General features: G+C 43.5%; 1 protein-coding gene across 1 annotated transcript; it reads right to left on the reverse strand.

Moving 5' to 3' along the window:
* Positions 1-22,338: 22,338 nt before the first annotated feature.
* On the reverse strand, positions 22,339-57,752 carry LOC149324875 (immunomodulatory peroxidase-like). Its single transcript, XM_089565248.1, has 17 exons — positions 57,529-57,752; positions 56,101-56,242; positions 53,614-53,910; positions 52,874-53,020; positions 47,011-47,140; positions 44,463-44,671; positions 42,863-43,033; positions 40,409-40,588; positions 39,487-39,588; positions 33,553-33,651; positions 30,362-30,559; positions 28,795-28,931; positions 27,714-27,881; positions 26,402-26,604; positions 24,511-24,680; positions 22,719-22,821; positions 22,339-22,601 (listed from the first exon to the last, which is right to left on the reverse strand). Exons 2-17 carry the CDS (start codon positions 56,168-56,170, stop codon positions 22,520-22,522), a joined length of 2,466 nt encoding a protein of 821 aa, XP_089421374.1. The 5' UTR covers positions 56,171-56,242; positions 57,529-57,752; the 3' UTR covers positions 22,339-22,519.
* Positions 57,753-72,089: the final 14,337 nt, after the last annotated feature.

The following is a 72,089-nucleotide window of genomic DNA, read 5'->3' on the forward strand; positions in this document are numbered from 1 at the left end:
TACGAATGCACATTCCTCCAGCAAAAAAGAAAGCAAAAATTCCCGCGCTTCACTCTCACCGCATGGTTGTAACCGCTCTGGCGGCCTAGGCTACTCTGAGACATTTCTCCTCTGCAGCATCAAAGTGGTCACTATATTGACTCATAAATTCTGGACAGCTAGACTGCACCGTCGCTCACCAATCTTTCACCTCTCCCTTCTCTCCTCCAATTGCGATCGAGGAAATGTTGAAGTTCTGTTTAGCGAAATGGCCAACTTTCAGAAGGTGTCGTCCAACTCCCTGCGAAGCCTGATCTATCTTCCACGCCACTCACCTTGCCTTGTATCAGGACGCATGGAACCCACTAACGAATATTGCTTGAAATACTAACGGTTTCGGTTTTCCTGAAATGCGCTACGAATAGTATAAAAAATATAAAAACCTCCCGCCTTGAGCAAACAAATATGTTCCATACCTACCGAAACAGCACGCTTTGGTGAATGCCATAACCCGACACAATGTTCTGCTTTGTGTTCGGCCAGGCCACGGGCAGCAGGTAGTGGCCCCTCTGAAGAGCACTGAGCTCTTAAACGACTGTGATGTATTGTGGTATTGCTTCTGTATGAGCTGAGTTATCAGACAACTGCCACTTGCGAGTCAGTAATTTCACCACAACTTAGCGGCACGGTTCAGTACAGTTAAAATAAGCACATAATTCTCCTAATAACAAAGTGAACATGGGAGGGAAAACCTCAGGGTGCTTGCCAAAGTTTGGACAAGTGAACTTGTCCGTGCCCAGAGAAAAACTTAACAAAAGTGCTCTTGAGACGTTTAGTAATCTCCGACAGACCCAGGATAACAGCAGGACTATGTCCACGGTACAGAAAAGTTGGTCGGGTAGTTCTTTGTAATCAAAGTAAACAAGGGACGGAAAGCCTCAGGGTGCTTTCCATTGTTTCAACAGGTGTACTTGTCTTCACCCAAAAGATGGCAAGTTCACTTGTCGAAACGCTTAAAAGCACCCTGAGGTTTTCCTCCCTTCAAATTACCTCTTCTTTGTGATTATCAAGAACCACCTGACTAACATTTCTCTACCATGGACCTAGTCCTCCTGTTGCCCAAGATCTGTCGGAGATGGTTCAGTGCCTGAAGCGCACATCTGCTAGCTTCTCCTTCAAATTCACCATTATGACTCGATTAAAAAGCTTCCGAGGCACCACTGCATACCTTCATATAATCATCCAGAAAAACAAGCGAAGAAGTTGCGTATTTGACCAACTGTTCTTCTCTCACATGCGGCATCAGCATTTGCACGGGTTGCTTCAACATTTTCATTCCTGCTCGCCTTGAAATCAGCTCAATTGGCGGCTGTATGAATGGCTCGAACTGAAAAAGAGGGAAGAAATGCTATTTCCGACGATTAAAGTGCATCATGACTATACAGCACAAACAGACAAACACACGAAGAACCCTAAAGGAACTCTACGAACGCTGACAATTCTAGACGATGGCAGGAGGTGGAGCGTTCGTCAAGGGATATTTTTTTTGTGTGGCTTCTTGGCTTCTAGTATTTTTAACAAGACCTCTCCTCAACCCTCCCACTTCGGCGCACTTCTTCGGTGGAAACAAATTGCGAAATTGTGAATAGCCTTGAATATTGTAGCGAAAGCAACATTGGCCAAGAAATTGTGATTTCGCTGTGGCGGTGCTCTGAGGAGGCACAGAGACCGACCTTGTACCGTTGCCTAGCAACCGCCGTAGCTGGTGCTCGCCGCGCGCCCGTCGCACCGCCTGGCATGACGTCACACCGAGCGCCTCGCCGCGGAGCCGCCGCCGCCGTTTGGTATGACGTCACACCGCTTGCCTCGTCGCTGCGCTCGCCTCCGCTCGCTTGGTCAGCTGTGTCTATCCTAGCATAGCCGAACTAAGCCACTGCCACTTTTTTCGTTTTCCCAAGTCCTCATTCGACGACTGTATGCAGTGTCGTACGCAGCAACGGTTACATCCTCGCTTAAAAAATGTGTTAGACTGCCATGGTTACGTACGTGGTTCAAGAAACGGACACTTCACCCACGAGAAACATTCCAGAAACAGTTTTGAAAGAACTAAACGGGAAAATAATTTCGCATCCCTGATTAGCAGATATCCACACAAAGAAAATGCGCCCGTCCAGTCTTCTTTCTTGTGATTGTTTCATGTGCGCATCCCATCTTTCTAAAGTTTTTTAAGCAGATCCACTTTCGCGCCGTGTCTGAAGACTGTTATAAAATTACGAGCTTACGGGGCGTAGTATTATCCGCGACTCGGTCGAAATTACTTTTGATCCCGCATATGGGCCGACATTTAAGACTCCGCATATACGTCGACTCCGGTTATAAGTCAACCCCTCAACTTTGGAAGGATATATTTAAAAAAAAATGTCGGCTTATGCGCGGCAATTTAGGGTATATATTTTCAATAGAGTAATTTTCTGACTTTCTCATTACAAGTAACTTTGCGCAGGTTCATCTTACCAGGTGTTATATATTTCTTTTATTGGGACGAACTACACAGCGTGAGCAGTTGCTTCTAAGAAATGGAGCAACAAAATGTGAACCATAGGTATTGTTCGCATCTTACCAGTATGAAGCGCCCACCGTCAGTGCTCTCCTGCACGGTAAGCGCACCAAATGATCTTATTCCCGTGCGCAGCGCCAAGTCCTCTAGGCTTGCGATCTCCGACGCTGAATCCGCATCCTTCTCGAATATCGGCCACAGATCCAGCCCTTCATCAGCAAAAATCTCCCTCATAGCCGTCCGAATCTCTCCTTCGGAAATGGCTGTAAAGAATCAATCAGCGGTCCACCACAGGTAATTGTAATTATATGTCATCGCGAGAACACGAATTATAAAGTGTTATTTGAATTGTTTTTACATCAAGGAGGGAAAAGTTTTCACGTTAAAAGATAGGTGAAATTCAACGCTGTATATCCATAATGCACAAGGTGTCAGCGCATTTTTTATATTGATGCTCTGTTTATCATTATAACTTTTAGATAAACGGCTATAACACAAACCTTAAAATCCTGGCCTTACCTCGGATCTTGCTGCAGCTAAAGTATATCGCAAAACTGTTTGCGACTGCGCAAGCTTGTTACCTTTAATGCGACAATAACGCGGTCGCAAGTAATATAAAAACCCACTCTGCACAGTCCTACGCACAAAAGTTTGTTGTTGAAGAACAAAAATTCTAATATGACAATCAAGTCAGTTCCAGAGAGTCCAGAAGCTTCTTTCTCTTTCTGACTGTGTCCATTTCCCGAGAGATATCTGAGACAGCCTATATCCGCTCACTCGTAGCAGTTATAGACAAGGATTTTTTTCAGGCTTAAGGCAAGATAAGATAGAGGAAAAATCGATTTCCTAGCAGTCAGGCGAAATACAGCAAATCTGAAGAAAATACTTTGGAATTAAGTTGTTTTGGTTTAGTTAAGCAGCTAAAAGCAGCGTTTTTATACACATTTCCGTGATGCGAAATATGATTCGTTCTAGCTAAGCAAAAAGGACTTTAATGTTCCGATTTCTAATTCATGCCACAGCGGTATTATTCGCGACCTCTGTCTAAACTTCATCAGTTCAGGACATCATGACATCATCGAGCCTATTATGTAGAGTTCAGAACCCTTCGTTTTGACACTTGATTTTCGTGTCTCTCACGCGATAATACACACCCGACCTCAAGATCGCCTCCCTTAGATAAAAAATACGCTTTGCAGCAAATCAGTGTATAATATTCATGCATAATATAATATTCATGTCATAACATGATATAATATTCATGTGTATAGACTGCCAATCTTGTTACTGGTTTATCGCACAGCTTCCGTCCTAAAGTTCCATCTGGTTCCTACGTGGCACTTCCGGTAATAGAGGACGTACTACGTCCGCCGCTATGGGCGAGGGTGGCGCTGGTGAACACTGTGAAGGATAGGTTACACTACACATAACTATCACCGGAAGCAGATTGGGCAGCCGTCGCCGTAGCTATGTTGATAGAACTCCGGACACGAAATTCGGAAGTCGTAGGTTCAAATTCCACCTGCCACTTATGATTGTTTTTTTCTTTTGCTTTCTAATCAATTATCTTTAAAATAATTACCCTCTTAATCTCAGCACAAGGTTAAATAGAGAGACAAGGAAGAGGTCAGTGCCCTGCAGTGGGCGTAGTGAGGCTGATGACGATGAATAATCTGCCATTGATGAACGCAACAACTTAAAAAAAATCCTCTATGCTCCTTGGTATCGGTGACTGTTGGATTCCGTCACGTATCGTTTCTAAAGTGTTATATTTTTATTCCGGAAAAGTATGTGATGATTGTCAGTCAGTAACTGAAGTTTACGCTATTCGCATCTCCAAACGCAATCTTCCTTCTAGAATTAATGTGAATGTGACGATAGTTGTGGTGATAGCGTTAACGACCAGATGAGGGTTGCCTTGAGGCAACAGTGTTGATCAAAATTATTTTTTATTTTATTTATTCAAAATAACTTACTGGGCCCAGAAGGGAATTGAGTAAGGGGGGGGGGCAAAAACAATAGATTAAGCACAATAGGAACAATGAGTTAGAAACATCGCGTGATAAAAGCTAAAAAGTAAAAACAATTGTAAATATACAGGGCAAAACGTAAATACAAGAGATCCATCACCACGAGCAACAAAAATTAAAATAGCAGTAGGAATGCATCGCTTGTGTCAATACACATCTAAAGAAAAAGCAGTAGCCATAAAAAACACAAATGCTTAGGGGAACCCCTCTTCCCACTTCGAGTTACTGATCAATTCCCTCTCGCCTACCATATTCTAGCCGTCCCGGTTAGCTCAGTTGGTACAGCGACTGCTCCGGTGAAGCGGCGGTCCCAGATTAGACCCACCAGACGTGGACGAATTTTTATTTAACTACGAGGCTTTTGTGGAAGCTATATTACTTTCCGTTGTCAATAGATGAATTGATGAATGGATTGGCTTTCTGACGGGTTCGATGGCCTTTTTTTTTACTTTTTGCTGCTTTCTACACTATGCGCATATTAGGTGTGTTCGAGTCACTTTTGGTTTATTTTGTTTTCGTCTAATATGTAACGGTGTGATTATATGCGTCCTTTTTGTATAAAAAATGATTGTGTAGTTTGGCGCCCGTCTGTAAACTCGGCGTTTTCGTGCTTGTTTCCTTGCACCATTCTATTTTTTTCCGCTACATCAGGTTAGGCTTCATGCAGTTGAGTTCGCCGACTTTAAACACTGGCTGCTAGGCCGTACAGAAAAATAAGCACCTCTCTTAAAAAAGTTCACCAGCAGTCAAAAAACGTGGTATCACACTCTTTCGAAACCACTTTTATGTAGCATTCAGGTCAGGAGGAGGAGTGTGTACGACCTTCTCTTATTTAGTTTCAATCCCTGTGTCACTTTGAATTCTTGCCGCACTCTAAACGCTTCGCCGCCTTTTCTTATTAAGTAAAGGTGCGGCCAGAATAATACGGAGTACGCGAAAGGCGACCAAGCTAGCAGAAACTGCATCTAAGCGCCACCTATGAGCACAACAAAGACACCCCTGGCTATCCGTGCGCAGCGAGAGTGCCTGCCGCCGAGCTCCCCTCTTTGCTGCAACCCTGCCGTAATCACTGTTCGAAAGATGCTGAGCTGGTTCGGGCAACACCGCCAGGTGCTGCCTTCATCCAGGCGTGCTCACTTCAGCCTCGGTGTCGCGCGCCGTCGAATAAACTGCAAAGCGGTGGCCACGCGGACTGAAGGGCCGTGGCCGTCTTGCGCCCGTTTACACCGCTCCTCGATGCGAGAAACGGGGCAACGAAGCGCATGGCCCTGTCAGCAGAGCATCAGTCGATCATAGAGCAAGGGATTGCATGCTATATGCTGTGATGTTGATAGGCCTGCGGAAAAAGTGGGTCAGTGCTACCGGCGCCACCTCGCCGCGTCCAAATTAAGGTAGTTCCTGTCGCCACTGCTAGGCAGCGCGCATAAGCACGTTTCCGCTGCTCCGCCACCCTTTTTGTGCTCCTTATTATTCTCGCCGCACCTGTACTTATGAGGTTGTGAGTCTTAGAGATCTATAGTCATGAATTCGCGTTAATGTTCGCTCCAAATTGTTTTATCATAATTACCAATTTCGCAAACTTTGTTCTAATTAAGCGATGTCGACTGCTGTGCATATAAGGCGATCAGGTATTTAGTAGAGAGAGTATACATTTCTTCGCCTCGCCCTTCTGATAAAAGGCTATAAGCTCTCAGCAGGGCGAAGCCATACTAGCTTAGAGTACACCGCTGTACCGGAAGCCCTGGCCCTGTCCGTGCTACTGCGCATGCGCCGGAATCGTCCCGTGAATGAAAATACGTCTATAATAGTCCGTTTCTGCTGTGCCTTAAAGATTTATCAGTGTTTAGGGTGAACCTACTTATACGAAATAACAGGCGATCTCACCAAAATTCGCCTTTTTATACATACCGTCTCCTGTGCACTTCCGGTACAGAAGGGCAGCTTTCTCGGTTGCGCTTTCGGCTGCAGCGTAGAGTCGTACCTCTTTCATCAATTCTAGTTGAAGAGAAAATATAGCATTTAATATCCGTGTTTTATGCGTCAATAGAAATCAATATTCCTCAAACTCAATTCATATAGGTTCGTTTTCTCATTACAACTGACCGTGCAGTTTGATATCTGTGCGTATGTTATACGAGGACAAATTATTTTGCGACGATACTACATCGTAGGCTTGCATGACATCGTTCTGCGACATGCCCGGCTAAATTACGCCATAAAACAAAGCTTAAAGCGCTTAATTTAGATACCTAGGGCTCTGTAGCCCTGATGAAGTAAAGAAAAGCATTTGAGCTCCATCTCAGCCGTCCGTACAAAAACATTTGCTGTACTCTGCACGAGATAAGCGAGCATAATTGACTTATGCATTCTTTTAATGCGCATTTAACTATCATCTTTAAAAGCGGAGTTGAGCTTAACAAACCTTGCCTGTCGTCGTCGTATCGCCAGAATTTGTTTATTTCATAAGTTTTTTTACAGCTAATTGAGTATTCCAGCATACATTCGCCCTCCAGCACGCATTTCACTCCACCTTGGTCATCCCCTGCAAGTTTCCCGGCCACAGACTCATACCACAACGTTTGCTGCATCATTCTTTCCTCGCTCAGCCAAAGACTGGAACGGCCTTCTACACGTCGTCGCTGCAAACACCTGTCCATCCTCATTTTTGAATTGTATAACTGCCATATTTAACGAGTAACATCTTTGTACATAAAGTTTCATTCTATCTGTACCCACCCCTTATGTAATACCCCCTAACTGGGGGTCTTTAAGGTAATAAAGTGAAGTGAAGTGAAGTGAAATTATTTTCTCATGACCAAGGAATGCCAAGTTACCACGACAGGAGCAGTAACAAATAATACAGGCTGAACGAGTAACAACAGCGATTGATTTCATTACGAATACAACCACCTCCAATACTGACACCAGGCTGCAGTGACGGTGATTCATAAACCCCACTCTTCATTTCTGATGTTATTAGTGGAATATAAGAAACTCTTGCCACGTACCTGCACAGTCTCCAACTGCCTTTAACTGCACGTCCGCATAATGGTTGCGCCCAAAGATCGCATCGACGTTTTGCTTCAAAAACGCACCGCAAGCAAAGGAGTAAAAGTCTTCGCATGGGTCCGCGCTGTTGTCGATACTCGCGAGGATGAATTTAGCTGCGAAGGTAGAGTGTTTACAAGTATTGAAGCAGGAATGACACCCTTTTAATGCGGCAACAATTGTTTTGGTTTGGTTTGGTGTTTATTTTCTTTCAAAAATGAAAGGGGAAGCCAAAGCAAAAGGCGGTAAGCCTGACTAGGCCTTGGCTCATAACTTAAATTCTTGTCTCATGACTGGCTTGTACAGAACCGGTCGGCAGAGCGTGTCCGCACGAACTCTGAATCATCCACTATAGGGATAATTAACAGAATAGTTGAATAAATAGTTAATTAGCATGAATGAGTAATTATTCGGGAAAATGATCATTAAATGAGTATTTATTTCATTAGACGTAGTTAAATTATTGTTACCTCGCATAATAATCGGCAATTTAATCTAATTGCAGAAATATTTAATTGCTGAATTATTCAAATAAACAATTCAATTCATTTACATCCAACTAAATCAACGAGACTGTTAATTATATAGGTAATTTATTGACTGAATTAATTAATTTTTAAAGCAGTCTGGTACAGCTACGCAAGCACAATTTCTCGCACAACTATGCGGGTTCAATCTCTTGAAAAAAGTTTAATATTGGAAAGTTGATAAATATACATAATGTTTCTTTTTACGCACATATTTTCACATCATTTCGTCAATGTCAGTGCTATTGGACGTATCTGATGCCACAGCAGTTGTATTTATCCCGCTGCCTGCAAATCTTAGACATTAATCTGAGGACGACTTAGAAAACATTGCCAGCAACCAGCGCTGGCTGAAGTGCGAAATATCACTGCGTTCTCAGCCCGAAAACAGAGGAGCGTATCTAATCAAGCCTACGTTTTTATGCACCAATACGTAATTGAGGATTTGGAGAGAAGCGATTGGATGCTCTGCAATTACAGCAATTGGCACGCTGCCTTACAATAAAGTTGGTAGTGCAATATAGCCGCTCCTGATGCCATATCCGGGATATCCGACCAAACGTTAGCAGCCGCTGCGTACTATTAAATTCTTGTATACATCGTGCAGAGCCCTCAAATGTGCAGGAAAATAAATGCGGTGCAATCAGATTAATTCCGCAAAGGACCACCTCGAGACTGCCATGCCAAATGAGAGAATTTTCTCAGTTTGAAGGGCTGCGCGTTTTTCGATAGGTCATAAATAGCTTCTACTGGTGCGTTTTCGTTTTTTTTTTCCTACTCTCAGCACTTCTCGCGTCTGAAAAGCGCTTATTTTTTGTTACGCCCGACTCGCTGAAAATAAGTGTAACTATGAGCCTGTAATCAGCTTTGGGTCAGAGTGTGGATATAGGAAGTCCTGATGGAAGGAGCATATACTCATGTGGAAGGGCAAAAAATTTTTTATTGCGAAAGCAATACTGCTCTCACTTTCGAGCCATTAGCGTGGTCGTGGCGCTTCCACCGTTGACCTTTAGCTGACCTCTGTGGTGACGTCGCGCCAGACCGAGAGACAGGGCCCCAGCTCGCGCGGTTAGCATGGACGCGGCGGAGCTGCCACGGCGCACTGCGCAGCTGCCGCGAGGGGGCGCGCGCACACACCATTGTCACGTGACCATGTGACGTCGCGCCAGACCGAGAGACAGGGCCCCAGCTCGCGCGGTTAGCATGGGCGCGGCGGAGCTGCCACGGTGCTTTGACCGAAGACGCTTTCAGTCGTCGCGCAGCGGCGGCCGGTAGCCACGCGTGAGCTGTAGACGCGGCGCACTGCGTTCCTTCAGTTGGAGGCGCTGCGCTTTTGCTTTCGCAACCTACCAGGCTTAACCAAAGCTAAGCCCCCGCCAATTTTTTATTGTGCTGCTGATAGTACTCATATCAGAAAAGAAAAACTGAAAACGAAATTTTTTCGAAAGTTGACTTCAGTTCACGTCTGAAGGGCCTATCGGTGGGGAGGACGATAACCCCAAAGCCGTCGCCTCATATCAGCAAGACTCCATATCAGCAAGTAGTCCCAGTGACCGCGTTCGGTGTGGCAATGACAATCGCTGTGAATGAAGACATGACAGCCTGGGTGTGGCTTGCGCAACTGTCGTTACTCTCTCACTAGCGGCCACGACAGATGGTATGGTATGGTATGTCGTTACAGCGACAGTAGCGCCACAGGTGCGCGGCACGGCGTAACTGCAACCGGGCTATCTGAAGGAGCGAGTTGGTCGCCCATATTCACTCCGCTAAAGGTCAAACGTAACTGCAGCCGGGTCAAGCGAAGGCTTGAAAGTGTGAGTAGTATTGCTTTCGCAATAAAAAGCAAAGCCGCGATCAGGAAGCGTATTCATGTCAAGCCACGGCTACCGCAAGACAAAAGAGGGGCGAAACACTAGGACGTTGTTTGCCATAGGGTGCTGAAGCTTCAGGGCAGCGCCAAGTGGTTCGGTCTTTCCTGTTCCATCTGGGACAGACTGCATATTATGCAATTAATTTTAACGGTAGCTATGCTGTTAATCGCCCTTTCAACGAAGTACGAGGGGGTACCCAAAAGAAACCGGACTTATTTTTGTTTGAACTTATTTGTTCACATTTTAAGCACAGACCTTCAATCTCCTTCAAAGTACTCCCCACTTGCAATGATACGCTTGTCGAATCATTCATTCCATTTTTCAGAACATTGTTTAAATTCATCTTTTGTGATGCTTGACAGTGCCTCCGTCGTTTTTTTCTTCACCTCAGCAACATCAGCGAAACGCTTTCCATTCACCTATTTTTTCATTCTAGGAAACAAAGAAAGCAGCGCGGGGCAAGGTCGGGAGAGTATGAAGGTTGAGGAATAGGGGTCATGCCATTTTTGGTCCAAAATTGTCGTAGAGACAGGGCTGTGTGAGCAGGGGCGTTGCCATGACGGAAAAACCAGTCTCCCGACCCCCACAAATCTGGCCGCTTCCACCGCACACTGTTGCCCAATCTTTTCAAAACATCCAAGTAGAAAGCCTGGCTAACTGTCTGACCCTGCGGAAAAAATTCTCAATGAACGACTCCTCTCACGTCGAGAAAACAAATCAGCATTGTTTTGAGGTTTGGTTTCACCTGACGAGCTTTCTTGAGGCGAGGTATATTTGAAGTTTTCCATTGGCAAGATTGTTGCTTTGATTCAGAATTCGATTCAGGAACACTTGAGTTGTCCCCATAGCATCGTCCTTGTACGTCTTTCTTAATATTTCAAGAGTTTCCATTCAACTTTTTCCGAGCAAAAATCAGAATTTCACCGGCGCACGCTGTTCACAAAAATCCGCCATTGCAAAAACGACATTCACACAAAACAGTCGTCACTCTAAAACTCTGCCTCAACTAGTCTGACCTCCTTCAACGACGGCACTCGGCTTACTGACTTTGGAATGTTCGTTGTATGCGCTACTAGTGGCAAAACGCGGTACCACAGAAGCGTTGCCGACAAAAAAATTTAGTCCGGTTTCTTTTGGGTACCCCCTCGTATATCTTATGAATTCACCGCTAAGTGATTGGCTACGGTCCAATTTCGGGGTGTCTTATATAATCACCCAGTAATATTTTTTTACTCTAATAGCAGCACTTACCCTTATCCACGCACTCCTTCGTTTGGCATACTTCTGTTTTCTCTGTCATTCCAGCATGAGGAAAAAATGAAAGCATATAAATAATAAACAAAATATTACAAGAAATTCGCAAGTGCGCGCTGCAAAAAGTGACACACAAAATGAACCTCACAGCGGCCGCGGTGGCTGCCCTGTAAGATGCGGGTTCGAACCCAGCCGAGGCAGTCCAATTTCGATGGAGGCCAAATTTCAGAGGCCCATGTGCTGTGCGATGTCAGTGCACGTTAAAGAACCCCAGGTGGTCGAAATTTCCGGAGCCCTTCACTACGGCGTCTCTCATAGCCTGAGTTGCTTTGGGACGTTAAACCCCCATAAACCGTAAACCGTAAATTGACCTCACAAGCAATCACTCCACAACACGAATTTCAAGACGCTGCTACCAGACAGCTCCATGCTAAAGGGTTCCTTCATTTTGGAATAGGAGGCCCATTGCTTCGTTTCTTGTAGGATTTTTGCTCTGAAAATATTTGACGGTGTACCCTAAAGATAAAATGGAAAGGTGCTATCTTACCGCTTTTTGTTCCGAGGAATGCACCTGTACCAATTCGGCAGCACCAAAGGGTTATTGCTAAAAATAGCATCCAAATGTTCCCCTGAAATGAATAAATGTCACCACATTGTCCAGACGGCAGGCATGTACGCCGCTGACAGGTTGTGGTGCATTTTTTTTTTTTTACTATAGAACTTATGCCCACAAAATGAATTCAAAGTTTGCTATCGCAGATGCCTCATTGCAGTTGCAACACAAGTAGGTCGGGAAACCTGGGTGCAAATTTATCATTGCATATAAAGGTGTTTAAGATCAGATTTTACACAGTTCTTAAAAAGTTAGTGGAGTGCTCTATTCGGCATAGCATTCTCAGGGGTGCAATGTATCCCAATGCAGCTAAGACATGCTAACTCGTAGGCTGGTTAACTAATATTGAATAGCTAAGTTTTTACCTAATACTTTTAGGCTCCTTAATTGTTGACATGCTCTAGCCCACCACAATTAATATTCAGATCCTTTTTCAGAATTTTGAAAACGCGGTTATTCTCGGCGCTGTGACCCAACAAATATAGTCTATTTAGAAGAGTTATGTGCACTGGAGAGATTGCTTTGCCTGCAAGCTTCCCGAAAACGCATATATTTTGGTGCGAAGTTCTAAAATTGATATGAATATTAGTTACGGTAGGCTAAACGCTTCTCAATAATTAATAATTTATAACAGTAATATTTATAAAGTTACCTATTCAATATTAGTTGACCAGACTTCTAGCTCGCACATCTTAGCTGTACTATGATGTGCTGCGTCGCTGAAAATGATACGCCGAAAAAAGCGCTCCTAACTCAAAAAGGCTATTTTAAAAATTACTTAATGTCTTAGGTGAAAAACCTTACATGTTCTATATCAATTCGCTGTGAAACATGCGGAACAATCCTCGTTCGAGGTTGCAGCATTTTTAATCGAAATACATGAGTTCTACGAAAAATATTGCATGACTCCTCGTTCGCATTCCTTGCGGTGGGAATAAGCTGGGGACAACCGAGGTCGGTTGTGTGTCGTGCAAATGTGGTCTTCGAAAAGAAACAAAAAAAAAAAACCTTTTTGCGATGCCGTCATACTAGGTGCGGAGTTTTTTTTTTTTTTCAAAAAACTACAGCTGAAAGATCAAGTACGATAGGAACTTTTAATCTCTACAAGTTGGGCTCTCACGGGGACATTATGAAATTATTTGATGCCTATCACCCTCCGGTCTCCATATATTACTTATACTAACTGTGTTCCAAGATTTCGCCACTGTCCTTTTCACTCCAACAAAATGACTTTTCAAAAATGAATTACGGATTCCCTTTCTTCTTGAATACATTCAGGCAGCGCTTGTGCGGTTCAAGCTCATTTTGGAGGAACAATATGCTCTTCGAACTGACTTGAGATGCTCCACAGTGACACATACAGATCGCAGTTTGCAAAATTTGCAATTCAATAATCAATATACTAGCAGCTCCCTTCTACCACGCGAAAAACTAATTACGCCCGATTGGTGCGGAACGTTCACTCACATTTTTCTTCCGTTCCAAAGATGCATTCATAGCGGCTGCTTCAGGCAAAACGCAGCAATCGTCTAGAGCCCTCACCGCGAAGTCGCACTCGGGAACACATCCAGAGCGCCTGAAGCGGGAAGCCCTGAAGCTTGGGTTTAACAGAAGCGTGCCTACCGAGAAATTTCGCAGATGGAATCCTAAACCTCTAATTTGGCTCGACTACGGCGAACTAAAAAAATATCGCTTCCGCTGAGGTGGTGTGCGATGCCTCATTGGTAGTAGGTGCGGTCGTGTTACAGAAGAGCGTGACTTTTGGGGCTGCGCATCTGACATCACTCTGAAGGTGCCTTGTTCAGCAGATTATTGGTATTAGAAGCCAGCTTTTGTTCCTAAATACCCTGGCGCAATTTTTTCTGCCTACCATACACCCCTCTAGGACCGCTCGGTTCACCGACCGTCGGTATTTATGTGGAGCGTGGAGTCCTCTACTAGCGGACACATCTACCGTCTGTCCAACTCGTCAAGACAAATATAAGCACGAAACGCATTGCTCGCAGGCACAGTCTTAGAGGGCTCGTCAGGGGTAATAACCGAAATGGAATTTTGAAGTGCATTGATCATGCAATCTTCATAGCTGAATAGCACGCCGGGCTGCGTATTCGCCAACTGCAGCCTGTACAGCCACAAGGCTTGAAACCACGGTGAATTGATCACGGTGACTGAAGATTGTCCCTACGCCTTACCTAAAAGGGATAATAAATCCTCTTAAACGGCGTTATATGCCACTAAGCATCACGATTTGCGACCTAAAAGGGAAATAATTGAAAAAAATGAAATTAAAAAAAAACATTAAAACTACAGTACAGAGAGCGGAGTCGAACGGCCGACCTTCCATACGCAAAACGAACCTCTAATCCACTTTTTTTTTTTTTTTTTTTTTTATTTATTGCCTGACTTCGGCAAGAACCACAGTACATATATACACTTACAGAGCGCAATGAGCAATAATTTACAACACTATCCGCCCGGGGGTGCGTGGCTTCATCATATTAAAACTCCTTAAGCGTCACCAAAGGCTCGACTCTTTCGAGCCACTCGGGAGCTTCAGGAGCAAGTTTCTGAACTTCAATATACTTATGCATGCACTCCCGAAAATAGATCCGTGCTGGCCGTGCATCAGGATCGCAATGATATCCTGCCATTCTGGAGCGCCAAATACAATGGAGGCCCATTAGCATAATGAGGTCGAATGGTGTCCCATCCTCACTCACTACAGGCAAGTACCGAATACCATGAGCGTCGAGCGGAAATTCATTTTTTAAAGTCCGTTGCAAAATGTCCCAAAAGTATACCCCTTCCCAACAGTGCAAAAAAACGTGGTCTATTGTTTCTGGTTGTTTACAAATTAAACAATGTGATCCCCAAGGTAGAAATAACTGCTTCCTTTCCAAGAATTCCTTTACTGGTAGTGTTCCGGTATGTAATTTAAAGAAAAAAGTTTTTGCACTTGGCGGCACCTGCATCGCCTTCACACGCTTAAGTACGTCGCGTCCCTGGCCTCCATTGTATAAGGCCCTGTACATAGGTTGTGGAAGAACTACATCGCCCAAATCTTTATACAACTTCTTCCTGCTAACAGAAGATAAATATTCATACGAAAATCGAACAGACAGGAATCGAACACTCACAACAACCTCTCTAAAGTAACCAAAAATACGTCCCGAGAAACTTTCGGTTGTGACAACAAAGTCCGGCAGTGCATTTCCTAGCCTTAATTGGCACACAGTGCGCAAAAACGGATCGCTTACATCGCGCACAAAACAAAATCTGCTTGCAATCTGCCGCAGAAATAAGTGTCCCAGACTCAGGCCGCCATCCTTCACCCGCCTAAACAAATTGGTCCGGCTACAGCGTTCCCAGTCCGCAGCCCACACAAAAACGGCAAAGATCCGGTGCAGTCTCTGTACGTGCATCCTTGCACAATGCAACACTTGCCACAGTGTGCAATCTGTTTTTTATGCCCAACGAGCCTCTAATCCACTGCGCCATAGCAGCGATGTCAAGCTGTCGTTCTGAATGAATATTTATAACCAGCCTTAATGTGGCTGCTACCTGCCGGTGGGCGGCGCTGTCATCGCTGGCTGTACCGGCTGCATTTGGCGAACACGCCGCCGGGCTTCGCCGTTTTTGACGTGCAGCGTCTCAGGTTTCCAGCGCCGTCCACGTGCTGAAGAAGAGGAGGTGACACACTCTAAACAGGACGCTGGGTCCTCCACGGTGTTCGTACGCCATGGTTGTTATCTCGCGCTGCTGAGATTCAATGGCATCCTGAACAGCAAACATAGCTGAACTTTAAAAGTTTTTATGCAAATTTGTTCTAAAAAGTACAATATTCCCTCTATCTCATAGTCGAACCCGGATATATTGAACCCATGCATATCGAATTATTGGCTATATCGAACGCATAGACTGACATCATAACAGTCCAGTGTAAAAAGCACAAGAAAGCCGCGCAATATACAGAACTTCAACTCCGTCAATAGTTCGACATATCGAATATCGCGGCGCTTCCCTACAAGCGACGCTTTTCCTAATGGCACTGTGATCACTTTTCTCGCACAGAGACGGGTATGCTGCCCGGCCTTGAGCATCAACCGGCAGAGCTAACGCTGTGAAACCTCCTGGCAAGTACATTCACGTAAATAAGAAATAAAAAAGCTTTAATAATTTACTTGACTTTCTTACTTAATCTCTTACTAATTAAAAAAGCTATTTTTTAAATGTGTGTAAAGCCTTACGTAAAACACTCTGTATATAATAAGTACCATATATTACCCATATCACGAGATGAAAGGAACTCTAAAGTCACTGCAGTCTTTAGTGCTCCTTTCATATTTGAATGTTATGTGCAAATTGGTCCACTGCGAAAAGAAAGGGAAGTGGGCTCTTTTCTGAATATTCTACTTACAATCGGGATTGCCGCTAATACCTGGATCGCAAGCCAGCTCTCTGCGATTGAAGAAGATTGCATTCAGGATTTAGATGCGAGGCAGTTTTGAATCTGTGAGCGCATTCTGAAGCCGCCGTAAACAAAGAAATCAAAAGGCAGGTACAATCACTAGCCACTCGTTTCCCTTCTGTCCGCAGGAAACCCATTAAGAGCAAGCTTGCTTGGTTGCGATGAAGGATATGGATTGTCTGATTTCAATGAAATATACCGACATCAACGCGCGATAACTCAACCGGTCCTATCTTCCACTCTCTCACCACATCTGCGCTTCTTCTTACTGACTTTCTGCACTAGTATGATGATGAATCGTGTTTTCTCAGCAAACACGATTGTGCAGATCCCCGCCGAAGCACGTCCTCGAGCTTTTTGTTTTTAGGTATGCGTACGGGAAGTGGTGTTATCACGTTACGCTGTCAGTCACAAGCACCGAAGCTGTTGCGTTTACCTGTTCAGCGCGAACCGTAATAAAGGTCCGATCACAAACTAATCTTATGCAGTGTCCCTATCAGTAGCACGCTTTCTCCGCCACGACCGCAAACTTTTGTTCATGATTTCACTAAAGCTGACGATAATAGTATTCTAGATCATCTTTTCTTCGAGTTCGACGCATACAAAGAACTTGCAAGCGATGCTTCTTCTGACATTGAATCCTTATGGCACAGCTTTAAAACGACTGTCTCATATTGTATACATAAGTTTGTCCCACGTAGAAGGAAGCAAATAAAAAGACGTACCCCCTGGATCACCCGCGAAGTCATACACGCTAAGCGCAAAGTTAATCGCCGTAAAAAAGCCCTCAAGGTGAACCCTTGCACGAAAACAAGGACCAATCTTAACCTTGCAATACAAAGCATGAAACATCAAATAAAGGCTTCTAAATTACATTACTTTAATAACACCCTCAATAACTTTATAAGAACGTCCCCATCAAAATTTTGGAGCTACCTTAATCCTAAAAGACAAACTGAAAACCCAGCCTCAAAAGAAGAAAGCCTTGAGATAGCCAATGAACTAAATGATTACTTCGCGTCAGTTTTTTCTAACGATAATGGTATAGTCCCTCATCAGACCTCACGAACAACGAAACACATTGAATCACTAACTGTAACTGAGACTGGGGTACTTAACCTGTTGTTAAATCTAGACACAAAAAAAGGGACCAGGACCAGACAACATCCCAAATTCCTTTCTAAAAAGATACGCCGAATGGATGGCTAAGTATTTGTGCTTACTCTTCAATAAATCCCTCGCAACATGTACCCTTCCAAAGGAATGGAAAATAGCCAAAATTATTCCGATACACAAATCAGGAAACAGGACAGATGTTTCTAATTACAGACCCATCTCTATCACCTGTTCAGTGTCTAAAGTACTCGAACACATCATACTAAAACACATAACCGTCTTCCTTGAAAATGAAACCATACTCTCCCCATTTCAGCATGGCTTCCGCCAAGGCCTTTCGACAGTAACACAGTTATTAGAATTAGTCCACAACTTATCCCACAGCATAGACAGACAAAAGCAAACCGATCTAATACTATTAGATTTTTCAAAGGCATTTGATCGGGTTACACACATTAAACTAATTAATAAACTAGAATCAACTCTAGGTCATGGCTCTATAGTTAATTGGATTAGCAACCACTTATCAGGCAGAACACAATTTGTAGAAATTAATCCTCAAGCCTCCCACGTAGTAAATGTTGTGTCTGGTGTACCTCAGGGTTGTGTCTTGGCACCTGTTCTTTTCTTGATTTTTATAAATGATCTGACGACTAATCTCAACGTTAATATACGACTGTTCGCCGATGACTGTGTAATTTATCGCGAAATTAATACATTAGAGGATCATGAAGCTCTTAACAACGCATTACATTCTATAGCAAAATGGTGCACTGACTGGCAGATGACACTCAACGCTACTAAATCTGCTGTTATGACAGTTTCTAGAAAGAAACATAAATCCGACTTTCGGTATACTATAAATGGCACACCACTTACTGTAGTGACTAATCATAAGTATCTTGGCGTACTAATAACTCATGACCTCAGGTGGAACGCTCACGTGGACAAAATCACCTCAACAGCTTTGAAACGACTCTTTTTTCTTAGACGACGCCTCACATTAGCCCCTTTTCAAACTAAGCTTTTAGCCTACAATGTTTTGGTTAGATCTGTTCTCGAATATGCTAACGTCGTTTGGTTTCCTTATACTAATCAAGATATAACCAAACTTGAAGCCGTTCAAAGAAAAGCAGTCAGATTTATATTTAACAAATACAAAATAACCGATTCGCCTACTGAATTAATGAAAATTGAAGGAATAAAATCATTGCAGACCCGTGCAAACGTCGCACGACTAAAACTCATATTTCAACTAATAAATCGACATCTAAAACTCGACACTACTAAATATATTTCCCTTTCCGAAGCAAGATCAACGCGTCATAAACATTCGCATACATTAAGTGAGTATCATTTCCATACTAACTGCTTTAAAAATTCCTTTTTCCCACTAGCAATTCGAGAATGGAACAGCTTTGATCCATCTATTACTAACTGTTCATCATTGACAAAATTTAATATTGCAGTTGAGAGTATGTCATGTTATTAGTTATTCATTCCTGGTTGCTTGCGTTCTGTTTACTATTATACCCATGGTTATTTGTTTTTTTATGTGTAAGTTTTTTTGTCAAACTATGCAGTTTTACTTAAACTAAACACCTATACTGTGTTAATGCCTTTGCAGTGTACGATTATAATATTTACTGTTTACTTATTGTCTGCGTATTATAACAACTAGCAATGTTTCAACATTTTGTTATTCTTTGTATAATACTAGCGACATTAGCCTTATTTTATGCGTTATTTGATTGTTTTCGTCACAGCTCGGTTGTATTTTCGTTTTACCGTTTGTTTTTCTTAACATGCTGGCCAGTTGAATGTTCCAATTATGCTTGACCGCGTTCTGTTAACCTTACTAAGCCCTCCTGCCACAATCCCAATTGGGATTAGCAGTATTTGTAAATAAATAAATAAATATTTAGTTTTATAATACGATGCCACCCAGGACACACTGTCTGCTGAGGAATCCGCCGAACGGCAGTATTCCGAAAGAACAATTGTAGATAGCGCACATATTCTCAAGCGCAGTTCTATTTCGTCAGATTTTGGTTACCTGTAGTGAAAATTTTCTCCCCGTAATGAGTTTTCGATGCTGTTTATGATATGCATCAGTTGGGAAGTTAACCTTTTGCTGACTTCATTCACATCTGAGAAAGCACAAAACAATGATAAGCAAACACGTGTTTTGGGGCTTACTAGGAAACACACTGTGTTGGTGCAGGCATGAATAGTCAGGTTTGGAACACCTAAGCTTTTTACTTAATATTTACTGCCTTTGAATTCAGGCTGCGAATACTGCCTGCCTGCCTTCGGTACTATTAACAGCATTGTTTTTGTGTGTGTGTGTGTGCAACTGTTTCTTTTCAAGCACTGAATTCGTATATATCATTACAAATTATGCAATAATAGGAAACGATGGGCTAGAGTTTAGTGAATTCTTCAAAAATAGCCTCATTAGGCGTCCGACAAAATGTTTATGGCTGCACAGTACACTGAACCGGTTGGAATTTGTGGTTCTGAGGGTTCAAGAAAGATTAAAAGGAACGTGTAAAATATTTCGGTGTATCTTTGTATTAAAGTAGTTGCAGCTCAAACTCCGTAAAGCGGAGTTGCTGACTGCAATGTATAGCATTTCTCTGTTGTTGAGATACATATATGGGCGTTGGTGAGGTGGGAGGAACGGCTAGTACGCTGGCTACAAGCAGCGTGTTCTATATACGAGGGGGTACCCAAAAGAAACCGGACTTATTTTTGTTTGAACTTATTTGTTCACATTTTCAGCACAGACCTTCAATATCCTTCAAAGTACTCTCCACTTACAATGCTACGTTTGTCGAATCTTTCATTCCATTTTTCAAAACATTGTTGAAATTCATCTTTTGTGATGCTTGTCAGTCCCTCCGTCGTTTTTTTTCTCACCTCAGCAACATCAGTGAAACGCTCTCCATTCACATGTCTTTTCATTCCACGAAACAAAGAAAGTAGCACGTGGCAAGGTCGGGTGAGTATGAGGGTTGAGGAACAGAGGTCATGCCATTTTTGGTCCGAATTTGTCGTAGAGACAGGGCTGTCTGAGCAGGGGCATTGCCATGGTGGAAAAACCAGTCACCCGTCTGCCACAAATCAGGCCGCTTCCACCGAACACTGTTGCCCAATCTTTTCAAAACATCCAAGCAGAAAGCCTGGTTAACTGTCTGACCCTGCGGAACAAATTCTTAATAGACGACTCCTCTCACGTCGAAAAAACAAATCAGCATTGCTTTGAGGTTTAGTTTCACCTGAGGAGCTTTCTTGAGGCGAGGTGAATTTGAAGTTTTCCATTGGCATGACTGTTGCTTTGATTCAGGATTTAGTTCAGGAACACTTGAGTTGTCCCCATAGCATCGTCCTTGAACGTCTTTCTGAATATTTCAAGAGTTTCCGTTCCACTTTTTCCGAGAAAAAATCAGAATTTCACCGGCGCACGCTGTTCACGAAAATCAGCCATCGCAAAAACGACACTCACACAAAACAGTCGTCACTCTAAAACTCTGCCTAAACTAGTCTGACCTCCTTCAGCGACGGCACTCGGCTCACTGACTCTGGAATGTTCGTGCTATGCACTCCTAGCGGCAAAACGCGGTACCACAGAAGCTGTGCCGATTCAAAAAATTAGTCCGGTTTCTTTTGGGTACCCCCTCGTAGTGTTTAGGTTCGAAATGCAGCTCGCTAAGAAACCAAGGATTTAGTGCGATATGATGAAATAAAGCCGATACAGTTTTTGAATTCCATTTTGAAGACATTTTCGCCTGTAAAGTATTTATTTTGTTTAACCTAGCGATGGAAAAATTTGATGGCTTTGAATTGAAAAAACCTGAATTGACCTACGCAATTAAGCTATCGAATGCACACAAATAATCAGATTTCTCACTTTACATTTTATTAAAAGTGTTGCCTGAGTGTAAAACGCACAACTACAAATTTGAATCGTCGGGTCTTTCACTCAAAAATGAATCATTTCTTTACTTTGGAATAAAAACGGCCAGCAATTTTCAGACAACAAATAATCGATGATCGCCTTAGCTCAAAAAGCTGTCCCTTTCAAAAACAGTGTGTACATAAAGTACAACTACAAAAGTTGAGAGTGGAATATCCAATGTTCCGTTTATATATTTTCCTGTGCGAATGTGTCGGCTACACCAACACCCTCCTTGAGAAATCTAAACTACTGGCAGCATGCTTTGTTCACAATGATTTCAAGTGTACGAACGTTTCGAAGCGCGTTTTATCGCCAGTTTGCGGAGGATCGCTATAGAAAATCCAGGATCTTTTCTTGTCTTTTGGTGTGGTTTCCTTCATCCACCCGATAACAAGCACTACTTACTTCGTCATCGAGTTTCTTTGTTCAGTGTCACTGCTATTCCACCGCCGGTAATCAGTTTCTTACTGGCCAGTTCAAGTGACCATGAAGATAACCGCATCAAACTTTTTATGACAAATATCAGTTGTTTCTCTCTTTGTGGTCATGTCAATTTTTATTTCGATGGTAAAACTTGCATTATTGTTGTGAAAATTGAAAATTAAAAGGAATCCTTTTGTTTCTGACCCCACATTTAAATCTCTGATGCCGTTAAATCCCTGCAAATTCTCTATTGGCTGCCCCGCTATTTTGTTGTGAAAAGGGTACGCAGCGGCGATGCAATGCGGTTGCCATGTTGCTACCTGGAATGATGCGCAAATTGTGATGACGTCAAAATATTTGCACCGCACGCTTGACCGCTGTCCCTGTTTGATTTTGCTCGGGTCCTTCTAATTACTAACCCACTAACGTGTAATACAAGTGGCCCTGCCCACCCCCTATGCGCTGCGTTCATTATCAAAACTTGAATATCCTTCACGATGATATTCATAGAATGGTTTTTTTTTATTAGCGATGGGTGGACTAACAGCAAGAGATATTTACACTGGATTCCACATTTTGTGGCATAGCCTTTGAAAAGATCAGGCGATCAAATCCGTCTCGACAGGAACGGTAGACGGGGACAAAAGCTTCCGACAGGAACAGGGCCCAATATCAGGTCCAGACTGGTTCATTCTGCCAGTTGTCCAGGTCCACATGCTGGATGTCTTCACCGTCACAGTCCACCTTCGGATTCCTTCAGAGTGGAATAATATTGAGTTATTAGAACATGCGGCAGTGAGCAGTTAGCTGCGCTGGATATTGCAGAAAATTTGTCTTGTTTACATAAAAGAATAGCTGCTGCGACACTTACCAGCTGCTTTCACGAATCATGACGAGCGGCTGCACAAACTTGAGGTTCGAGTTGTCGCAGAGGAGGCGCGCCAGGCTGGCTTTTCGTATTTCCTCAATTTGCACTGCAAGGTAAAAGGTGAAAACTTGTGAGATCAAAGAACGCCATATGTTTGCAAGGAGTGAAAGAGTTACCAAACCCGGTATAATAAAATAGCGTTCAATTTCGTACCATGCTGGCTGAGCATCCACCATCTGAAAGTTTTTTTTTTTTTAATGCCAATACTGGCTTTTTGTAACCGGCAGGCTTGTTGCTACAAAATTATGGGTTCCCTTTGTACCCCATTACCCTGTTGCATTGATTTTCGCAACATGTTCCGTCATAATAAGTTGGCTGGAATTGTCAGTGAAAACCTTAACCAGATGTACAGTCTTTGTCAAAAGTGTAGAGCCCAAGGGGTTTGCTTCCAATTCATGCAGCGCGGCTCTTAGGCACATCTGACAGTCCTAAGAATGGGAGGATTGAGGACTTCCATTCCTCCTGCCTCCGCGAAATTAAGGTCCCTGAATATACAAGAGGAGCCGCGCAGCGGGGCTCAGAAGCAGACTGCTTGGTCTGTACACTTTTGACAAAGACTGATATAGGCTCACGACTATATGATTTTTATTCCTGTGTGAGTCCTCCCCACGTACGCGCTTTGAATGCACCGTTATGTCGTCACTCAATGTTGCACGTTCCTAGTAAGATGCACTAGTACCATGCTCTACAGTGCATGCTGGAATAGGTTGCTGACCCTTAGCGGTGCCGTCCGGTTCAGCCATCGCCTGTAATGTACCTCACTTGTGCTAGATTTCTTTGTCCAGAGCATAACATCCCAATAAAATAGGAGCGCATTTCGGTGACATACCTTGCCTTCTCGGTACGCGCATGTCGTGAATTAGTCCTACTTTTTACTTTCTTTTTCGTGCGCATGCAGCGAGCATATCGACGAAGTCACACAGCGTCAGAACGAGGTGGTAGGCAAAGAGAGCTTTCTTTACAAATATTTCTCTGTGATCTCTGCATGCTGATTCTAAATTATTTCGCTTCATTTAGTGGACTTCTTAAACGTCTAAGCGATTTTGCAGTGCGCCTCTACGAAGTGACACAAAATTACGCATAGAGGCTAATGTTGGGACAACTTTAAAGAGTGAATTTTGATAGGCGTCAGAGAACAGAAATCCACGTTCCCTAACCTGGAGCGATAGAATTCGGCAGGCCCCACATTGCAAAGCGTAATCTAGTACGCGTTGCCTTTACCAGTCAAATTTATGACGAATATTTAAGCGCTATTGAGATTAGGTTGGGAATTTTACTCAGCATCAGTCGCATTGAAAACAGGTCACGAGGAGCAACTAAATGCTTCTATAGAAAAGGCCGTAGTCCGTCATAGGCATAGAATGGGTGGTAAGAATGAGGCCACATTTCCATAAATGGTTTTTCTGTTGTATCATTAATGTAATTTTAATGCTTCAAACCTATGAAGCTGGGTTTCATCGCCTGTGCTTAGCATGTTCAATGCTGACCGATTTATTAGATAGCTGATATCTTGTTCTTTAGCGTGCGATATTAACTGTTGAAAACTGCTGTATTCCATTGTTGACTGCAGGGCTTCTTCTTTAATTCCACTAAATTATTTGGTGTATTCAGGCTCTCCTGAATCGTTTTGTTGTACACCTCGACAGAATGTGCGAAGATCAATATCTCCGATATTAAAAACAAAAACTAAAATACAGCGAAAGCAACAAACCGCTGTCGTTAGGGTCGCACTGACCTTCATTCAGGGACGACTCAAGGCCTCCGTTCTCATACCAGAAGCGGTCACCGTTTTTCAACCTGCGGAACTGTTCGCCAATGCTGCAGGCGAACGTGGGACCCAATGTTCCTCCGGCTATTGGCCGCTCGTTAACGCCGGCGGCGAACAAGTCAATGTCATCCGGGTGCCTGCGGCGGAAAGCACAGATTATGGATTCCTACCAAAACTCCCGCCGCGGTGGCTCAGCGGTTATGGTGCTCGGCTGCTGACCCGAAAGACGCGGGTTCGATCCCGGCCGCGGCGGTTGAATATCTTTGGAGGAGAAATTCTAGAGGCCCGTGTACTGTGTGATGTCAGTGCACGTTAAAGAACCCCAGGTGGTTGAAATTTCCGGAGCCCTCCACTACGGCGTCTCTCATAGTCTTAGCCGCTTTGGGACGTTAAACCCCATAAACCAAACCAAACCACACCTACCAAAACTGCTGAAAAATTCAGTGGCGGTCGGTTATCAAAATTCATCATGGAAGGCAAATCACTATTGTAGCCCATGTAGGCCTGGTACACTAGTACGATCTCGTACAAATGGTACTTGAGATTCGCAAGGCATCTACAATTGCATTACATACGCACCGCTTGAGCGCCCAATCGTGCAGAGCAAGCATCCTTTCTTTCAACAATTTCTCACGTGTTTCGGCTATTCCGCCATGTATTTCAAACACGGAAAGGTACTAGACAGATTGCTTCTTTTTTTCATGGCACTTATGCAAGGAACGAACGAGGATAGTGGCTTTTTTGCGGTTAAAAGTTGAAGAGAAACGAATGAAAGCAGCAGTCCTGGCTGATGATTCGAAGTCAGGACGAAGAAGCACTGTGCTGTCTGTTCTTAAAATCAACTTTCTAAATCCCCGTTTTGTTTGGATAAATATTCTCATTACCTGTGGCCATTTGGTGCCAAGAACTTATGTCATACATTTATCAAAGTTTATTTTATACTGTCTAAAGGTCAGTGATTTTCGCAGTTGTTTCGTAAACGATAACTACAGGAAACGACTCTTAATAAGACAATGGCACCTTTTTAGGGCATCAATGGTGCCCTATAAAGCAGTAAAAGTTTTCCCTCGAAGTGCTCCGCAAGAGGTGACTATAGTAATAGTTTAACTATTTTTCAATATACTGAAAGACACTAAATCAAGTCACGTCGCTATCCGTACTTTAATCCATAATAAAAGTAAATACGCGAACCCCCTCAATGAACTACCTGTGCCAAAGGATTGATCTTTGGAACTCCGAAGAAATGCAGAGGCTTAAGATATTTTCTAAATGTAGAGTTTCAAACAAATGTGTGGATACTTTTCAATGCTTGCACTTGTATGGATGACTGTGACCATATGACCGGAGTCAAACGTCGGAAAATAAGTGCGTCTACTTTTCTTGGAGAAAAAAACTAACGCCTTTGCCATATTTTTCAGTTGCTGGAAGCAGACTAAGTACTAAATGAATTTTTGGGTGTGCTTAAGGTTGCTGGCATGTTCAAGGAACTAAGAGAACTAAGGAACTAAGGAACTGTTCAAGGCATGTTCAAGGAACTAAGAGAGGAAAATATGCGTATATGCGTATACCAAATTGCGGGCAACACGAGTAACTAAGCTCTCATGCCATGCTCTCATGCCAGTTTTCTTCACGCCATTTCTTTTGAAATGACTGTTATTATTGCCAGTACCTCTTCCGTCGTGCCTGGCACTATTAAGGAGCCTGAGTGGCAACTCGGTTCTTTATGGTGCATATATTTATCCGGCAGATAAGGCATTAAATTCTGACTTGTTTTTCGTTCGTCGATGGTGCACGTTTGGCTTTCAGACCACCGAGTTATTGCTTCTGTTCGCCCTGAAACATCAATAGCTAAGCTTACCTGTATACTTGCGCGAAAGACTGAGCCGCCTGAGGGGACATGACATCCGCCAGTTGAGAGAAGTCGGTGATGCGTGACATGCCGCAGAACTCCCGCCAGTCATTGTAGCTGGGGATGCCGTGGTCTCGGCCGCGCTGCACGTTGAACGCCGCCAGATCCGCACCGAAACCGAAGCCCGGCGGCTCGAAAAGATGGTTGGTCAACTGGGAGAGAGGCAGACCAGGGGCTCTGTTGCAGGGTGCGTACTACATCGTTGGGCCGCTGGCTTAAAGAAAGGGTAACCTCTCAATGGGAAAGGCATAGGCTCATACACAATATTAAAAAAAGGTTAAAATATAGCGTTTGCTGAAGTAGGCTTTAACATTCGCACCTAATTCCTGTAAAAATCTAATTCTTGCCATTAATCTTATCTTTCATCCTACTTTCATTCACTAATGATTTCTGAACGGATCTGTAGTACTGCATCGCATTTATTTTGTTACGTTTTAACTAATTTCTTCCTACTGCATCTCTCTCATTTTGTCTTTGCTTTTCTTAGCTTGTTTTATATATTTTCTTGATTCCCAAGCTTTCCTTGAGTTTCTCTTTAACGGCTGTTTTCTTTTTCTTTACTCTTCCAGTAGCCTTACCTGGGGCTGCAACGTGTTTAAATTCTTAAGCGAATCAAATTTTATGGTTAGCATTACGATACTGCTAATATGAGCCAAGAGAAACTTTATTTCGGCTTAGAAAATGTAAAAAAACCGCCGTGGACTTTTCCCATGACTTCGCCGCATTCGGCTATCATCTACGCTTCGTTGTCCTCTAACCGGCGGTGGTTTTTGTAGTGATTTTCCTCTAATTCGTTTTTTTTTTCCTCGTGAGTTAAGTCCAACATTCGATGGCACCGCTGGCAGTTGCCAAACCTTGACGCCCAGCCTCGGACAAAAGACGACAGCTGAAGGTTACTTTATGAAATAACAAAGAAACCTGTGCATTTGCAAACTATAGGCAATGAAGAGGCAAGGCCTTTAATATATAGCTCTATGGAATGTCATACTCTTAGAATAGAGAAAAAAAAATAGATTTTTTAGATTGTTAGCTTTGTTTGTGTCTGCTCTAGGACTCTCCCTCTGTTACTCCCTGAAGCAATGAACACAGCCCTTTATACTCTAACAGATCATTATTCCAAATATAAATCGGGTACCGTTGCCTTCTTCTTTTAATTCTTCCTTGAGATTACGTATTTACAAGCGCTGAATCTGCTCGGTTCAAAGAAATTTTCTATCGCTTGAAAGGCATGCGGTGTTCTGAACTGTATCATTGCGCGTACTTGCTCCGACATGAAGCCGTCGTAGCTCTGTGCTGGCTGGCTGATGAGGCCGCGGTAGAACCTGTCCAGGTTATCCGGCTGCACCAGTTCAGCAGGGTTGAAAAACTGCGTCGCCAGGGGTAGCCGCTTGTGCACCGAGCCGTCCTCGTTGATGAGATCAATGTTGCCCTGCAGCCAGGAAAGGTCGATGATTTCAATATCAGGTAGGTTTCGGTACAGAGATACAACATCCATATCCCAGTGCACTGTTATCCTCCGACACTTGTTTGGCGTGTGGTCAAGCTAAATTACTAATTTGACTTAAAAGGGCATGACTGCAATTAGAAGCAGCATGGTTGACCTCTAAAAATACCATACTGAAGTTCAATGTCGTCTAGCACGTGGGAAAGGGACACAGATTTGCGTCTAAAACGCAGCAGCATTTCGGGAGGTGCTGAAGGAGCATGACTGCTCCCACAAGTGTGAAAAAAGACATAGCTGCCGCTACCAAGAAGACGATCGATTCGAGGCAAACGTCAGCAATTATGATTAGGAGGTAAAGTCGGGAACAGTGTTTTATTTTGTTCGAGATATGCTTGCAGTTTCAGTGCATCAGCATTAAATAGAAGCGAGGGTTATTACAGTTTTGTCGTCAGTGTTGTGAATAATCCTTCTCGAGATCTTTTATGTTCACTACCTTATTGTATGCAGTGGCTTAGTAGTGGAGATTTGCGACCTTCGAGAAAAGCAATTAAAGCATGAATTTGAAGCGAAAAATACGTCAGCAATGCCAGTTTCTTGATTTGCGACGAATTACGAACGCGCACATTGCCTCGGGACTCCAGTCGCTAGACCGTAGAGACACCGTGCATGGGTGGACAGAAGGCATAGTTTAAAGGCGCCAAAATTCGAAGCCATCTGTACACTGCTACTTTGGTCTACGGGAAATAGTTACACGAGCTCGAAAGTGGTTGCCAGCTTTCCACAGCGTCAATGTTTTACAGCGTAATTTTGTTTCCTTGTCATATAAAAACGTAATAACCAACGCGAACTAACTAATGCGACGGCCCACTCTATCTTATCTTAGCGTCCATTTACTGACCTGCACCAGCGAGTGTCCGTACCGGTACGAGGCTGTTGCGAAGACATTGACGATGCCGGCATTGAGCTGCGGGTCGTAACTGCCACTGTAGCCGGACGGGGTCAGCAGCAGGTCGAACTCTTTCATCAGATCGCGACCTGCAGAGCACGCACGTGAGTTCATGTTCAGTCACGAAAACGTATTGACCGCCTTATTTGCGAATCTACGCAAGGAATAACAGTAACTGCTCAAGTATTTTGTTTACATGACCGGCATGGCTTGTTAACCTCGTCATAACATCAGACTTGGAGCGGTATGCCGCCGCGCCCCTCATTCCAAAGAAAAAAATAATAATCGGCTCTACAGAAACACCATATCTTTGTTTAGGAGACTGCCATGTAATAAGATGACAGCATGAGGCATACGCCCAATAACGCGAGTGCCGCAAGCGTCCACGGAGAGTAACGTTGTAGAGTAAGCCCGGTAAAATGCACATTCGGGATTTTCTCTTCTTTTAATCTCTGTATACTGCAGCTGAAATATTCATGCCTCAAAAGAGAACCATGTAGGAGCTTTTGATTTAGGTCATTATACCAGAACGTACGCTCCGTGCGACTGACTCTTGTTTATGGGCGCTAACGATTTTGGTATTCACCACTGAGATAAAATGGTTAAGAAACCTCATATTAGCCAACTATTCTATATTACCTCTCTCGTCGCAAGTAGCTAACGTTTTATTGATTTCCTAAATATCAGCTCGAACCTGAGGCGGTCTTGAGGGGTCTGCTTAGGGTGATCAAGAACATTTTAATGTTTGTTTATATTGCTCATAGTCACATTTTTTCGTTGATTTTACAGATCAGCTGATGTTTTGTTTTTTTCTTGATCCTTGCTTTAGGCTATGTGGTAACAAAAAATATGTGTTCAACATCACATTCATAAAAATATGCCTATGGCGGTCGCCTTCTTTTGAAAAAAACCTCAAAGATTTGTGATCCTGCTTGCTTGTTGTAAAGTTTATTCTAAATATATGAGAACGACACTTAAAGGTATCGAATTTCGCGCTTCATGACACAATGTCACCGGATGTCCTTTCTACATTTAACCTATAGCACTGAAACAGTGCAGGAAAAAAGTTTACGCTTAAAATATATGTGAAAGACACTTAAAAGAATCGAATTTCGCGCTTCATGACACAATGTCACCGGATGCCCTTTCTACAGTTAACCTATAGCGCTGTAGCAGTGCAGGAAAAAAGTTTGCGCTTACTCGACTTCCTCTACTTCTTCCTAAGTATGTACAGAGGGCAAAATACATGCCTAGAACGAATTAACTGTGTGTTCCGCCGCTCCCAAAGTTGCTGCGACCAGGAAGACAAAAAATGACGATGAAATCCGATGAGCTTAACCTCACATGCTTACATCCAGATCATTTTTGACCAAATGTTGTAGCTAGAAATATAGCGTTCTCTGACCAAAAAATACCCAGAGAGTGTTCTAGAGAAGCGTTTTGCCCTCTGTACATAGTCCCCCTTCTGTGGCCAGCGAAAAATCCACCGCTCTATATGAGTGTTCGAAATGCGACTCACCGAGCAGTATAGGCAGGTACTCGTTGTAGGTGATGTGCTGAAACTCTGCGGCCACTATGCGCCTCGCCTCCTGGTAAAGGATCTCGTCCTTCCAGCCCGGGTTGAGCCGCAGCAGCTCGGCGGCTACGCGGTTGTGCTCACGCATCCATAGCGTGTGCATGGCCGTCAGACCGACTTGCTCGTTGACGCGGGCGTCGCCTGTGCGCCACCAAGGGTACATACAGTGCTATGTGAGTGCTATGTGAGGCTGTCATTGAAAGTTATCGTAAATGCCGAACGCGCGAAGGCACCAGACAAAAAAGGAAACAAAAAGACAGCCCTTGATGTTTGGAAGATATGCAGCTTTGGAACATGCTGGTAGGGGTGTTTAGTTGTTTTGAGAATAAAGGAGAACCATTGTTCAGTTATCCGTCGTTTCAAACCGAGCGCTAAATAATAATAATAACATACTGAAGTTATTAACACGAAACAGTTTTTACATAACGACTCTTTCAAAACAGGTGTTCTGACAGTTGGACTAGAGCTGTACGTCTACACTGCGAGAAGTCACGTAAAAGTTAAACGAGGAACTTAAAGAACTAATGTGCGAATAATGTGAAATCATTGCTGTTCTATTTCAAATTCATTCTACTTCCATCATAATTCTGTTATAATTATTTTGTAATTCTAATTACATTCTAATTTTAATAGATTCTTTTTCGTGCATTGTGAGTAAAAGTACTGACTTTACTTCTTGACATTTGGTATTCAGTCATCTTTTATGGCATCAGACCGTTTCGGCCAATCATGAGATTTGTAACGCCGCAGCTTTTTGGACAAGTTAGCTTTCCGTTTCCTTGAGCCACGTCACGCTTTCGCGTCAGTAAAAAATAATTATTTCTTTGCTTAGAGCTTGTCATCCAGCGTACTTGTCACCCAACAGAGGGCTGGATGACAAGCCTCTGCATCCTTGGTGATGTGGTATGCTTCTGCAAGGATGCCTTGTGAGGGCTCAGCACTTGGGCTAAAAACTGCACTTCGGCCTCATCCTCTACTTGGCACTGGTAAATTTACTTTATTCGTATAGTGAATGATGTCAGTCACCACATTTTCTTTTCACTTTTCCTCGTACTACTACAGCAAACGTTCCCTTTGAATTTTAAAGGATAATTCAAACAGAGCTTCGAATTACCAACAAAATTCAGCCAAATTATTCGCTCTACGGCCTGATTTATGACTACTTACCCCTTTCGTGAAGGTACCTCTAGCGTTCGTGATAAAAGAGAGTACGGAGCTATGTTTTTGTTTTTTGCTGCTGACTAGCATACTAGCATGAGTGCTGTCATGTGGTAAAAAAGAAAAAAAAATTAGTTTGTATATAAGAGGTAATCCCTTGGACGTCTATTTTGAATTCCATGACTTTTAAAGCGTACAACATAGAGTTGATAACTGAAATATGCCTGCAGGTCCCAAGAGCCATGAGAAATGATAAGTATACCACCTATGAACTTTTATATACTACTCCACTAGATCACATTATATTTAGAGCAAGCCGTAGTAAAGAGCTCAGTTAAAGGATGGTTATTGCAACAATGGCTGAAGGCTGTAGTAGATTAAGTGTCGGGTTAAGAAACAGACCTGCTAGAACACGGCAATAAGTTCTTAGAATTCCTGCGTCAATGGTCCTTTAAGAACTACCTAAGGGTTTAAACATCACAAAGACCAAAGCAATAATATTCCGAGCTAAAAACAGAATGGTGCGTGAAAATTTTGACCTTTGGTTAGCAAACAAAAACATTGATGTCGTGCCAGCTGTGAAATGTCTAGTGTTGTTTGAACCAAATTACTTGATTGGGATAAACATACTGAGAATATCCGCGCTAAAATAAACAAGATTAATGGCATCCTATGCCGCCAGAGGCACACACTTCCGCCTAGAGATAAAATATTAATTTACAATGCATTTATATTGTCACATATAACTTATTGTCTTATGGTCTGGGGGACAACAACCAAGCAAAACCAAATTAAAATTTTGATGGCGCAAAAACGAGGAGGAGGAGGATATACTAGAGGAAAGGCAGGGAGGTTAACCGAAAGAATTATCGGTTTGCTACCCTACACGGGGGGAACGAGCAATTAGATTAATAGCTAATGTGCCGTGGTGTACTCATACGCGTTCCTACTTTGCAAGGTTCAGTATCATGAAAATCTCAGAGTTATTCCCATTCAAGTTAATCTCTATGTATAGAAATGCTGCTTCAACTAAGAATGATCTCCTGTTATCAAGTTTCAACCTCATTCGTTCGATTCCATGATATAACACACGGAACAAAATGTCATGGTCCGTACCTTTCTGCCGCACTACATACGGTAAGCAGTCAGTGACATATAGTCTACCACACCACCTCAATATTCTGCACAAGAACAACATCATACTTGAAAAGACTTCACGGCATATATATATATATATATATATATATATATATATATATATCTTTGTGTATCTTCTTTCTACTTGACTTGTATCTCGGTTGATTATAAATGCGTTTCCTGTACATAAAAATTTTGAGCAGTTTCTTTTGTCAAATAATGTCGAGTGATAATAGAAGCATAACATCATGCAAATGTTAATGTGTATATTTTGTGACTGTATTTTCTTTTGTGCTTGTGAGTGCGCTCTTCCACTGCTGTTGTGTTAGCTGCCACGCGATACCGCCGGCTGAGGGCGCAGGGTGGCCCTCAAGCTGCACCAACGAAGCTTTTTTGCCTTGCGTCCTTTCTCCTCTGTTACTAATGTAACCTTGTGAGAGTTAATAAAGATGTATGTGTGTATGTATGTATGTATGTATTTATGTATGTATGTATGTATGTATGTATGTATGTATGTATGTATGTATGTATGTATGTATGTATGTATGTATGTATGTATGTATGTATGTATGTATGTATGTATGTATGTATGTATGTATGTATGTATGTATGTATGTATGTATGTATGTATGTATGTATGTATGTATGTATGTATGTATGTATGTATGTATGTATGTATGCATGTATGTATGTATGTATGTATGTATGTATGTATGTATGTATTTATGTATGTATGTATGTATCTATAGCAGGCTGTTATGGCCACATCACGAAAGAAATGTGGCAATGAGAAGACTAAAGTATATTTATAGTGACCATATGGCCAGACCTAGCCTCACCTCCTCGGAAGCAGACACCGTCTCCGATGCACGCCTGTACCCCTTCGGGTTGCTGGGGAAGCATCTCATTATCGCTGAAGACGGTAGACGCCAGGCGACCTGAAAAGTGCCACAAAACATTGCTCTTCGTATTGATATGCTACTTCATATCATATCTCATTTCTTTATTCTAGTTTTTCAAGCAACACAAAAAACTCAGGATGGCGAGAAAAAAGCAGTGCTCCACCACTGCTTGACAAGCCACGCCGCCCCCGAATGTTAGCAGCAGCGCATAATGCAAGAAAACAAATACATAGACATTGTCTGACGTATGAGCATTCAGGGTAGAAAATTGCAACAGCACTGGGTACTAAACAACACCTCATGACAGCAACATATAGACGAACACGTCATACATTGACAATACCTGTTGCTACTGTAGAAATAGATAGAGCACATTCTTTACTATCACAAACACCAATTCGAGCTTGGGGCTTTCCAGCAAAAAACAAAGTTTTACTTAACAGTGCTGTTAGTATACAGGTTGCGAACTGGAGACAGTGACATGGTACTAAGTTCATTACACAAAGATGTGTTTAGGAACCGAGGCAAGATAGACCAGAGCATCATGAAACCATAGTTGGTTCTGATTTGTGGGGTTGCATACGAGCCACAGCTTCTAAGGTCATAAGGTGAGTGGCGAGGTGTAAGTGTAACAAGCCTTTATAAAAGTAGGTGTCATCTTTGGATATTGTTCGCTTATAAAAGCATGCAAACCTGTAATCAAACAAGTGTCTCACAGACACAATCCTGTTCTCGCGGAAAGTTGGCGTGATTGGTAAATCATAAGGTAAATTGGCAACAGCACGAAGCATTCTTTTTTTCAAGAACAGAAAGTCCGTTAATATTCGTCACAGTCGTATTTAACCACACAAGAAAACAGTAACTGGGGCGCTATGCTGGAAGGCCCGAGTTTGCTGAAACTCGGAATCTTCCCGAGCTCTGGCGACGCCCTCAGATGAGTGAACTAATGGTAGCAGGACAAAATCCCACCCTCGTCACGCCTCAAACTTCATTGGGTTATCTGGATATATTCCGTGCTTTATCATCACATCGGGGCCACCTCATCGGCTTCTTGGGCGGTCTACAAAGAACGGGTCACGTGAGCCAACCGACGGTGCACTTTTCATTTGTGTGTCGCTCCACCAAGTGCACTGCGTGTGCAATTAGACAAACGAGGTTTGTTGAATTTTATAATGCACTTAATACACCTTTATAAGCATTTTATAGTGTGCAAGATTTGGATTTAAAGCGCTTTGGAGTGATTTATGCATTATTAAATTTTGCTTTGTACCGCGAGGGAACGCTACCAACGCCCGTCATCAGCTGACCGCCAATGGCGACGAGGTACATGTGCAACGCTGTGAAGGCTACGGAAGTAGTCCGCAAAAAAAAAATAAAGAGAGGTGTATCACTCCGCGCTGCTCTGTGGCCGTGTGGACTAACGCGTCGCTCCGGAGAGTCCAGAGGCAATGGGAGCGCGTGGGTTCAAATCCCGCATGGTGAAACATTTTTATGTCACATTTTTTTTTCATCGCAAGTTGAATTTCGCATGAGTTGAATGAGAAAAATCGTTTTTCTTCAGAATCGCTTGAATATTATGCCGTGTTCTGAAATGAACTGCATGCATCTGCTCATTACATGCATACCGCGTTAATGTGAGCTGTCCGAAATTCGTTGTCAGTGAGCTCGCACCGGCTTTTTTAGCAGTGACGGTTATCTTCCCGATTCTGCAGCATTGTGACTATACTTTTTAGATGCAAGCGAGAGGTTTGTGTGAAAGATGACATTCATTCGTCGGATTTAATTAGTTAGCACAGTGGTGAGTGCTCTGCAGTGGCCCGATTAACAAGTGGCCATCTGCAACTTTCGATTTCGCCGTTGCCGAGGGGCCCACTTTTATGCGTTGCATATTGCAATCACTCAGTTCAGCCCTTGGGCGCGGCCGGGCAGCCACCATTGACCTTGAGCGCAACCACGTGACGTGACGTGAAGACAGCCGGAGGAAAAGCTGGGCCCCAACTCGCGCGGTCGCGCGCGGCCGCAGCCACCACCTGACTCCCGCTCCTCCCGCTAGGGGCGCTGCGCCGGCGCGTGACGTCTTGCCGAGAAAGTCGAGTGCCACCAAGCAATACCTCGCCCTCAAAAAAAAAAGACCGCGCAATATGCAAAGCATTCTTGGCTTGACCAAGCTAAGCCTGGGCATCTTTCATTTTTTTTTTTTGTGGGCCTCTCTTAAGGTACCTGGCATGTTATGAATTGTTCTGTGGAACCGGTTAGCGGCTGATCCAGTCTTCGCCAAAAGAGTCTGGGACCGACTTTGGCACTGTGCTGTAGAGTAGCCCAAAGGGCTTGGGGAGAACAATTATCTTTTACTGATTGCAATGTTCAATGCATAATGTGCCTTCCTCGTGAAATAGTTGGCCTTCACCATGCCAGGGCTGGACTTCGAAGGGGCCTTTACGCCAATGTAGGTCCCGTGGACGCATCCCACGACGTCTGTGATGCCGCCGCGCAGAAGGAAACGCTCCTCAACATACGCACGCTCGGCCGCAGTCGTGGGCAAAGCGAGCCACCGCTTCTGCACAGCCGCGTCGATAAGCGCGTCGGAGACGTCCCTCACACAGCGGCTCACAGTGCTTTATTGGCGTCCAATAAAGCGGTCTGTGCCGACGCTCCCCTGGAAGCTCCCGGTCGCGAAGAACCGGAGGGCGCAGAGGACTTGCTCTTCGACCGAAAGTGAATGAAGCCCGGTACGCACTCTCCGCAGGCGTGGGTCGCCGCCTAACTATTTACCCAACCATCGTACCGATTTTTTGGAGAGGCGAAAATGTCGCTGGAATTCGTCGTCGGCCAAGGCAGTAAACGGGTCCAGCCGGCCTTACTGACATTTGCCGTCAGAGGAAGCGATTACCCAGGCTGCTGCTGCTGCCGCCATGACAGTCCCGAGATGAATTCGGGGCATTTCACCGTTCACGAGTTTAGCTCCGAGTTCACTTGTCAATCAAAACCATTGGTCACGCCCCCGGCGTGCCGTACATAAATTATATGCGTACGCGCTATGGGTGGGCCACTCCCAACATCTCTGCCGGCTACAGGTATGCTGCGCGGCTGTGCTGATTTCTGACAGACATCGACGATGTTGACCATCGAAATATAACAGGCAAAACAGACGTCATCGCTGATAAATCTAAGCACCTCTGCGAAGGACACGCAACGTGGCGAAAGCCGCCGATTTCTTCGCTCGCATACCAATATTGCACAACACTATAGCCTGTTGCAACTACGTATGACACAGCACAACGCTGAAGGCGCGTCACACCTGCTAGCAAGGCGTCAAACACGGAGCACGACGACGAACCTGTGCTTGGAGCACGTCCTACTCCAACAACATCGCATCACAGGTGTTTGGCTTGGCCGTCCTTTCATCGGTGATAAAGCTCAGCATCAATGTGTCAAACACATCTGGGATCGACAAACGATCGCTGCTCCAGACCCAGTGCAATAAAGTGTTTGTAATTTCCAGCACGCAAGCACTGCGTACTTCACAACCGTAACACCTTTCTCTGTTATAAGTCCGATTCCATTTTTACAAACAGGATCCCTCACCTGCCCGAATGATATTAATGCTATGTCCCTGCGGTATACAACGGTGATCGACGTTAGTGACCAAATCAGTCCGCAAAACCTTGAAGTGCGCGACGTTAACAAATACTACGCAGATACGCGCGCCACCCCCTTCACAGCTTTTAGTCAGCGTCTGATGACATAGGATGAGTTGTGTCGCTGGGTAGCACGCTCTTCGCATCCGCAGTGCACTACAGAGGCGTCACACGCAACAGGCATACGTAATGAATCATTGAATACAGCCAAACAGCAATTTTTTTTCTCACACCGAATCACATCCGCTCGCACGACCAATTTCTACCGCTGAGATTTGCCAAGACCGTACTAAAAGCAATGGTTGGCCATAGCGGGGTGCGGCAGCGGCCGTAGCAGCGGAGAGCTCCACCTGAGGTCACTGCAGAGAGCAGCAGTGACGCGGGGGTGCAGTGAAGTTCAGTTTTTTGCTTTTGTTTATAATGCAAGCCAGGAGATGCATGACTGTTATATTTTGATATACGACACAATAAAATATATTATCGCAATGGCCGAAAAATAAGACAGATTCAGCGTGTAGTAGTTGCCCAGTCTTTCCAATCGAAGGCAGCGCTACCGGCGGCGTGTCAGCGCAGGAGCTCTCGTTTTCGTCACGGTGGGCTGCCGCTCTAGTTCGTATGCAAGCCACGCTGCAAGCAATGGTCTCAGTATCGGCACTAGCGGCAGAAAGTGTCAAATCTTTCTTAATTTCCTAAAGCTATACTTTTCAACAACGCTCCATTGGATTCAGATTTTAAAATAAATTTGGAAATGAACAAAATGTTAGTAATATTATTTGTTGCCTTTTAACGTATTCGAGAGAAGAGAAAGGGTTGATACAAGAGTGCACCTAGTGCGCACTGTTCGTCTTCGGAAATGGAGAGACAGATAGATCCTGAAAGAGAAGACACGCCTTTGACGCGCCCGAAAAGGCGTGTCAAACAGCTGGCGGCGAGTGTGCAGATAAATAGCAGAGAAGTCACGATTTCGCGATTGCTGATATCGCGCTGATAACTTCAGGTAGCGCTGCGGCCTGGTATTGCGCAGTGCATTGTGTTTGAAGTGTGAAACAGGCGCGCAGGGTGCGCTTGTATCGCCTTTACGTGGCTTTATCTCTACATTTTATTGTCCGCTGCCTGCGCACGTTCCGCGCTATCTTTGTTCACTCACTGCCGTCATTGCAAACTCGGGTGAAACTCGGGCGAGCGCCAAACTCGGGCCTTCCGGCATAGCGCCCCTGAAGGATGAATAAAAAAAAGGCGTAATACAGATTCATCCTAACCTGCAAGGGTAAAACATTTTTAAGGTGATACACAATTCCAATAGATCGAGAAAGGGTAAGAGATATAGCTTCTACATGGGCATCCCATGTCATTGTCGATGTAAACAGACTGTCAAGAAATTTGAATCTATCGACATATCTGATAGTGTCGTGATCTAAATAAATCGGGCTGAAAACAATTTTCTACGTTCTGCTCAGGTGAGAGGTATTATACCATTGTGGCTCCACACCCATACGGCCACACGGCACCTCCTCACGCCGTAATTTCCATCACCTTACCGAGTGCATTTTTGCAAAGTGCATGTTTCCGTACAGAAGAATTCGCAGTGAACGCGTAGAACACATGGCTCAGACTTTTCTGAGCAGTAGCAAGATCGCTAACCTCCGCACTCTCAGCCAGAGGTATTTTTTTGATGCCTACTTCATTCCCATTTAGACCATTTCAACTTGTAAACTACACCCAGCGGATAAAAACTGCATGTCTCATTAATCTTGAACTTAAACTAACATGGTCGGTGATCAGTTTTCCGCCTTCTTTATCGAAGTAAAATTCATTTCACACTCCAAATTTTCGCTGTGAGGTTATTACGGCGCTTTATTGAAACTTGGAAAAAACCATCTTGGCGCCTGTCCGTTGTCTCCTCGCCTTCTTTTGTCCTTCTGAAATTAGTTGTGCCTAGGTGGTTTTTCCCAAGCTTCAAGATGCAAAACGAACTAGCCCGTCAACATGCTTTCCTGAACTATATTACGGCGCGTTTCTTCTTTTTGAACTGAGGCTGCTCAACTTCTTTGTGTCGATATCACTATAATATTTTTTTTTTATTTTTTGCTTGGCGCCGGGTCTTTCGGCGACCAACTGGCTAGTTTAGCTTCGCTTCGGTTTCCAAAAAAAAATAAAAATAAAGACTCGTGTGCTATACAGCCGCTTGGGGTCGCTTAGGCAACATGGATATGAGATTGCTTAGGGTACACACCTTCTGTGAAGGTACGAAGAGCCCTGGCTTCATCCTCTGTGGAGCCGTATATAGCGGATCCGTCCAGGTACGCAGTAAGCTGATTAAGTTGCTCACGTGGTCCTGCGATAGACATCGGCGGTTGGAGGTATTGAGGTGAGTTGTGCTAGAACAACTAATTCATACGAAGAGGCTCCCGGAGACAGCAAATGAAGAAAATGCAAAACATTCTAAAAATAGTTTCCCCTGCCTTCAATGTCAGTGTTATGAATTCCTAAGTAGTCTATTTCTGCCCGTGCTGTTAACTCTATTGCGGCGGTCTCCCCGACAATTTAAAGCTTTCACCAGAAAAGTTTCCGTGTTTCGGAACAGCACACATATCAGACCTAACGCGCTTAAGGTGTCGCGCAATCAACAGGCTGAAATATGTTATCCTGATTTTTAATGTCCTGACGCGAATAATTCAGGTTATCCTCGGCAGCCTGAAAAAAAAAATGGCTCCGGTAGTGATCACGGAACTGTAATTGGCCGTACAAGGATCCAAAAGCAGGAAGCGTTAAAGAAGAATCCAAATTTTTGTCACATAATTAAAGTCCCTGAAGTACTTGTGCCAAAATAGTCCGAAAATAGTACAAACAAGACCAGGATTTCTAATGTTGTTATTTAGGATAAACTCTGCTAATCAGTTAGTTGCAGTCCATTTATCTAGAGCGCTGAGACTAGAGCGCTGAGAGTAATTGTAATGTATTACAGCACGATACTCGATGTCCACCGCGTTCAATTCTTTGAAATTCATGGCTTTTTCCTGTCCACAAATCTGAAATGCTAGTGAAACACCCTGTTCACTTGTTTTTCTTAAATTTTTTTATACTGTTCAGCAACATGCCAAGAGCTTGTACTACGTCGGAGTCAATCTCCGCCATTCACACACAATTCAGCTCACCGAAGTTGCACTTGGGTCTCGGAGCAGCCACAGAGCGCACAAACTCCATGCATCCCTGCTGAAACTGGCCATAGAAGCGGTCTTGGGGCGAAAGGTCGATCTGCATACAGGCGAAGTGTCGCCTACTCGGATTGGCGATCAGTTCAGGGGCGCAACAGGTGATGGCAGAGCCGTTGCTGACTGCGTAGGATAGCGATGGAATGCGGACATAATTATTAGTTAACAGTTTGGTTTGGTTTGCTTTGGTTTATGGGGTTTAACATCCCAAAGCGACTAAGGCTATGAGAGACGCCGTAGTGGAGCGCTCCGGAAATTTCGACCACCTGGGGTTCTTTAACGTGCACTGACATCGCACAGTACACGGACCCCTAGAATTTCTCCTCCAACGAAATTCAACCACCGCGGCCGGGATAGAACCCACGTCTTTCGGGTCGGCAGCCGAGCACCATAACCACTGAGCCACCGCGGCGGCTTAGTTAACAGTTTAATGTCGATGGTAGTTGGATATTTTATACCATGGCGTTGTAGCAAAGCCACCGACGAAACTCGAGTTCTTCAATTACAAATTTTCCTGAAGTTCATATTTTTGTAGTTATAATATATCCGGAGATGCCAGTGGCAACAATCGAGTTTTTGACTATCGAGTTTTAATAAATGTACCTATTTCTTTGTTATAATCTAACAGAGGAGAGCGGTGACAACATCAAAAGCTTCGCTTTTCAATTGCGCCAAATGTGCACATTATTTGTTTCATATCTATGAAGATTTCCGCATTGCGACTTTTTGTCTCCTTGAGTTGGTGTTAAGAATAGATAAAGCAGCCTGGTAATCGTCAGATGCAAACAAAATTTTAAAGTTTCGCTGCCGCTAGAAACAGGTCGGCATTACCTGATCCTTGAGCCAATTACTCACCTTGTGATGGAAAAGTAAACCTACTTTCTTAGATAATAAAACTTTCATGAAGAGAGACAAATCTCAGACTTCCAAGCATCGCACCGTAGTGCACGATTCCTACCTCAATAAAAGTTTCCATGTCTTTTTAGGCGCTAACAAGCACATGTCTAATTTAGTTAGTAATAAACTTGCTGTCCATTTTTCACATTTCCACCAGAACCAATGTGCTTGAAGAAGTTGAATAAGCCACTCGAAAACTGAAAATAGAAGTTCGTAGTCTGTAATGGTACGCACGGGCTAGCCAAAACGCAAGAAATTATAACCACTATGCATCTAGAATGCTTTTCCTAAACGGTTAAAGCAGCAAGCGTGTACTGCGAAACGATTCGGTTTTAGAGCCACTTTGGAATAATCATTCGGCGCTAGTTGTTGCGTTGACTTACACTGAGATCCTGACATTTGATGCTCTAGATGACAGTGCACTGTCCGTGTTCATATTCATGCTGCTGTTCATGCATGGCCCGATTGCCGTTTTGTATATTAAGTGCCAGGTGACGTGAAGGAGGCGAACGTAATGTGACTACATACTACTCTCTTTGCTTTGAAACGTAATGATGGTGCAGAGTAAAAACGCTTGAATGTAATTAGTTTTGAAGGGAAGGTTCTTTTCTGCATTGCTGAATGGCGACCTCTTTACTACCACAATTTGTGGATAGACGCCTGCCTGAATTTAGGACGGCAGCTAGCTTCGGTCAAGCACAGAGCTGTCAGTATAAGTCCTCTACACTGCGGTGAGAAAAACCGGCCTTTTCAAAAATATTTCGTACTAAAAGTAGACACCATTTCCATGCTTAATACGGTGGAAATTGGCAGCACACAGAGTAAAATGGAGATGACTTTCTTTAAAATGCTTGAATCTAAACAAAAATGAAAGTATTTAGTTTCGTTAGGCCAAATACGACATAGGTGCGCTAGCATTGGTTGTGTGCTTAGTTTAACTTGGTTATTAAGGGCTCCGCTCTAACGGTATGACGCGATACTGTTTATGAATCCATGCCTAATTATGCGTATTTGGTGATTCTCTACTCAGCATTTATAGATCACTGGTAGTCTTCATGTAACTTCAGCTACAGTGGCGCAGCGGTTAAGCTGTGCGCCACAGCTCCTGGGCAGGTAGCTTTTTCCAGCACAGCCGCTGGTAGATCTTGTGAAACCCAAGATGCTCTTCCCTAACAGCCTGTGGCGGCCCTTAATTAATTGAACTGCCAGCTTTCTTGGCGAGTAGTTTCCTCACAGTCCGATGGGAAGATTGTGATTGCGTCACAAGGTCACGTGACCTAGGTGGCCCATCTACCATCTAATGGTGGCATGTGGTGGCATGTGCCATGCAGGTGGCATGTGGGTGGCATGCGGGCCACCAAGAGGAGGTTACTCGCAACTGCTTCAGAACACACTGGGACCTCTTGGAGAATGGCTAAGCGGATGAGTGGAAGATCTAGTTTAGCACGCTAGAAAAATATCATGCAGTTTCTCCTGCGCAGTAAAAAACACATCACTCACATCGTGTTCCTCCGGTCAAGGTGAGGTCATGGTCGATGAACTGGGCAAATTGCATTAGCATCAACGTGTGCAGAGGATTGGGGACGTCGGCGTCCGGCATCAGTGTCACAGAAACTGTCCTTGCATTTGGAAGCGGTCCTCCATCAACAGCAACACGGGGAGTTGAAAGGCCTGTTGGAAAAGAAACAGAAAGTGCACTTTTAATAACTTGAAAGCGGAAGTGATAAGCTGTGAAACGCCTACGACTCTGCACAGAGGATTGGTAGCAGTCGTGCTTTCATGACGCAATTATATTTACCAAAACTCTCGCATGCAGCTAAGCTTTATCGAAGTAAAGAACAGGCGTGGCAAGCATGTCTCGAAAGCATCCACTCTCCCGCTTCCATGCCTGTTCTTATCTTACCTTTTCACAGCCTTGATCGCTGAGCCATTTATCAAAATACTAGTTGCTCCACCCTTTGCTGAAACCCTTAAAGCATATTTGTGCGCATTTGTTTATATAGAGAGCTCGCGTGTTGTCTCAGAGTGTGCTTCACTTAGCACCGATTTCATAGTGTCAAGCGAATACGCTTCATACCCTTCATATCGCATATCAAATTTAGCATAGGCTAGGTAGTCCTGCAGAAATACTCAACTCGTGTCGCCGTGCGTTTTGCCTGAACAAATCATCGTGAGTAAAATTGCTTCAGTGCTCATTGCTTAATGAGCGTGCTTCATGCATTGCTTCACGAGCTCAGTCGCCATGTAGGCAATACACGTTTCTGCAGTCAACAGCGTTCTTTTTTTTGCAATACGTAAGTCCCAGGCCATTATTCCTCCTTCACCCTGAGCGCGAAAGCAACAGAAGCCATGCAGACTTTCTCAGTTGAGAGCAGTTCCTGGATCCGCCTTAGTAACGGTATGGCGATACCATGTAGCCTGAAGAAAGTCTGTCAAGCAGCCTACACCATAAAATCACCCCTTCTGTACTGGCAAAAAAAATCTTGAAGGACATTCAAGCATCAGGCCGCATCATCATCAGCCTCACTACGCCCACTGCAGGACAAAGGCCTCTCCCATGTCTCTCCAATTAACCCTGTCCTGTGCATGCTGCGGTCACTGTATCCCCGCAAACTTCTTAACCTTATCCGCCCACCTAACTTTCTGCCGTCCCCTGCTGCGCTTGCCTTATCTTGGAATCCACTCCGTTACCCTTAAGGACAAGCGGTTATCTTGCCTTCGCATTACATGACCTGCCCAAGCCCATTTCTTCCTCTTGATTTCAACTAGGATGGCATTAACCCGCGTTTGTTCCCTCACCCACTCCGCCCTCTTCCGATCTCTTAACGTTACATCTACCATTTTTCTTTCCATAGCTCGCTGCGTTGTCCTTAACTTAAGCCGAACCCTCTTTGTTAGCCTCCACGTTTCTGCCCCATAGGTGAGTACCGGTAACTTACAGCTGTTGTATACTTTTCGCTTGGGGGATATTGGCAAGCTGCCATTCATGATCTGAGAGAATCTGTCATATGCGCTCCACCCCAATCTTATTCTTATAGTTTCGGAAATCAAATAAATAGATGGCTTATTTAGAAGAGCGTTCTAAGGCTTGCGCACTGACCATCGGCGTAGCTAGGTGGTAGGAGCCTCTCGAAGGCAGTCAGCGATTTCCCCCACTCTCGGTTCTCCAGGTTATTGCAGAGTCCGTCTGGAGAGCGGAATTTCGTTGACGGGCAGCGCGGGATCTTAGGGCAAGCGTCAGCGATCACAGTGTTCTGGATGTTGAACCTCTGGAGGCCATCTCGTCCTTGCAGCGAGTCCAAGTTGAATCTGCGAATACGACCACAAAACGATTGACAGCCATCTCGGCAAAGCTCCAAATTCAACAAAACATTTTTTCACGAGAAATTTTCACCCCCCCCCCCTTAAAATACTGCCCTGCGGGTGACACAAGGTCAAAAGTCAAAGGTCAGTTCACGTTGCGGGTCATCATATCACTGGCATTCATAAAGGCCTTAGGTTGAAGGCCTTTGCCCTAAATACCTTAGAATTAAGGGTCTTTACCTGGAAGGAATTTATCCTGCAGGCCATCACCCGAAAGGCATTTACTAAGGTGTCTTTCCTCTAAAGGCCTTCAACATAATTTCCTTTTACCCTGAATGCATTCAACTTGGAGGCCTTCACCGTAAAGGCCTTCCTTTTAAGGTCTTTATTGCTGCCACTGTCATGAGATTGTATAACTCTGGTATGACTTCATAGACTTTGATATCGAATGGTATGACAGCAGCAACAAGTGATCAGAGGCTTCGTGCGGGAACTATAGTGCTACTGCATACTTTATCACAACGTTGGCATTATCATAGCGCCCCGATGGCAGTGAAAAGTGTCGAGGCAGAAAGAATATACGACCAGCTAATGCATTGTCCTAATGACTAGAGACGGCAAATTATCGCCAGCGCCCACTCCTCCCCCTCCTGAGGGCTTCGCTAAGATTTATTTATTTATTCAAAATACCTTACAGGGCCCAGAAGGGCATTGATTAAGGGGGGCAAAAACAATAGATTAAGCAAATAGGAAGAATAAATTAAAAACAACACGTGATACCAGGCAAAAATTAAACACAATTATAAATATACAGGGCAAAACGAAACTACAAGACATACATCACCGCGGGCAACAAAAATTAAAATAGTAGCAAGAATGCATCGCATGTGCACAGATGGAAGGATGCGGGATTTCCCGCTCCTCTCTAATTGTCTCTGAAACACTGCTCGGGAAAACAAACAATAGAGGTGCACCCGCGGACCAAAAGGCCACACATGCGCTGAAGTTCTCCTTAGCCCTTATGTACACCCATTAAACTGCAACTTACGTTTACATTTACATTTAAAAGTATGCCCTCACGTGTATACGAAGGCTGAAAAACGAGGGTAGTCTCCTTTAAAGCTCATGCTTAAGCATAAAACTACGTATGTCCAATCTGCTATGAGAAATTCATGCCGCATTCTGCTCCGCACCGGGCGTGCGACATTGCACAAACCAGGAAAATAGTTAGGCACCTGATTTACAGAGCTAAAATTGCAGCTTTTTTAGACCTCGTCATGACATCTAGCGGATAATTGTGTGTCTTGTAATAGATTTATTGGTTGCTTCAAGAATACTCCTGTATTTTTCAAGCAATGCGTGCAATTCGAGCGTGGGTTTATCAAACCTTGCCATATCTGAAGGCCAATGATCCTCCTGCTGGTACACCTTCGTGACTACTACACGTGAAAGAGGTTTGCAACTTTTATAGATTTTGCTCGAGATCATAAATTCCACTTCTTGAATTTCTTCTTTTCCTTATTCGTCTCCCTTCTGACTTGAGTGGTTAGTCTGCAATGAAATTTTTTGACCTCTCTTACGACGTGCACAGTTAAACTGTATCTTATCTTTACGTTCCTTGGTTTCATAAAAAAATTTGTGGTGAGGCATCACTGCATGCCCAACTTCTTCATTCTCTTGTCATCATCATAATGAACCACACGCACAAGGGTTGTAGTTTGATCACCTTTTTTCCAATCATAAATTGTGACTGGAACCAACCGACCTGAAATTCTGACTGATGTCTGCGCAATCCTGTCTTAGATTCTGTTTTGTAAAACTGACTTTCGTGCTTTCCATTGCTATGTGAACTTTTTGTCATTGTGTAATAACTCTTATTTCGCAATTTAATCTGGGTTTCTTATAGATGTGACACTGATGGCATCATTTGTATTGTCTTTTTTTTACCCTTAGCACCTTTGAAGGCTTTTGGTGCTGTGCAATGAATAAATAAATATCAATAGAACAAGCTCTGCTTCCGGCTTTGAGAAAGATTGTAATGAAGGCCTCGAAATTGATTTACACCGCCTCACCTTAAACCTGCATGAATTTGTAGATACGCGGTCATTTCTGCATTTTCCTTAAAGGGGTGACGGTGCTGCCGGGAGTGAGTCTGCTGGCTACTGCCAGAAGCCGAATGCGTGACCCGTTTCACATATCACTTTTCACTGCTTTTTTGCGATGATTCTATCCTCGAAAACGCACTGCGAAAAAAAAGGCTTACTTTATCATCTTCTTGGATTCTAGAAATGCTCGGGATTCTGCAAGCAAAACAGCCTGTGAATAAAGACGGGCAGAAAACATACCTCCGTGCTAGCTCTTTTGTAGCTTCAAGGCCTATAAGGCCATCCCTTCCGAGGGACTGAACGTCGAGCTTGAAGCCGAAGAACGCAGCGTGTTGAGACGCGGTAGATCTCTTGTCTTTCGAAAATATACCTGCGAATAGAAGAGAGTCCCTGAAGACAGAATGCTAGTGCATGTGATCGATGAAGGAGGGATGAAGTACAACAAATTATTGTTAACTCCTTATGGCGTAAAACAAACGCTTATGTTCTCCAATCTACAACCGCCGCGGTGCCTCAGTGGTTGTGGTGCTCGCCTGCTGACCCAAGAGACGCTGGTTCGATCCCAGCCTCGGCGTTTGAATTTCGATGGAGGCTAGATTCTTGAGGCCCTGTACTGTGCGATGTTAGTGAATTTTAACGAACGCAAGGTGGTCGAAATTTCCGGAGCCCTTCACTACGGCGTCCTTCGTAATCTGAGCCACTTTTGTCTTTAAACCGTCATAAACCATAAACCTGTCTGCTATGCCTTTTGCTTTATTCAGAGGGATCGCGCATTAGTTGCCTGAAATGATATTAATAGTCAAAATTTACTTAAACGACTGGGAACACTGAAAGTGGGCTGCTTTAAATTTCGAATTATGAGAAAAGTCAATAAGTGTTGCAGACAGCATATGACGCCAGGAATAGCACCCATGGAAAAGTGTGTAAGCAGAAAATATTTTCTTCGGTTAAACACTCACGTAACTAAAAAGCAGAACGTTATCAGATTTGAATATAATATTGGAGAAAATACCTTGGTCGAGGTGCAGAGTTTCCGGTACTTAGGGGTGACAGTGACGCATAATCTAGACTGGCGTATTCATATTGAGAATATCTATTCAAAAGCGTACCAGAAGCTTTGCTTTCTTAGGAGAAAACTTCCAAACGCAACTAGAGAAATTAAGTTAGTCGCCTACAAAACGTTTATACGACCAGTTCTGGAATATGCGAATGCTGTGTGGAGCCCTCACCAAAAATGCTTAAAAAAGAAGGTAGAAAGAGTACAGCGGATTTCAGCACGTTTTATATGTTCAAAGTATCGCCTATACTGACTCGGTTACAAAGATGATGCAGCAGTGTGAATTGGAAACGCTGGAAATTAGAAGAATAAAACATAGACTCAAACTTTTTTTCCAGATAATGCAAGGGACATTAAAAATAAATAAAGAACATTATGTGAAAGCGCCTCTAAAACGTGGTTCCCGGAAAAACCACAGCAGGGTACTACAGCCTATTAACACACGTACGGATGTGTACCGGTATTCTTTCTTCCCTGACGTAATTGAAATGTGGAACAAATTGCCAAGTGATGTTGTGGAGAGTATGAACGTGCAACAATTTGAGCTAGGTGTTGATATATTTTTGAGAAATTGTGTACAAATTTTGAACTCTGACTCATGATTGATCATTTATGTATTTGTTTTTGTTCCCTCCCTGTAACGACCCTCATTTGAGGGTTAACAGTATGACCAAATAAATAAAAATAAATAAATAAATAAAAAGATTTCACGAAATAGTGTCGAGGCCTCTAAATGGACCAAAGATAGGTATTAACGTTGCAAATGGGAAATTGTGCAGCTTTTGGTGACAATCTGTATCCTGTCCTTGAATATGGGCATGCGTGTACTGCTAAAATTATTTTCTGTTTCTTGGAGACCACAACCGCTAACTCACAAGAAGCACTGTCGGGAAGCTCTCTATTTGTCGACTTCATTTTCGTTTACCTCATCGGCGCTAGTTTCGCAAAAACTGCTTAATGACCAGCAACGTAAATTCCTGACGTACCGATTTGTCAAGCCTTAAAAACTTGAACAGAGATGAAAACAGCTGTTTTCATTGTTGATGAATTACCGACACTTATATAAAGATATAGATTCTTGTTTTACCGACACTTCTTTGATCAAATGGTAAACAAAGAAATTCGCACGGAGTATAAAAAAATTTATTTGCGCTGCCACAAGATGAGATTAATGCATATAAGAAATTCCTCAACTCATTAAGTGCCTGGCCCTGAATAAATTTAAATAGGCTTGGTTTAAGGAGGTTTAACGTTCCAGAGCGACTCGGGCTATGAGGGACGCAGTAGTGAAGGCCTGCGGGAATTTTGACGTTCTTTAAAGTGCACTGACATCGCACAGTATACGGGCCTCTAGAATTTCGCCTCCATCGAAATTCACCCGCCGCGGCAGGGATCGAACCCGAGTCTTCTGGGCCAGCAGCCGAGCGCCATATCCACTCAGCCACCGCGGCGGAAATATAGCGCCTTTTGTTGATCAGAGAGTATTGTAAAGAATATATTGGAACTGAAATATCTAAAGAGGCTCTAATTCTACTTAGTACGCAATCACTGGTTTCAGGGCGGCACCTCTAACCTCTACTGATCCATCGGCATAGGTGTTCTTTGCAATATTAAACAAAGTTGGAAATAAATTACGGAAGAAAACTGAAACAATGTTTGTGCTGGACACCACGATAAAACGTAGAAAACGACAGCTGGACAAGTTGGTGTAGTTTCACTTCTCTACACACGCTTCTTTCGTGCTCCCAAATAAATCAAGAAAAGATCACCAGCACAAATATTTCAATTCTTTCCTTTCCGAAGTACAAATTTCTGAGCATTCCACGCTATTCCTAGAACCTACCGGCAAGCAACAGGGCAATTAACACACTGTGATATTACAATCCCATACAGCAGAAATATTGCAAGCATCCGAATAGGAATGCAGGTTATTTTCATTTAACGCAGTTCTTTTCCCCTTGCCTTGTGCTTTCTGCGATGCAGGCGCATGTATAGGCTTTACTATTGTCCCGATGATACAGAGCCTAGCACTTTGCCCATATAGTTAGGCATTTAAGCTAGCACCGAAGCTCCACATCTTTTCAGGACGAGATGGTGCTTTCTACACACCTCTGAAAATCTCGGTAGTTTCAAAACGCACAAAGTGCCTGAGAATTAAACTCTAAAGCAGAGACAACGGCATGATACTTTAGACTTAAGCTCTATGAAAGAAAATTGGCGAGTTCTAGCTGTGTGAGCAGCTAGATGTTTCATGTAAACATATTGCTCCCTGTTCTGGCAAGGACGCTTGCACGGTATGCCATGGATGATGGTTGCCCTCAAAGTGTCAGAGCGATTAGCAACGGGCGAAGAACACCCGGAACATGAAGGGCGGCCTGACGGAGTGATTAAGTGTGCTCCGACGTGTATGGTGCTCTAAACCGACCGACAGACATAAAACTGGGAGTAGGAGACACCGCCCATGTCTGTGCACATTAGTGTAGCAAGGCCACGCCTTTTTCAGTCCACTGAAAAATTCCCCTCCTACCTCTAAATGTGTACGGTCTGGAATGGTTGTCATAGACAAAAGTAGCGCGTCTCACTTCACGCATACACGTGCTCCCATCAGCACTTGTACACCGTAAAAGGTGAATTCGTGGAAGTCCTTCAAGGTTAGCATCTATACCATCGGCTTTCTCAAGTTGTCTTGTCAACGTAGCAAAGGCAAGCTATGCAATTACATCACCATTACATTTATGCATCAAGAACAGGACGAATTAGTGATCGATAGCGCGAATATCTCGCAGTGATTGCTGTATTGTCCATATCAATGCTTGTTATGCCAGTACTGAGCGTATGGTTGATACTATACAAGTATATAAGGTCAGCAAAAAAAAACAAATACCACTAATGTGCAGGTAGGATTTGAGCTTATTTGTTTTAATTAATATCACGAACCAAAATTTAATGTTATGACGATAACACACCCCAGACTTGTTGGTGGTGGACCGTTCCATTGACAACTGCGCTGTTTATCATGTCGAGAAAGCTCTCTCATGCAGCTACGGAAGGAACAACTCAACTTAAGCGAAGTTAAACAAAAAACTCCCTCAAAACTACAACGAAACTAAAATTCTAGCGATTGTTGAAAACAATAAAGTTACGGTACTTAAGTGGCGAAATAACATCTGAGAAACCAATTTTTATAAAGATGGGCTTTCTTTTATTCCTCTCAGCTTTAAGTTATCGATGGCCACTAAATCTAATACGTAAATAGACACCGAAAGCCCCATATGTATAAAGTAAGTTTCTCTAGTATTCCGGTGGCATTAACGTCAGCTTCAGCGCGAGAATTTTAATCTTTGCTATGCCACAACCACGCGGGACAACTTGTGAGGACGAAAAGATGATGGCCAGCCAATAATATTCAGTGCCATCGCTAGATCAGCATCATGTAGATTCATCTGACAGCCCAAAGCGGGAGTAGAGAAAATGCACCTATCGCAGTCTGGCTAACGACCATGGGATGCTCGGTGTTTTTCGTAATCCACAAGTTTGCACGCAAGCTTTTAAATAACGCAGAACGGTTTTACTGTTTATATGTGAACTAATAACTAGTTCAAATCTCCGTACTTTTGGGAAACTGTGGACAAATATAGTGGCATCCGACACATTTCGAACATGTGCAGCCGACATAATAATTTTTTGAACACGTCACTCAGGAGCTATTATTTTAGCGCCCGCTCGCAACACCGCCACCCCGTATTAATACCATCTGATGGAGCACGCATGACTCCTCAGACCTTTCATGGCGCACCAGAATATTTGGTGAGGTAGGATTTAGGTTTTCGCCTTGTAAACACCACCCGGATTCTTTAACAAAGTTTTCTCAAGGGTAGAGCGGGTCCTGACGTTATCATCCCGCCAAATTCGAAAATGTGATCGGATGTTCTATTTCCCTCCATTGGATTGTCATATGGGATTATACAAACCAGACTTTCTCGGCCACCCTTATGCAACCACTAATGCCAACTAAACCACCTTAATCTACTCAGAAATTCCACATTATTCACTGAACAGTCCCGACTAAATTGCCCTAATCTACAAACTAATCTCCGCTAATCCACCTTAATCCATTTCCTTTGGTGAGCCAGCTTCCAAATATTTGGGGTCCTTTGGAATATTTCTGGGTTGGCCAATTTGCTAATAATTGTCATCTTTAAAATGAAGTTAGGAAGGCCCCAAGTTTTCTTTCTTTCACTGGTATCCCAAAAAGATTTATAGGTGGTTGAACTTCGTTCATGTGTTCCTTCGGCACTGATATCATGATACAACTTATATACAACTTCGCACCCCTAAGCCTCCTAAGATACCCTGCACTCATGCTGATATCACATTGCGTCAAAGGCACTTATTAAAGCCCACACTCCGCCTAGAGTTTAGAGCTCGCACTGCGCCTAGCCATCAATAAAGATAAACTCTACAGTGCAGTGGAATGCGCGTGCGGGCGCAGACTTTTCGCTGAATGATTGAAGCAGCACTTTTCAGTTCCAGGAAGCTGCACTTTAGGTGAACCAGGAGGCGCTTCAATTAGGGGTAAGGAGGAAACGCTAAAAATGCAAAATATCGCTGTGAAGCGAAAGACTATAAGGCTTTATGTAGGGAGTCATTGCTCGAGGTCTCCGACAACTGCTCCCTTGTTCTTGAAATCCTGTTGTCATCAAGGAAGGGAAAGGTACCAAGCGGTAGCTTTTAGGTTCATAATAGAGCGCAGGCTTCAGTACTCACGCTGGCACGGCTGGCATTACATTGTCTGAAAAAGTACTCACTTCTTTTCGTCATGTGTGCGCAATACCTTTGCCAGGGACAGTAGTATGTGCTTGTCAGCCGTCATCAATAGAGCGTATTTAAAGTTCAGTGCTCCTCCTGTGTGTTCCTTCGTCCATCGCCCTGTTTATTCTTTTTTTGCGCTTCATTCTTTTCCAAATTTTTCTCTCATGAGCAAAACATTTTGCAGAAAACGCAGAACGAACACATACTAATAAATTCAACAAAGAAAAGACCTACCATCGTTAAGCAAGGCTCTCTCAGCTTGGTCTATCCCGCGCACAATAGTCAGGCTGGCTCTGCCCGCGATGTCCAGATCCTCTTGTGTAATATCAGGCAGTGAAATAACTATGGTTGTGGTCCCCTTTGGAGGCCGGCGTACTGCACCTGTGGTCAAAAAAAGAGCTAGAGTATGGGCCCCCGCAAATCCGTGACCGGACATAGCAGTTTTAAAATAGTCGCAGACCCCAGAAAGATAAAAAAATACTTTACAGCTAGACATTAAGCAGCGCCAACAAAAGGAACAAGTCAAGTGCTTACACACATCCACCAATATCTGTTATACGATGTTACCGAAATTATTAGCGCTTCTACCTTGTTTAGAATGTATTTCTTTCATCCTGCCCCATTGAAAGATATGATTTCCCGCTTTCTATCATAAACTCCTTTGGCGACTCTTCCTGAGGTGAGGCTTTATGCATGAATATTATGAAGTCGTGCAGGCAACCTTGGCTGTATATTGCATAAAGTTAGAAATTTCTTCACCTAACCCATTGCCAGGGAAACTTATGCAGGCAGGATAAAGAAAGAAAAGGAACCAATTGAAAAAAGTAGTTTTCTGGGGTTCTCAAGAGCACCTATGGCCGTTGTTTCACCTGAGATGTACTGCGATTTTTAAAATGGCCTTTTTGAAGTTTGGAGACCCGCGGTAGAGACACGGGTTGAGTATAAGGCTGCTTTAGCAAGTCTCGCTCACTTACTCTCTCGCGCTGCAGGAGGTGTGCTCAGGGGGCAGCACACGCGGTTTCCTTTCTGCCCGCACAGGGATCGGGCGATGTCTTGAACGTCGTTGAACTGGAAGACGCATTGGCCCAGGCCCCTGCAGATTCCTGGCTGGCCGTCTGCTGTTTGGCACGGTTCTTTGTTGCCTCCGCCGCGGCCTCTTCCTCGGCCTCCACCTCTGCCTCCTCCCCTGCCTCTGCCCCGGCCCCTGCCACGACCTCGCCCTCGTCCCCTGCCTCGACCTCGACCAGGGCCTTCGGCGAATTCGAAGTCTCCTGCACTCGTTTGACCGCGATGCATAAACACTTGGCCGCGAATTGCTTTGAAATGATAGACAAGGCGAGGCTTTGACGAAAGCGTGATAAGGAACACTGGCTTAACAGAAGCAGAGTTTCGTTAATAGTTACGTTTCGCTCAAAACGGTAGCGAACTTAATTTCAGGCTCTTGTAGGTAAGCAATGCCAAGCGTTAAGCAACTACAGCGTTGCAAGAAAAGGCCCGCGCCACTACGACAGCACAAGAAAAAAAACGACACATGCGCGATGCGCGCCCTGCCTTGACCCACGTAACAACTCGTCAAAAGATATGTTATTATGAACTACTAGGTTCTCTATTCGTACGACAAACTGATTAACAAAAGATTGTTCTTTATTAGGGGCGCATAATGTTGAATTGCGCCTCGTGTGCTAGTGAATAACCTAACTTCCTTGTGTTACATTGGTCCGGACATTATGGGTAAAGTCTGTGGAGAAAGCTAATAATTTCCCGTCTTACTTGTTTCCTTCAAGTATTCTTTGGCTCAGTTTTCTTGTTTTCACATCATAACGATGCCAGCGCGCTTCGAAAACTGTTACGAAAATGCGCGATTTCGCCCCGAAAGTTCAGCAGTTTCAAACGTGTTTCGACGGAAACCGGTAGGCTAAACAAAACTGAAATGAAAATAAGAACAGTTAGTAAATTGGTTCTGCGATGAGCTCGGGCGCCATGTTTACTAGAGCCATGATGCCGCAGTGGCGTTGGAACCGCATTGGTATGCAAAAATTATCTGTTCCATTCCGTAAAAAGTGTTCATTGCCAACCGATTACTGATTGATATTCTCACAAGCCAAAGTGCTGTCAACACTCATCACAGATCCAGGCCATGCCCTGTAGCCTGCTTATTGCCTGCAGCCTTGTGTAGACGACATTCCTCAGTTACGCCGCTTGTGAGGTTGTCGACCAGGAGGGGGGGGAGGGAGCGCGTAGTCACTTAAATTGTGTCTATATTGCGCGCTTTCTATTAGGTGAAAACGAACGAGCCAGTGCAAAGTTAACTTGAAGGATATAGCTGCAACCATTATTTCGAACATGCTGTCTACATTTTTCATTGAGGCATTTGTGGTGAAGCAAGAAAAAAAATTCCATATCTATGTTTATTTATCAAGAAATAAGCGGTATTAGAAATATGCGGAACTGGTCAAGAAGATTTCGTACAACACAACAGTAGAAGAGTGTTCTTAATCTCGATGCCGTGTTTTAAAGCTCGGTACTGCCAAGCTGAAGCAACATACAAGTCAAGGCACACACAGCAGCAGCAAAACACTTTATGTAGCACCTTAGAGTGCATTTTGTACATTGATTTCTTGCTATATGAGAGACCGCAACACTTTAATACATTTTTAATACATTAAGTAGGTCACCCCAGCTGCGGAATGCACACAAGGCCGCTTTGAGTTGCTTTTCTACTAAATAATGGCTGCGTTTGGGCGATTTGGTTAGACATGTTAAACCTGGAAAGCGCATAAAAACAACGGACAACAGAAAGAGACAGCGCTCGTGTGTCTGTCTCTTTCTGTTGTCCGTTGTTTTTATGCGCTTTCCAGGTTTAACATTTTCTACTAAACGCCTCACCAACGAAAACGTGGCCTTATGACGAGATTACACCACACACTTGTCCACAATGACACTTTCATCGCTACTGGTGGTTTTATCAATGCCGGGAAAGCTCTCTCGTGAAGCTGCGACAGCAGCATAACAGCTAAAACGAAGTTAACTCAACGTCAACTAGTACCCGATGTCCTGCCCTGCTGCACATTTGAATGGTATAATGCTCATGAACTATAATTCCTCGACTTTATTGCACCTGTCATGCTCCTGATATCGATTTTCCATGCTGTCCACTTTTACGAAGATGCTATAAAATGCAAAAGGCATACAACTGTTCACCTTCTAGTATAAGCGAAAAAACTCCATATTATGCCATTGTAAGAGCTTACAGGTCTCACTCATCCTCAATTTTTGTGCAAGGGAGAGGGCAAACTTTTTTCTATTTAAAATACATTAATCAACATCAATTCACGTGTTTAAAGATGCTTTCAAAGTTGCTGTCGGGTTTTGATTCGAAAGTCACACTGAGGTTAACAGTAATTCGCGTTTTGCACAAAATTTCCGGTGGCTGTTGACTAAAGGAAAATAAAAAGTTATACCTCCCCCTCTCTGTGCAATGGCCAAGTCAGCAAGGAAGAGAACTAGTAGTAACAAGTAGAGGATCCGCATCTTGGCCCCTGCAGATAGGAAGGAGTCCTCTGGGATGTCGCTGCCCCAGTGCTCGCACAGACTTAGAGCACCCTGAAAGGGCAAGTGGTCGGGGGTTAAAATGCGCCGCATTATGGATTAAGTCTACAATCGAGATTTCAAGTTTAAATATTCTCGATGGTTACTTAAGACGGTCCAGAAAACGGCTTCCAATGTAATCCTACCGCCTCGTTTACATTATCTTCTGCGAAATCTCAGATTAACAAAAGGTGTGGGTTTCACATTTCTTTCTACCCAAATGTGGCTGCCGCGGTTTGATTTTACAAGTAAGAACCTTTTGTTCAGCACCAGAGCGCCATCATACGGCTAACATTCACGACAGTGAGACCGTGTTATGGACCCACTTCCTCAGAACACTTTCGCAGTGGCATGGCGGATGAGTTCTAAACCGATTAATCTCATCGTACGAAGAGGTCGTAAAAAGAAAATTTTAAGAAATGTGTTTGCTTGCTGGAACAACCAGTTCCAGCTTTCTAAACCGGCGGCCTTAACTCTACTTCGGAGTACCCCTTTATAGGTTCTTTTGGATCATGCCGGCAAATACGTATGTATTCTTTTTCGGATGTCAACATAAATGCTTCTTATAGAAAATAATGACAAGCCGTATTAAGAGTTCTTAAGCTTGACATGAGCTAAGAAAATCAAAACTGTTGGACTCCATATTCATCTCGGCCACATTCTATACTTTGACGTATTCATCGAGCAACGCACTGGTGTTTTTGAATCGCTGCTGCGTTTAATCGTTGCAACTTCTGGCAGATATCAACTGTAGACCTCGTCTTTTCCAGATAATTACCTAATCCTTAAGGCATCAAAGCAGGTTCTAAATTATGCCCAGATGTCGTTGATAACAAAATAATATTTTCCTTTTAGTACCGGGTTTCGTATATAATGTGCACCCGCTGCGGTGGTTAAGCGGACTTCGCGTTCAGCTGCTGAGCACAAGGGAGCAAGATAAATAATCGGCAGCGGCTTCCGAATTTCAATGGGGCCAACATCCAAAAACCCCTTTGCTCTGGTCGACGCCAGTGCAAGTTAAAAAAAAAAACAAGCCAGTGCGCATTATTCCACAGCCTTTGTCTGCAGCCTCTGTCTAGCTTTGAAACTTTTAATCCTGCACGGCTTGAGAAAATGCAAGCTCTTTTTTTTCATGCCAGTCTGATATCGAATATGATGGTGAATTTTAATATAGGAATTTTAGTACAAAAAGATAAGCCCCACGTGGGAGAAAATGAGCCTATGAATGTGGCTGGCTCTATGACCTCGTGACAATTCAATGCACAAATACTGGGCAAGAAAGCAATTGAAAATAGACCCACCTGTGAGTGCAGGTGGCGATGAAGGACCAGCCTTACAGGGGTTCCTGCTGCCAAAGGCAGCCCGACGACTAAGTCCGCTACTCGGCACGGACTCCCGACTGCCCAACGGAAGTTTGCAGCAAGGGCGTCATAGAGATTTCAAGAGCCGTCATAAAGTACACTCTAGAGCTTCACAACTCGCGTCACCAGCAACTTGACGAGACGCCCGTCGGAGTCAAGGAAAAAGAGTCCCTGCGCGTACTTCATGATTCCTCCTCCATAGCTCTCTTTCTCAACGTGGGAAAGGCCCCCCGTTTATGTCTGTGTCACGTGGGATACACACGCAAAAAAGTACGCGCATGCAAAGAAAGGCATCTTTTTTCGTATTCTTTCTCGCACGACCCGTACCAGGTATGCGCACGTCGGCGACATGCTCGCAAATGATTTCAGGAAAAAGGATGCAGGCGTTGCGAAAGGCTGAAAGAGAGAGTGCATTTCATTGAAGTTATCGCGTCCGGTCCCGCGCCTTCACCTTTGAGCGCATTGGCGCTTTGCGCACTTATGTTTTTTTTTTTTTTATCGCGTGCGATTACCGCCGACCCCGCTTGTGGTGTTTGTGCGGCAAAGACGAAAGAAATATGGGTCTTGCCTGTAAGCGAACGGTCAAGGACTCGGAGGCAGACGCGGCGCGTGTTACGCAACCCTTTCCCGTGGTAAACGGCGCACGACTACGAGCGATGAATACTTGTCCTTCCAACGCCTCGGGATGGCTGCCTGCCTCGAGACGAAGCTTTGTTGTTATTTGGATGCTCTCGTACAACGATCACGGTACGGAGGTAAAGCGATCCTCTCTTGCTAGTCAATGCTTGCTAGTTGCTGCGCTCAAACAGCATCGACGCTCCTACTAGAAAAAAAAATTGCCACATTTTCTGCACGAATACACCGTACAGTTACAAAACAAAGGCCGTGAATACATATATAAATATACCAGGTGTTGAGATAAGCTGGACACTAATTTTTAAAAATAGAGTTGTTGCTTAAAGAGGTACTAGTGTTGGCAGACGCCAAAAGTGAGGCGAATCATGTGAACAGTTGAGTAATTTACTAAATGCTAATAGTTAACTTATGGACTATTAGCAACTGGTGCCCACTTGCAGTTAGAGATATAGAGCTAGCCGTTGTAATAGACGTATCAGTTGTTATAATTTCGAAAACAAGATCACCATCGCCCCTGTGGCTCAACCAATTTGGACCATATCTTGCGCCATTCGAAAGTTGCGCGCCTGCGGGGAGCGCAACGCGGCGTTCAATCAAATCGAGACACCCCGTGGCACACGTACAACAAGACAATCTCAGCCCCACCAGTGCTGCAGTGCTGCCCTCTCCTCGCCTTTTTGCTCCCAAATATGAGTGGGGCTGAGATTGTCGCGTTGTACGTGTGCCACGGGGTGTCGCGGTTTGATTGAACGCCGCGTTGCGCTCCCCGCAGGCGCGCTGCTTTCGAATGGTCCAAGATGAGGTCCATTAGTTGGGCTACAGTAAGTTTTTTATTTAGGAGAAAATTTACAAAAAAAATATGTCCGGGTTGAGTAGGCTAAAGGCAGTTTCCCGCCTGAAGAGGCCATCCCGCCCTTGACAGCAGAGGCAACTATTTACAGAGTTTGAAAACACTTGTAAAAAGTACATAAAAACAGATCGTAACAGGGAAATTAGAGACAAAGTATTTAAACCATGTATGCACAACATATTTGCAAGAGACACAAGGATACAATAAGTTTAAATACAAACAAAAGAAAAAATGCCAGCTTATGCACATCATAAATAAAATAAATCAAATAAAAATAAGAAATAGCATAATTGCATTTACACATTCAAAATAATATTTGTATTTGTACAAGAAAACAGGACACATATGATACATAGAAATTCCAGAAATATCTCCATAGGTACATCAATTCCATTGTTTTCTTTATTTTGTATTGTAACGGATTGGCCGATAGTATTTCAGAGATGGCAGGATATTTATTCAGAAGTCTTGGAATTTGTGTGCACAACCTGTGGTCTCCATAATTCGTACGTGATATGGGTATTTGCACTGTATCTTGTATGGGTTAGATTTGTTAGAGTATTTAGCCTCAAATGTTTACCTGTCCAACTTATACTGGCGCATTATTTCGAGGGATATTTAAATTTCATTAGCTTACTAATATGCAGTATACCGTAAGTCTTCAAATGTGGGGAGCAATTTTAGATTTTCCGAATGAATCCAATAGCACGTATTGAACCGTTTTGGTGAGACTGTAGATAAGTCAGGTTTCTTTGCGTTGTACTTGACCATACAAGAAAGCAGTATGTTAACTGCGAATAGAAGAGGGCGTAGTAAATTTGTTTTTTTTTTACGAGTAACGAGGTAATAGCTTTTCGAAATTACTACAACTGATATGGCTGTTACTAATGGCTGGAAACAAATCTCTAATTGCAAGCGGGCGTCTACCTGTAATAGCCAGAAAGGTAACTTAGAATTTAGGAAATGACTAGATCAGTGCCAAATCAGATTATACTATTACGGTTTGGTTTGGTTTATGGGGTTTAACGTCCCAAAACGACTAAGGCTATGAGGGGCGCCGTAGTGAATGGCTCCGGAAATTTCGACCACCTGGGGTTCTTTAACGTGCACTGACATCGCACAGTACACGGGCCTCTAGAATTTCTCCTCCAAAGAAATTCCAGCCACCGCGGCCGGGATCGAACCCGCGTCTTTTGGGTCAGCAGCCGAGCACCATAACAACTGAGCCACCGCAGCGGCATTATACTATTACATTCTAAAAGTTGCGTATAGTGTGAAGTTACAAGTCTCACAGAGGATTCTTAGCGCTTAGGCAGTCAGATAAACGGCGAGTGTTTCAGCCCACAAATTATTCGCACTTTCCAATAAATGATGCGAAAAGACGACAATAAACCACTATTTCTATCACTATTTTTTTCTTCACATCTGTTAGGAATAGTGGGGCCTGCCAGTGTTTCTGAGCAGCAACGAGTAATATTTCGATCCATCGCGTAGTAAGTAATAATGTTAGATATTTTTTTTTTTTTTGCGAAGGTCCATTTTGCACTCAGCTGCAGGGAAGAGCTGACGCTTTCAACATTCCGCATCGAGAATCTTGTAGCACTTTCTTCATTGAAGTAGCTGTAGCGACAGTCCTTTTCCAAGGACTGTCACCACTTCGGTTTCAGCAGAAAGTGCTTGCAGCATCTTGCCTTTCTAAGGGTCTCAAAGTCCTGCTCTGAGAGCTTCACTCCGAAGAACACATGAGTATGTCGGCGTTCCTTTTTACGGGATCGATACGCACCGCCCCACAATGTAAATGACCACGAGTGACGAAGACCGCTATTCTTATCAGCGTGCCCACGCTACTGTAGCGAGGTTCACAATCTAACAGCAGAATGGAAGTCGTCACTACGCTTCGAACGGTCAGTTCCCCATAGCGGTTTGCCTTCGGACAGCTGTTTCAAAAAGTACGGACCCGCTTTTTGTCCGAACAACACGGGAATTTCGGCTGTCAAGCAATTCGACCAGCAGCGGAAGCGGACAGGTCCCCAAAGGTGCAAAGAGAGCCCCTATTTTCCTCCCCTTGGAGTACTCGCGCTGACTGAACAGCTCTCCTTCCTTATCTTGCACGGTGTTGCGAAGAGTTACACGGCGGCATCAGGGCTAATTACTTCGTCCGACCAGCCTTAGTGTTATAAATTTGTTGGCTTCGAAATCCTCGTCACCTACACTTGTTGTCCGTAGCTCGAAGACACGAAATTTCCTTTTTTAAGACACACTCAGCTCGTGAGAGCAAGCGTCGTCACCCTAAAGGCGGAGGGATCGTGACTGCGACTTCTAGAAGAAGAGATCCGTAACATAAGAAAACTCTGCGTCATCCTAGCAAAGGAGTAACTTCGAATTCTTTCTTCATTTCTTTCATAATTATTACGAACAACACTGCGGAGGGATCGTGACTGCGAGATTTGTGCCAATAATTACAGCTTCTCAACTAGTGTCATGTCTCTTAAAAACCACCTTGGCTGGGGATCTTTAGCTAACCGTCGGAAACATTTGAAATTACAAATCATGCATCGCATCTATTTTGGAAAGCTGAGCATTGACAAAGACCGGTATCTGCTTCACCCTCACTTTTTTTTCTAGACGAGTTGATCTCTCGTCGATCAATGAGTGGAACAGGCTATCAGCCGGCGTCACTGAGTGCTGCACGGAAGGTCGGTTCCGCGCATTCTTATCTGATGTATGACGTGGCGTGCAGTTGTCTTGCGCGTGTCTTTTTCATTTCATTAGTGTTATTTTATTTGTGGAGCGTGGTTGTCTTCCTTCAGTGCATGCTTTTCCTCCTCTATTAGTTGTGTGATTGCATTTCTGTTATTATGTGTACTTTCAGCCAAATGAGCAGAAGTTATTGTGTCCCCCCCCCCCCTGCAATAATGCCCTCGGGCGCTGCAGGTATCTGTAATAAATAAATAAATAAAATAAGTTGCTGCCAGCTAGAAAAAGAACCTTATTGGATAATTAACCTTCACTGCAGCCCTGAAAATGACAGCACCAATGCCTTAATTTACTGAAGCTTGCATGTCACTACAAAATGCTTTTGGGGTAATCGTAGCTGAAGTCATCACCCAGGTCCAACGAGATTCAGGGCTCCATGCTTAGCACGTGCCCCGCCAACACCTGGACTACAACTAAAAACCTGAATCACTAAGCAAAACCTCGCAGAGATTTTATTTGTATGACTCGTGCATATGTGCTGTGCATACAAGTTTTGCCGCCATTCTCTAGTTTATCTTCTCCCTCAACGCTGAATTTCACGCTTCACTGTGACTGCGGAATAATTTGAAGGCAAAAACTAACCTAACCCAACGTTCTTCAGCCGAACGCATCAACGCAGCGCGACCTTTGGCGTCACTGTTACGACCATGATTGCCTAAAGCTTGGAACGGGCCATATACGCAAGCGGCGCGCGCTGCTGCCCCAGGTTAACCCTTTTTCTGGCTACTATTGAACAAATGATGGGCCACTTTTGAGTGAAACAACTCAAACGAATACGCATTGCGACTTGAAAAGCAGGTCGAGGAAAGCGACTTTGCAAGACGTGCTCTGTACTGTAGCAGGGTCAACTCGAAAACGAAAATTTCCAGCTTAACGATTTCTTTCCTTGCGTATTACTTGGTATGAAAAATAAAAGTTAAATGATTCTTGCTTCTAAAGGTGGATTCTTGGTGAATTTCTTAGAGAATATCTATTCCCACTTTAAAGCAGGACAGCTATAAAATCACTACGAACGGTTCTAATGGATTCACGGAAATCGAAGGGCAAGGAGACAGTTTTAGCAAGGCTGGGTATAAGAAGCATTTGAAGAAGGATGTCTCAGCATTGCGTTACATAGATATGAAAACTGTTTTTATGTTGCTTTTTTTGGCCATGGATGAAATTAGAGGTCATAGCGCGCTCCATAGAAATCAGTGGTATGCATTGGCCCTTGCTTTCTTTACTAAACACTGTAATTGCGCGGAATGTTTAACTTTTGGCGCTTCAGCGTTTTTTTTTTTTGCCTCTACACACCGAACAGTGCTTCGTCTCTTTGATTTTTATCTCTGCTATACGCTTGCACACAGGGATACGCCGGCCAGGGAACCTTCCCATTGAGTGTAGCCTAAAAGAGATATGATGAGGAATCTTCCCGCATCTCAAGCTCAACTCCTTCACTGCGCTTCGCAGTCACACCAGAAAGCCGTACGCTTAACGCTCACTTTACTGACGTATAAAACTTCACGCCTAGGAAAGTACAAGTGTTTCGCAGTAGCCCATGCCCTGCGGCTGAATCTCACCCACGCAACCACACTCTCACCCTCTATCTTACCCACGCAACCACACTCGCAAAGAAAGAGACACTGCCTTCTGACAGGAAGAAAGAGGATGCGGAGGCGTAGCTATCATCGGTATAGCCGCGCCATCAATGGATGTCGTTCTCGAGCCTATTCTGTACGTCAGCGCTGTCTGTTCTTGACGTTTCCGGTATGCGCACAGTTAAGCAATCCGAAGTAGCGGCTGTTGCGTGTTCATGACGAGTTGCACCTTCTCTACGTAAAACACTCTGAGGAATGTTAAGAAAATTATGTGAAGCAATTGCCCATTACGTCAGTATTCATATTGCAGGTTCCGGGAAGCTTTGGCAAATATTCCAGGTGAAAAATTTCAGCACAGCACTGCGTCGCAACGACATCGCAAGAGCTCCTTGTGTACTTTAATGGGGGGTGGAAACACACATGCAACAAATCCTGAGCAAGAAGTTCGTGCAAAGGTTTTCATTAGCTTTGTATAATCCATCTTGAAGCAATTATGTACGCGATGGGGTCTGTAATTATGCAAGTTTTTCATTAATAGATAAGATCGCCTGGTGGTGCCAAGTGGTTTTGAAAATTTTTAGGCCGTAACGCCTGCTTGTTTCTATCATGCTGACGAAGAAACTCGTGGGAAAAAAAATAAGCAGTGAAAGTTGTCTTTCAAAGATTTGCGCTGCATGCATCGCTTCCGTATCAGAATGTCTATGCACTTCTGTTATCATTGCGCTCTAATGTATGTGTACAGTCGAGCGCGATTTCAAGGTTATGGCGCGAGCGTCGACCAGCCTAGTACTCCATGCACCTGGCGGCCGGTTTTGGAACAGGAAAAATCATGATTTCGCACTGTTCTCTCCCTAGTTCGCTGTTCCATACAACAACCATCACCCCCGCGACGAACCCACCGCCCTTCCTCTCTATTTTAAGCTTTCAATTTGTTGCGATAAGGTGTGGACTTGGTTACCTCGTATCTTCGCAGGCGATAACAAAATTGGAGGAGAAGATCTGGTAAAGCCAGTGCTTGGCACTTCTTGATTTTAACGACTTTGAAGTTGGAAAAAATATATCAACGCAGCATCGCCTCGTCATATAGCCTTTGTTCACCAGATGATACCGAAGAATACGTCATGCGCACTACGATCACTGCTTGCTCGCAGAACCAAAAAAGAAACTGATAGCCCAGCAGGGAGTGACGGCTGCTGAAGGAACAGCAAAAAGAGTGAGGGAAGCTGGCCGGATACCTCCCTCGCCTCGGCAGCGAATTCTGGGTCATGGCGCTGCTGATGTTCCCGGTCGACGCTAGCACGATAACCTTCAAATCGAGCTGGACTGTACATACCGGGTTGTCGGCTCTAGCAGGTAAACTTTGATAGTTGCTAATTATAGCTTGTGCCGTGTTTCAATAGTTGGTATTTTGAAAGAAATTCTTCTGCAACAAAATGCTTAATTGAGTGTTCCATAGTATTCCATTCTGTTTTAGAATCAGTAAGATGCTGGGTGCTCTTGCAGGATTCTGATATTAACTACTTTGCTCAGATTTAAAATCAGAACTGTAGTGGTGAAGCAGTTGAATACAACAAAGGAACTTATTTATTCGGCAGTTTCGCAAACGTTTGTCATATTAGGACTGTGATTTTTTTTTACTTTCGCTACCCACGAAGCGCTGCGAGTTTAAATAAAACTCAATTTTAAAGTAGATAACTTTATTTTTTCGCTAGATTTAAACCAATGTTGCCAATACCAAAAATAGTCCGCTATTGCACTTGTCATCATGATGTCACCAGCAAGCATCAATGAACCACGCGTAGAAAAACAAAGGGAACGTGCTTAGTTCTCTGGTACTTTTTTGCCCCCGGAAGAAGGAGCGGTTAGTGCATTTCATCTTTAAATTTTTTTCGGCATTATAAACGCTCGGTTTTCAGTTTTGAGGAAAACTATCTTCTTTGTCATTTTTTCTCTTTTTTGCTACCTTTGTGTGTTCTGAATATTTTTTATTCATACTTAAGCTTTGCCTAATTCAGTTGTCATGAATTCCAAACACATCTAAAGACTGGAACCACCTTCCCGCTGAGATCGCATCCATATCAGACCACACTTTTTTCAGGCAAGCATTGTCCAATCATTTTTGTGATGTCCCCTAAGAGTTTATTAGTGCCTTCTTTTTCCTTTCTGCCGTTTTTTTGTGTTTGTTATTGTTATTCATGTCTTGTGTTGCTTTTCGATTTACTTTTCTAGTGCAATTATGTTCGTTTTCTCGCTTTTTTAGCCTTTCACGCTGTATGATTTATTTTGTATTTTGTACTATATACCTGCCGCTTTCATGTTCTGTTGTTTTCTTTTTGTAACCCACTCCCCTCTGCAACGCTTCGGCGATTGAGGGTATGCGAAATAAATAAATAAATAAATACATTTGTGAATGCTTTCTTTATGTATTTATAAGTAACCATTTGCCCCGCTGCCGCTGCTGCCCTAGCTTGTGTACAATATGAGTACTGTGCCGACGGATACTTGTCTTACATGTTTTGAGGATTTTTCTGATGGTCAAGATTTCATGACATGTGCAGAATGTCGTCAGCCCTACCACCTTGGTAAATGCGCGGCCATTAGCGAGCGAGTATACGAAGCAAAAAGTGAGGCAGATAAGAAAACATTAAAATGCCCAACCTGCCGTTTGCCTTCGTCGCGAAGTGGGCAAACGTTCGTGCTCCCACCTGCTTTGGGTAAAGAACTTTCTGAAATAAAGAAGAATTTGGCTGCACTTACGATCAAGCTGGATGACCTGACACCATTAAATGCAACATTTTTAGATCCCTTTCAGTTTGCAAACTCCCCCGGGCCGCGCCCAAGAAAGCGGCCCCCGTCCGCTTCCACTCACCATGCGGCGCTGCTGTCGCTGTCGGCCCGGAGCCTCCGGAGCGCTCGCGCTTGGCAGTTGCTGTGATAGCCTGTTCTCATCCGCGATAACCTTGGGAGCGAACACGTCGAACTCAAATTTCCTGTACTTTTGGAGCTGTCACGTTGAAAATTCAGTCTCATGGTTAAAGAACTGTTTCGCCTGGCTAGTAAGGGTGAGATAAAGGGCAGGCTGATGCTAGTTCCCAAAAAAAAACCATTCGTTTGCATTGCGCTTTATCGCATCGCGTTTGTGACGTTTAGCGCTGATGATATGCGTATCTTGGACTAAAGCTATCAATATTTCTTCGGGAGTATGCACGAAACATTAATGAAAGGTTAAAACTAACGATGTTCCGCTTCTAGATCAGTCACAAAATTCCGCGCTATGTTATCACGAAGCACCGCACATACGAGCAGCATTTTGCACGTTCTTTAGAATGCCAATTTCAGTGAACACAAGCATAAATGCAGACACACTTAACTGGATGCAGGGAGGGAATAACTATAGAAGAGCTTTTTGTTTGCAATAATCGCACAGCCGGGAGCAGCGTCCAGCACTTTCATTTTTAGAATGTTAATTTCATTGAACAGAGACAAGCATTAAATGCAGACACTAAGTCGGAAGCACGGAGGGAATGGCTACAGAAGGCGAGTTTTTTTATTTGCAATGACAACCTTTTCTCTGTTCTCCAGCCGAATGTTCACGTCTCTCGCATAGAAGTGCATGCGTGTCACTGTGACAAAATGCAGCACTTGGCATGTAAAAGTGGCCATATGCTTTGCACATCCAAGCCGAGCATGGTTTTGCGATTCCAGCTTGTCTAGCACCTCCCAAAAAACGTCCACAGAAACGGGACCTTCTTTCAAAGAAATCGAGATTCCTTTGTTTACAATGTTCGTAAGCTCTAGCATCTTTTTGGTGGGATGCTTTTAGCACCCTTGCTTGAAGCTTTTTTATACTGTAAGATAAGCTTCACTGCCAACAAATGGCGCAGGAGAGCTGATATCTTCGATGCTGATATCTGCTGGCTGCTCCAAATCAGGCGGCGGCGACGATGGCGTAGACGTGAAGGGCCACGCTGGTCGGGCAAACAGCGTGGCGAGCGCCACCGCGCGGCAGGAAACGGAAAGGCGACAATCCGTGCACCGCAGCTTTCAAACTGAAAGGGATCTAAAAACGTTGATTAAATGAGACCGTAGCAAACATTGAAAAATCTGTCGCGTGTATTTCTGAAACATACGACACGCTACTCACGACTTCTGAGAGGCATGATGGAGCGATTGAAAGGCTACGCGCTAAGCTTGAAAGCACTGAAAAAGATCAAAACGAGCTAAAGAAAGAGCTAAATGATCTGCAACAATACAGCAGAAGACAGAACATGGAAATCCATGGTTTGCCCTTTGAAGAAAAAGAAGACTTGCTATCTAAGATAAATGATCTTGCGGTGACGCTCGATCTACCTTGCCTATCAGAATCCAATATTGAAGGCCTGCATCGTCTCCCATCACGCCAAAAGAAGGTACCGGTGGCACTGATAAGGTTTTCTAGGCGGGCTCTTAAAGATGCGTGGCTTGCAAAGCGCACAACCCTGAATGAACAGGAGGACAAGATACAATTTTTTGATAATTTGACTGCCACTGACAAGAAACTTCGATGGCTAGCTAAAACGAAAGCTCGCGAGCAGAACTACTCTTTTGTGTGGTCAACAGAGGGAAAGATTTTCGTGAGGAAGGAGAGCGGCACTCCAGCAATAAGGATTGCGTCAGAGGAGGACCTAAGTAAGATTTTATAGGCATCGTAAACTTGGAACCTTGCTAAATCCCTGTTTGGAATGATGGCTTACTATAACCCTGACCTTTTTAATCGATTGTTCAGTGTCAGCTCTTATGCTCCTCAAGAGGTCCTCTCCTTGTATCACCTAAATGTACGCAGTTTGAAGAACAAGGTCGAAGAAATTGAAGCTGAATTGGAGGAACTGAAGCGTAGTTTTGATGTCATTGGTTTCACGGAAACTTGGTATAGCTATGATGCAGAAGTTGTGCAGTTTCCATGCTACAATCACATTTCTATGTTCCGACAAGGCAAACGCGGAGGTGGTATATCTCTATATGTACACGAACGTTTGCCCTATGATGTTCTTACAGACTCATGTGTTGTAAATGAAAACTTTGAAGTTGTTAGTTTATTGCATCGCGACATTGCTTTACTTTTAGTATACCATCCCCCTCATGGTAATCTTGATGCATTCCTTGATTTCTCTGATAGTTTCCTTAATTTAGCTAATCAAAACAGGTGGCGTGTCATTATATTTGGTGATATGAACGTTGATTTGCTTACGAAAAACTCGATGCAGACTAAACTACTTGAATTGATGTTCTTACATGGTTGCCAAAATGTTATCGACCTACCTACCAGAATAATCCAGCAAACACAAACACTCATCGATCACTGTTTTACAAATTTTTCCCCACAGACAGTTGCCGCATGTGTTTTTTCATCAGCCATAAGTGATCATATGCCATTCTTTGGCCTATTTTCAAATAGGCTAAACTCTGCTAAACCTAAGTACAATCAACGAACAGAGAATGATGATACTGTTGCCCATTTTTGTTCACTTATGGCTGAAACTTGTTGGGCAGAAGTATATCTGGAAAATGATCCATCCGTTGCGTACGATATATTTTTAGAAAAGGTACAATACAATTACAACATTGCCTTTCCTATGGTTCCCGTACGTAAGCACAAAAAAGCTAAGAAAGAATGGATTACGCGGGTTCTTCTCAGGCGCATTCGATATAAAAACTCGTTATTTGCTCATTTCTTAGAAACAAGAGACCCAGCCGATTTCGAAGAATTTAAGAAACTCAGAAACAAATTAACTCTGGTTCTAAGAAAGGCCAAAACTGCCTATTATTAAAACAAATTTGCTTCAATAGCGGACAAACCCAAACAAGTTTGGAACGTTGTAAATGGCATGATATCCAGTGGGAAACCTCGTCTGCCTTCCGAGCTACTGATTGATGGAACTTCCTGCTCTGGTGTAACATTTGCTAATACATTTAATGAACATTTTCTTAAAGCAGGCGCTTATCATACCACAGCAGGCGCGAGTCGCCCATCACCTGTAGAGCTTTATATGAAAACTAGTTGCTGTGAGTCTCTATTACTGACCCCCGCGTCTGAAGAAGAAATCGTAGTTATCGTTAATTCCCTTAAAAATAAATGTTCTCCAGGTGATGACGATATAAGTACGGTACCAGTAAAAGCCGCTATCAGAAGCATCAGTCCACCTTTAACGCATATATGCAACAGGATGATCCTGACTGGTATTTTCCCTGATAAGATGAAATCAGCTCGAGTTACTGTAATCTACAAGGGAGGCGACAAAAATGATATGAGCAGCTATCGCCCTATCTCGATATTGCCACTGTTTTCTAAGATCGCAGAACGTGTGGTACATAAAAGATTACAAAACTTCCTTGATAAAAAAAAAACGTAATATGCAAAGAACAGTATGGATTCCAGGCTGGTAAATCCACACAGACTGCTCTACTGGACATAAAAGATCGCCTTCTTTCTAACTTCGAACAAAAGCTTTTCACCATTGGAATATTTCTAGACTTTCGCAAAGCTTTCGATTCAATTAAACACGGTATCTTATTATTAAAACTAGAAAAATATGGAATTCACGGTATTGCACACAAATTGTTGGAAAGCTATCTTACAGGACGGAGGCAGTCTACGTGGCTACAGGAGCTTAAATCCGACACGGGCGTAATAAAATTCGGTGTACCACAAGGGTCTATCCTCGGCCCTCTACTTTTCATTTTATAAATTAATGATATTGTAAATATACATTCAACTTAAAATATGGTCCTCTACGCTGATGACACTAATGTCTTCTTTTCTGGTCCCAACCTTAGCATACTTGAATATCAATCCAATACCTGGCTCAATGAACTGCGAACATGGCTTGATGTCAATGAGCTTGAACTAAACATAAAAAAAAACTAAATATGTGCTTTTCCGTGCCAAAAATAAGCCTCTTGATCGTAATATCCGACTATACTTTAATAACACAGAAATTGAACAGGTGAATTCTCATAAGTTCCTAGGAGTTCGTTTCCGCAGTGACTTGGGCTGGACTGATCACATCAACAGTCTGCGGATACGAATATCAAGATCAGTAGGGTTAATTCAACGACTTCGTTATCTTCTTCCATTCCATGTAAAAAAACAGCTATATTTTTCTCTTATTCATTCCCATATTGTGTATAGTATCTTAGTGTGGGGAACATGTAATAAAACTGACTCAGATAGGTTGTTCTCTCTGCAAAAAAGAGCCTTGCGCATATTGGGTAGTTATCCTGCTAGTACCAATGACATGTTTACCTCTTGTAAGGTGTTACCGTTTTTTCTATGCTATAAGCACTACTTAGCACACCTAATCTACCAAAAATAAAACATGACTTTGAATCATTTTCTCGTTCTTATTTGAATAGAGAAATCCCACATAACTTGCGCACAATTTCCTTGATTGCTTCTGCCTCGCACTAATTACGGAACCCAGACTACGGATCACCAAATAACAGTTTTATGCAACAAATATCCAACACTAATTGCTTGTGCCCAGGAGAGTGTCACCATTCACCAATTTAAGAAGAAAATGAGCAATCTTTTGAACACCCCCGTGTGAAATTTTGTTATGCATACCTGTTGCATTCATTTTTACACCTACTGTTCTGTACTGTTCTTTCTTGTTCTGTGCGAATGTGTTTTTCTTTTCTACTCCAATTACTATCGCTCATTGTTGATGACTTCTTGAGTATTATTTTCTGCCGGATCAGTGTTTGTGTAATTGCTTATGTTGAATTCCTGTCCCACTGTGTTTTATGTACCACTGTTTTCACTGATATGTCACTCTGCACCATCTGCACCGACGTGTAAAGCGGGTGTTAGGCCTCGTCAGGAGACACTACAGTCTCCTTTAGCCTCTCCCCGCGGACACCATGTATTGTTGTCCGAAATAAAATGAAATGAAAATGAAATGAAATGAAATTATGAGCTATCAACCAATGTCGCCTTTATGTTGCTATATTACATTTGTGCCCTCCTTTTTACCATTACATTTTTCTTTATAGTGTACATACAGTGTTCAATGCTTCCTTGTTTGATATTAGCATCTAATCTTCCTCCGACTTAGAAACTTGTATTCACTTTTTTTTCTTTCTTCGCATAAAAGAACTGCGTTCAGTGTACACACCTTTCTTATCAATTTGTTAACAAGCTTTTGGTGTGTGCAAGTCGTACATTTTTTTACCGTTTTTTTTTCTTTTTTATTGTACAAGCAGTACATTCTATACTTTATCATATACATCTGTTTTTGTTTCTCTTATTTTTAAATTTTTTTTTCCTGTTTTCATTCTTCGATGTAATATGTGCTGGGTTGTCGGCGTGGACTGCTGCTGCTTTGTAGGGAACGAGGACTTGTCAAGCTGCCATCGCAGCTTTTTGCCTCGCCTCCCTCATCTTTGATGGAAATAAATGGAATATATATATATATATATATATATATATATATATATATATATATATATATATATATATATATAAGAACCAGGAAAAATACTAAATCAGCCCCTTTAAATTTGGCCTCTGTATCTCTGGGACACCGTTACAATACGCAGTGATGCTGGAATGAATTGCATGCTCCCAATACTTCACTATTCATGGCGCACTGCATTGCTTTTAGGAGCAAAAAATACATTGATCGTCAACAAAGTCGTTTTCG

Source organism: Amblyomma mixtum, unplaced genomic scaffold (genome assembly GCF_055824585.1).
Source record: "Amblyomma mixtum isolate Tamu unplaced genomic scaffold, ASM5582458v1 scaffold_13, whole genome shotgun sequence".
Taxonomy (NCBI): domain Eukaryota; kingdom Metazoa; phylum Arthropoda; class Arachnida; order Ixodida; family Ixodidae; genus Amblyomma; species Amblyomma mixtum.

What these genes read in the sequence shown, in the direction of transcription:
- LOC149324875 (XM_089565248.1), bottom strand. Translation starts at nt 56,170, where the DNA reads ATGCGGATCCTCTACTTGTTACTACTAGTTCTCTTCCTTGCTGACTTG. An exon ending in CATTGCACAGAGAGGGGGAG is followed by an intron (nt 53,911 to 56,100) that starts GTATAACTTTTT and finishes AAACGAGTGCAG; the next exon opens with GAGACTTCGAATTCGCCGAA. An exon ending in TCTTCGTACCTTCACAGAAG is followed by an intron (nt 33,652 to 39,486) that starts GTGTGTACCCTA and finishes GGCACTTTTCAG; the next exon opens with GTCGCCTGGCGTCTACCGTC.